Below are 72,089 nucleotides of genomic sequence, written 5' to 3'. Positions count from 1 at the left end.
AAAATGTGGTTTTAGTTATTTGATAGGCATATCCAAATACTGGCTATCTTGACCTCTCTCTTATTTCTTTACTACAATTCTTTACCAAGCATTGGGACCCAGTAGGAACTCAAACAAATGTTTATTGAATGAATAAATCAAGTGCAAAAATCTTGTTGGGACTATTGGATTCCAACTTGTTTTCCACGTTTGTATGAACTTATGTCATTAAAACACAGTTTGGTAAATACATAGCATATTTTTATGGTGTTATCATTTTGATATATTCATTCATTTCAAAATCTATGTTTTTTATTTTTAAAGTTATTGCAGGGGATATAATTTGACCCAGAGGGTTTCTGAATCCAGGAGGCACAGGACTCTTTGTAGTTAATACTTTTCCAGATACCCTAAACCTTGGGAGGGAATAGTAAGCAAGAAAACAGGTTTCAGTAAATGTCTTGATATAAATGTATTTAAATTGATGATGCTGAGGAAATTACGAACAGTGAACCATTTTATTTGGGGGCTATTTTATTTTATTGAAGAGCTTGTTGACTAGTTCACTGGATTTCTTTTCTTTTTTTCATTTATTCATTCTTTTTTTTTTTTTTTTTTTTTTTTAGTGCTATTTCTTCACAATCGAGTTTGGCCTTTGCAAACAAGAAGGACAACTGCGGGCATAAGGAGCAGGGCTCCTCTCCTCCATTGGGGAATTACAGGTGTGAAGCTGTGAATGGCACATCCGTCCCATGCAAACTGGTTCAAGGTCATGGAAAATATTGATTTGTCTGTGCATTGCTACTCACAGACAGATACCCCATAAATATTTAATGCAGAGGACTCGGTACCTTAGATGTGGGTCCTGACCTAACTTTTTGTACTTTATGAAAATGGGTCAGGCCTTTCTGGGTTCGTGGTGTGACTCCTGGGTGAGCAGCTGCGTGCACAGGTCGACAGGAATGGCAAATGTATGCTCAATGCTGGGTGACAATGGTTGGCATGAACTCAGTGCTGAAAGTGGGCAATGGACTGGGCACAGTCTGACTGACTGAAGTTCACTCTTGAGTGCGGTTTGGCTGCTCTGACTCTGTCACCTCCCAGGCTCCCTTTTTCCACCCCAACGTGTACTTCTTCAAGAGGAGTTTGAGGTTACTTCAGTTTCTTCAAAATTAATGCATATTAAAACACTTGTAGGCATATAGTATAAAGAAACAAACAAAATAAATCTATTGTCAGAGAGGAATCTAATGCATGAAATCGTGCCTAGGAAATTCTATTCTTTTTTTTTTTTTTTTTTGCCTTAAAATGCAGTAAAACAATCATTTATTCAGGAGTTTTGAGACCTGGAACATTCTGACACTTTAAGTATTCTGGTTATTTAAGAATTGCTATTTATACCGCCAGGTGAAAGCAAGTTTTGGTGAATTTAGAATGTGATGTGATGTATAATCTGGAAAGGTTACTAAAAGTAATTTAATCTTTCTTTGGTTATTCACACTAAGATCAGGAGTGTAGATTATACCAGAGTTTTTATTTTGAGCATTGATTACCCTTATATGTGCAATAATATAATTGGGAATATATCTCCAATGTGGAGATTTTTGGTTGTTTATTATATTGAAAGATGCAATTTCACTATAGTTTTATTGAGTCTGTTCATTTTATGACTCCATTCATTCATTCATTCCTCAAACATTTGATGGGGCGCCTACAAGGTGTTACAGGCCATGCAAGGCCCTGGGGTTAAAGAGACAAGTGATAATGATAAAGCACAAGAAGAAAATAACATCAGCCACCCAAATTAGGGTGTTTAAATAGACCTCAGTATTTCTGGTGCTCCTGCTTCATCCTCATAACAACTCCATGTGACAAGTGATATTATTGCAAATGAGACACAAAGACAGTAAGGAAATTGTGTAAGATCACGCAGCTGGTAAGTGATGGAGCTGGGGCCAATCCAGGCAGGCCAGGCTCCAGGATCCAAGTGCTTACACACAGGGCTCTGCTGTCTGGGGTCCCTGCTATCAAAGAGTTTGCAGTGCATTCTACAGCAAGAGATGGACAACCATACAGATAGCACGTCGTGTAAGGGGGTGACCAGTATGCCTGGCGCTCCAGAGACATGGTTGGTCCTGGCACGTCGTGTAAAGGGGTGACCAGTATGCCTGCCTGGCGCTCCTGAGACCATGCCCGACAAACCCTCATGACAGGGCCCTATTGCCCAGGCTGACTCTCGGAGGGGAGAGGCCGAGTAGGAAAAGGGCGGGGTGCGCAGGCCAGTCAGTGGCCAGCGGCGTGTGTAGCATGAGGACTCCTATGAAAGTCCAGCCTGTTCAGGGAACTGTCTAAGGCAGTGATTTTCAATCAGTGTGCCATGAGAGGCTCTTAGGTGTTCCATGAAAGTTTTTAAATATCATTAATTAAATTATTTTCAAACTAAGTTCAAAGCACAGTACATATATTCTTTCTTTTACTCTTTTTTTTTTTGATCAACATAATTTAAGTGTGCTACAGAAGTTTACCTACAGGTTCAAGTGTGCCCTGACATAAAAAAGGTTGAAAATCACTGGTCTAAGGCTTAGCATGGCTGGAATAGAGAGTAATGTTCAAAGTAATAAAAACCTGACGTAATGTGGTCATTTTTTTTTTTTTTTGCTAAATTCTCAACAAAAAAACCACTGAGGGGTTATTGTGAGTGCAGTGGGGCTTTGGTCACCACAATAGCTTAATGTCATTTCCTCTAAGACCAGGTCCTCTACAAAATGCTTCTCAATTTCCCTGAAAAGAGAGGCAGAAAACGATGTGGCTCTTGAGCTCCATCTATTTACATTCTCCTCAGACAGTTTATGAATTACATCAGTAACAAAAACAAATCTCTCTCATAGCCCCGACTTTTGATGGGGTCTTCTGGTCTGGTTAATGAGGCGTGTGTAGACAGCACTGGGGTGAATCTGTTGTTTCTGTTCTTATTGGTGTGGACAGAATTGTCTGGGAATGGAAATCAGCCAGAAATCTGTACCCTGAAGGGCAGTGTCCGCCATGCACCTTCCGGTTCTGGCCCATCACCTCTGGTCATTAGCATTCTCTCACTCTCAAATTTCAACACCCCAACATCTCTATGATTGCTATGTTGGACCATTTTTACAATTCAGGAATTCTTCCTATGAGAAATACCTTCTGATTGCTCACAAAGAGGACGTGACATGAGACGCCTTCCTTAGAGCCCCTCCCCCTACCATTTCCCTGCCTGGCTTGTGAAGGTGCCTGGTGCCTTGAGGCCCTGCTGAATTAATGGATGCTGGTCCTAGACCAATATAGGAGTAACTTTACCAAAAGCATTGTCATAATTCCTGTGTAAACATGCTCACAGTTTTGAATGCAGTTACCTTTTGCAGTAAAATATTTTGTGCTATTCCAACTACACCCTAAACATAAGCCCCAGCTGAGTTGCTGGAGGCTTTGGTATAGATTTTTTCCTAAGTATCCACAATTCTCTTCTTCCTCTTCTTCTTCTTCCTCTTCCTCTTCCTCTTCCTCTTCCTCTTCCTCTTCCTCTTCCTCTTCCTCTTCCTCTTCCTCTTCCTCTTCCTCTTCTTCTTCTTCTTCTTCTTCTTCTTCTTCTTCTTCTTCTTCTTCTTCTTCTTCTTCTTCTTCTTCTTTTAGATACAGTCTCATGGTTGCCCAGTCTAGAGTGCCATGGCAGCAGCCCAGCTCACAACAACATCAAACTCTTGGAATCAAGGAATCCTCTTGCCTCAGCCTCCTAAGTAGCTGGGACTACAGGCACCTGCCACAATTCCCAGCTAGTTTTTCTATTTTTAATAGAGACCGGGTCTCACTCTTGCTCAGGCTGGTCTTGAACTCTCGGTGCTGGGAGTGCTGGGATTACAGGGGTTACCTTTTCCTGTTAAGCAGAACATATCCTAAAATTTTTTTTCTTTGAAGACAAAACAAACATGGAAAAGCATGTGAAAGCTAACATAAATTTGAAAACTTTTCTTCACTGGAGTAATGGTGACTCTGTGTCTGAGTGGGGCTTTTCCCCATCTCCCATCACTGTGGGGAGCAATAAATAATGCATTAGGTCATCCGGAACACCGACTTTTAAAAAAGGTTGATAAAAGGATACTTGATGGCCATTTACCCACAGTGCAACTTGCATCTGTCCTGCCACACACTTTCTTTCTATCCTAGCCTTTATCTAACTCTATGCCTATTGTTTTTTCATTTATTATTTGCTACTTATTCATTCATTATATTCAACAAATACAAAATCAATGGTCCAAGATATCAAGGAACTTAGAGTCTAATAAGGAAGTTTTAAGAAAAGGATTGATATAGATCTTTCTTGAACTCTCTTAAAGAAGGGACAGTGAAGTTTGTTCATGTCAGGTGGCAAGGAAATGATTGCTAATTAGTGAATTGGCTGAGTCTTATCTCAAAAAGTTAACCCATCTTTAAAGGGTTCTATTTTTCTATTTTTTTCCCCATGGGCAAAAGTCCTGTCTTCAAGGGCATCCAACCTGCTTATCTATGGTGTTGGATATCACAGAAAGTATCCACAGACCTTTTTATTTGCTAATCAACCTTTCTTAGTGTCTGTGCATTTCCAGTGAGGCTCAAGACAAGTCTTCATTCTTCCAATATGGCAGAAAAGAAAAAAGGTTGGATACCCATGATAGGTCTTTATTACCTTCAGACCAGAGATCAGATTTTTTTGGTAAATAATTTAGCTTTAGCACCTACCTCATGGAGTATTAAATAAATACATGTGTTTTGCTTTTTAAGCTTTGATAAAGCTGATGGTTTAACAAATTACTATGATTATTTTGGCTTTATTTTTAGGGTATCTCTGCATAGTGAATTTATTGTATTGCCTCCATGTAGCTATTAATCAGCATTCCTGAACACAGGTTTATATTTATTACAAGCATTGGTATTTACTACCACTGCAACAACTCTGGGAGGTGCTCAGAATTTCTGCCAGGATGTGAAGAGGCTCGAGGAGCTTGCAGGTTCTCTGAGGTCATCTGGTTGGTCAGTGGTGTGACTAGAGTTAGGACTCAGTGCTGCAAGCTCTCCTACCTTCACCGGTACAGATGGCTCCTGCTGCCCTTCCTCCTCCCCTTTCTTCTCATGAATCTAGTGTGATTAGTAATGACCGAACAAACACTGGACAGTGGGAGCTGGAAACCGTGTCTTTGGCTTTTCACAAAAGGATTTGAAGACAGAGGTCATTCCCTTGCCCCTGTAGTTTATTCAAATCGCTGAAACCTTCAACATCTCTAATTAAAAAAAATGCATAATGCATCATTGCCCAATGTGGCAATAGGAATGTCGATGTCATGTTGTGCTTGGTTGCAGGCTAAGCATTTGAGGGTGGCTCCAGAAACTTTACATACATACCCACGTAATGTGCCTATTCATGTGTAAATGTAAATATTTATTGTTGTTGTGATGTGGGAAAAGTGAAAGTGGTGTGAGTGCAGGAGAGTTTGCAATTTTTTATTCAGACTCTAGGGCCCAAACTACTCATAAACTTGACTTCACACTTGAGTTTTTTCCCAACTTTAACCAGTCCTAATATAGACAGTGAGGATCACAGGGTTTACATTTAGAATAGTTGAGATAATAACTCTGTGTCACTGCAAAAGCAGGTGTCTGGCAGGAAGGAAGAATTTAAACTGATGAACCCTGGGCAGGCACTGTTGGAGTCCAGGACCAGGAAGCCTCATAGCGAGGGCCACGTTTCTTTCTTTGTGGTTCCAGACCCCTGAGAGAGAGGGGTGCCACCAATGGCCAAGGTGTGGCTGAATGGATATGTGCACAAACTGTCCCCTCTGGCCTGAGCTTATTTACAATGGTGACTGATAGACTGAGCACATCCTCTGTCAGGCAATTTGCCTGCAGTGTCTCATTTAATTCTGGCCATGACCCCAGGATATAGATACTATTAATATTCCTGTTTTCCAGATGAATACTGGAATATGCTTCCAGAGGTGAAGTAGCTTGCCCAGGTCATGTAGTTGGATAGAGATAGAGCCAAATTTGAATGTTAATTCTTTATCTTAATGACCTATAGTCTTAATTACTTTATAATATTATATACTAACAATTGGGTTCTGGAAAATTCATGTTTTTAATTAAAAATTAAAAAAAAAAACTTTTCAGAATGTTAGAGGGTATACTTGTTTTGTTTACATACTTTGTTTTTGTACAGATTGAGTCAAAGTTATACATGTAAGTGTGTCCTTCACCCACATAGTGGGCACTGTACCCAAGAGGTGTGAACTTACCCTCCCCGGCTGGATTTTCTTTCTTTTTTTTTTTTATTAAATCATAACTGTATACATTGATATGATCATGGGGCATCATACACTCACTTCATAGACCATTTGACACATTTTTATCACAATGCTTAACATAGCCTTTCTGGCGTTATATCAGTTACTGTGCCAAAACATTTACATTCTACATTTACCAAGTTTCGCAAATACCCCTGTAAGATGCACCACAGTTGTGATCCCACCGATCCCCCTCCCTCTACCCACCCCCCCTCCCTTTCCCACTTCCCCCTATTGTTAGGTTGTAATTGGGTTATAGCTTTCATTTGAGAGCCCTAAATTAGTTTCATAGTAGGGCTGAGTACATTGGGTACTTTTTCTTCCATTCTTGAGATACTTTACTAAGAAGGATATGTTCCAGCTCCATCCATGTAAACATGAAAGAGGTAAAGTCTCCATCTTTCTTTAAGGCTGCATAGTATTCCATGGTGTACATATACCACAATTTATTAATCCATTCGTGGATCGATGGGCACTTGGGCTTTTTCCATGACTTAGCAATTATGAATTGGGCTGCAATAAACATTCTGGTATAAATATCTTTGTTATGTTGTGATTTTTGGTTTACTGGGACTTGATCAAATTAAAAAGCTTCTGCACAGCTAAGAACACTGTAAGTAAAGCAAACAAACAGCCCTCAGAATGGGAGAAGATATTTGCAGGGTATATCTCTGACAAAGGTTAAACCAGAATCCACAGAGAACTCAAACACATCAGCAAGAAAAAAACAAGGGATCCCATCGCAGGCTGGGCAAGGGATTTGAAGAGAAACTTCTCTGAAGAAGACAGGCGCATGGCCTTCAGACATATGAAAAAATGCTCATCATCTTTAATCATCAGAGAAATGCAAATCAAAACTACTTTGAGATATCATCTAACTCCACTGAGACTAGCCTATATCATAAAATCTCAAGATCAGAGATGTTGGCGTGGATGCGGAGAAAAGGGAACACTTCTGCACTGCTTGTGGGAATGCAAATTAATACATTCCCTTTGGAAAGATATATGGAGAACACTCAGAGATCTAAAAATAGATCTGCTATTCAATCCTGTAATCCTGGCTGCATTTTCATTGAGATTTTATGTCCACATGCATACTTAAGTGTTGATCCATTACTTTCAATTTGGTATTTCTTTCTCCATTCTTTTTTTTTTTTAAACTTTTTTTTTTTATTAAATCATAACTGTATACATTGATATGATCATGGGGCATCATACACTCGCTTCATAAACCATTCTTGTGATGTTTAACTTAGAAGAATGGATTCTAATTCCCTCCAGGTTTGTCCAAAAAGATACCAGATCACCATTTTTTCACTTTTTTGTTACGGCTGAGTAGTACCCATAGTATGCATGTACTGTAATTTATTAATCCATTCATATATTGGTGGGCATTTAGGTTGTGATTGTGATTATAAATTATACTGCTGTAAACATTTGTGTGCAGGTGTCCTTTAAATAAAAATGACCTTTTTTCTTTGGATCTATACCTAGCAGTGAGATGCTGGATCCAATGGTAGGTCTACTTTAAGTTATTTGAGGTGTCTGCATACGATTTTCCACAGAGGTCATACTTGGCAGTCCCACCAACAGTATATAAGGGGTCCTGGAAATTCTTGATGTTGAAAAGAGATTTTTATATTCGAAAAGCCATAATGGAGGCTGGTGTGGTGGTTCATTCCTGTAATCCCAGCATTCTGGGATGCAGAAGCAGATGGATCACTTGAGCTCAGGTGTTTGAGACCAGCCTGAGCAAGAGAGATATCCCGTCTCTACTAAAAATAGAAAAACTATCTAGGCCTTGTGGTAGGCGCTTGTAGTCCTGGCTACTTTGGAGGCTGAGTCAAGGGGATTGCATGAGCCCCAGAGATTGAGGTTGCTATGAGCTATGGATGCCACAGCACTCTATCCAGGGTAACCGAGTAAAACTGTGTCAAAAAAAAAAAAAAAGGAAACCAGGAAAGAAAAAAGAAGCTAAAGTGGAAAATAAGTCTAAACTTGTACACTAAAGCCAGTTAATTGATAGTGGGGACCCATGTGGATAAGGCCATCCCCAGGCTTGGGGCAACCTGCTATGGCCGGTTTATAATGGCTGGAGTGTAGAGAGGTGATGTTGGTTTGAGTGCTGTATATTTGCAGACTCTGTTAAAATTATATTGCAAGAAGAGCTTTAGAATTCATGTAGGTCAGCCTTTACAGTCCATCAAAGAGGACACTGCAGCCGCCATGGGCAGCTCCACTCACTTGGTGTCCTGTCCAGACGTAGGCACAGCTGCACTTAGAACTCAGGGCTGCTCGTCTTGGTCCTGTGCTTTGTTGTTAGCGCTGTGGATAAACCCAAAATAGCCCTTTTTGAGAGTGTCCAGATGAGAGAAGGTGGCTCTCATGTGCTCCTGCACTTTTAAAGTGACTGTCAGCCAGACTCTGCCATCCTTATAAAGCTTCTCTCCGCAGGAAGTTGGATTAATTTTTGCAGACTTGAGGATATCCAAGTGTTAACACTTCAGGAAGGAATCACCACAGATTTTCCTGGGGACATCAAAAAGTCTGGCTCAGTGTTTACAGAGAATCCACTCTGGACACAGGGATGGGGCACAATAGCCAGCTGCTCCCAGGAACTGAGGCAGCTTACGGAAGGACAAGGACTGGACTTGAGAAGCCAATGCCGTAGGGCTTTTCCGCTGGGCAGTGGGCTTCAGAGTCGAGGGAGGCATGCTGCTATTTTATGGTCCTTGGGCCACACTATAGCATTCAGGGACAGAAAGCCTCCTGGGATGCATGGAAGCTCTGGGCAGTCATCCGAAAGGCCCTGCCGGGTAAATGAGACTGTTGAGAGGTGTGATCACCACCTCATCTGATGGTCTCCTGTACTGGCTGCTCCTTCAATTCCAGGCTCTGGTCGTTCCACTGCTGATCTGTGAGTATGATTATTACCCCCAGATTCACTGACAGCCAAGGAGAAACACTGGTTCCATATTTCATTGGAGGAGTGGTCCCCAGCAGGTAACCAGCATGTTACATACACCACAGGCTCCTGAGGACAGATGTGGGCTTTGTTTGTTTTTCTGCAAAAAAAAAAAAAAAAAAAACTGCGCAGGTTTTGAACCCACCACCTCTGGTATATGGGGCCAGCACCCTACTCCTTGAGCCATAGGCCCAGCCCAGGACAGTTTGTGTTTTTGAGAGCTTAAGATAATTAACCTCTAGTTTTTCCTTTAAACACTGCTTTGGGCAGCTGTGATCTTCATTGCCTAATGGTCTTTGCCTCAAATTTTGTTCTGTGAATCCACTGATTTTTCCTGAAGCCTGGGGCAGAGCGCCCTGCCCTCTGGCCCTTTCTTGATCTACTTTCATCCCCTCTACCTGTCAAAATGACTGAACGTCTGACTACCAGTGGAATTGGCAGACGATGAGTTTCTCTAACTCACACGGATTTCAGTTTCTGTTGCTGCCTACACACAGCTGGAGGCCTCTTTTCACGTGGTGACTACGGAGGCTCAGGATGTCCCGTAGAAGCACTGAAGCCCCAAGCAGATGAGTTTCACTTCCTTTTAAATTGTGCTTGTCTTAGCTTGACTCAGTGAAAAGTCTGTGTTTTAAGATGTCCCAAGGGAGCCATGGCTTAAGTGTTCTGCTGCCACTGTACCCATGCCTCTGAAAGCGGAGATGAGAGAGAAGAAAGACTGAGCCCCCTAACCAGCCGCTGCGCCTTCCATGTACTGATGGGTGGAAAGACAAGCCACAATGCGGCTGTTCAGCCAAGCAGAGGGCCGGGCTGCAGAGAAGGCAGCTCCTCTCCCAAAACCACACCAGCAATGGCAAGCCAATTCTTTGCAGAAAAGCAACAGCTCTCCTAAAATGACTTTCTGTTTTGTGAATTTGTTTTTAAAATATGGACAGAGTTCTTGGTCATAGGTAACCACAGTCCTGTGATGTTCACTGCACTGCCTTGAATTCAGCATAAATGCCTTTGCAGGCGCAGTAACCTTCTGCTTATAATGGAGTTGCTCTGTGTGCCAAGAGAATGAGTTCGCTCTGAGCAGCCCTCTGCATTCTGTGATTCATGTAGGCATTGATCTGGACAGAGAAACTCTGCAAGAAAGCCAATGGCACTGCCCTTTCTCTGAGGTGTCAGTCTTTTGGTTCACAGTTGTGTTTTCAAACTTAGGGAGCCACAGATGACTTCCTGGAGGGCTGTAAATCATTCCATACATTTTACATTTGTTGGAGGAGTAAACCAAGAGTATTGAACAGGAAAAGGTTTTCAAAATTTCTCCAGGAAACTTTAGCTGTTAGAGATTGAGAGGGCAGAAAAGTGCTAGGAGAGGAATCCATAGGCTGGAATAATGTCTTCTGAATCATCCAACCCAAATCTCTCATTTGCAGTTGAGGAAATGGAGGCAATCAGAAACCAAATGATTTGCCAAGTTACCTAGTTAGACAGCAGCAACGCCCAGACCAGAGGCCCAGCTTTCTAACTCTCAGTTCCAGGTAGTTTCTGCCACCCCTTTCCCCTCTCTCCCAACTTCTTAACTCCTTACATTAAAGATAAGACTGAATCAAGAGGAATAGTTCCAAAATGTAGCCCATGATCACGATCTTCGATGCCTTTAAAAAATAAGAATTTCTTGGTTCCATTAAGACCTACCAAAGGAAATTGAGACCTGATCTGCCTTGTCACAAGCTCCTCAGAGATTTCCATTTACATTACATTTTAGAATCATCAATCTCAGGTCTATAAAAGGGCAGGTGGCATGTCACAAGAAATGACTAGTGACTTTTAACATTACTGAATTTATATGGAGAACAGTCATTCCTCGTTTCCTGCTGTTCTTAGTGCCAGTCATGTAGGGAGCGGAACTGAGCTAATGACGGCTCAGAGAGTAATTACCCCAGCTTGCCTGTTTCTCTAATGGGTATAACTATAACTATTAATATTAGCTCTTTCCCCCCCGACTGGCAATGTTTATCTGCTGTGTACTGCTCTGCTGTACTTAGTGGAGCATAAATGAGTGCTTTGCGAGTACCCTCAAATATCCAGGCCCACTCCAGCCTCTGTTGGTACACAGCATCTGGCCTCCAAACGCCTCGCAATAAGCCTACAAATAGTGTAGTCAGAGCCCCAATCACCTCTCTAAGCAGGTAATTATTACTTCTGCCAGTTACGTGAAATTTTAGCATGTTGCTTATAGCAATAGATTGAGGAGCATATTTATGTGGTTCCTGCTTCTATTCATAGCTCAGAGTTAAAATTCCACTTCTGCTGGAGTACAGCTCTGGGCTGTGTCCTTCAGTATCAATTTGGCTGATAATAAATAAAATATCATATCCTTGGGGGGTGCAAATTAAAATTATATTAAATATCTAGATAAGAAATAATAAAAATAATAAAAATAAAAATAAAATTATATTAAATATCTAGATAAGAAAAAATAAAAATAGGTTATTGATGGACTATAAAAAATATATCATTTCCTCATTTCCCCCCTTAGTACCTAACACAACTAAACAAACAAATAAACAAAATCCTAAGGCCCAGTTTATTCTGAGTACAGGAGAGTTCTGTGGACAAGGAACTGGGCAGCCCTGTAGGATTACTGAGCTATTGAATGTGTAGCAGAAGTGTGATGTCGAGGCACTCTGGGGGTCTCGTGACAGAATTTAATGGGTTTTGTGGTGTGTTTTGCAGCATGCCCTTTCTGACAAGGCATGTGTGAAAGCCTTTGACCCAAAGACAACTTGCTTACAGGAATGCCTGATCACCACCTTCCAGGAGGCCTACTTTGTTTCGGAAAGTTTCGAAGAAGCCAAAGAAAAGATGAGGTAAATTTGCTTTTCTCCTATCTGGAGAAAATAACTGTTAATTTTTCTGGTTCTCTTTCTTCCTGTGACCTATCTCTTGCATCACTGTGGGTTGGTGGTGTATTTTTTGATTCCTGTTTGTTCTGCAGGGACTTTGCAAAGTCCATCACCCACCCCTTCTCAGTGCACTTCAATCCCTACACTCAGAGCATTGAAATTCTGAAAGACACCAGAAGTATTGAAAATGTGGTGCAGGACCTTCACAGTGACTTGAACACCGTGTGTGACGCGTTGGACAAGATGAACCAGTACCTTGGGATCTGACGCCTGGAAGCCGCGTTGTCGGCCGTGCCATCTTCTCGGGGCCTCGCAGCAATTCTGTCATTGAACGCTGGCGTTAACTGTAGCATGGAGTTCCATCTCTCTATACCTGCTTGTAACTTGCTGTGTAGTATATAAACTACCAAAAGAACCCCAATGGCACCTAACTACTGGTATGATAGAGTGTGATATCTTTAAATGTCTTAAGTAGATTTGACATTACCGCTAGTGTCCCTAACCAGACTGCATCTATTTAAGATTTGTTATTTTGCAAATAACCCTCTTCTGATCCTAGCGTATGCCCTTCTCTGTCTCAGATTTGAGCCTTTTCTCTGTGCTCATTAGATAAAATGAAGACAGCAGTGAAGATATTTCTGTTTTCAATAGTATCAGTGTTTTCACAGCATTCTTTGAGACACAACCAGAATTGTAGGAAACTTCCCATCACAGTAGCAAAAGAGTCAATGTTCTGTTTCAAAAATTGTTAACACAGTATTTGAAATGAGATTTAGGTTGAATATTTATATGATGCAAAAATGTACAGGTTTCATTAACCTTGTAGAAACTGAATTGTGAGAAGTTTCCTGGAGAATTTTGGAAGCTAAGACTCCCAGAAAGGACATTAAAAAAGACTAAACCGTGGGCAGTAAATGTTGGGACTGTGAATTTTATGCTGGAATAAAGTGAATTACCACACTCAGATGTTTAACTCATTTCTCTGGTTCACAGGATGATAAAATCGCAGAGCTGTAAAGATCATTTTTTGATTTCCAAGATGTGAAAATTGTGTCACAGAGAGGTTAAGTGATTTGCCTGAAGCAGTGCAGTTAGTTAGCTGTGCACCTACAGTCACTGTCTATTGCATTTTCCTTGGGATTGACGAGGCATTCAACTTGGTGTAGTTATGTGCTGTTAGAGAAGGGATACTAATGCCTCTTAAAGTTAATGCTTATCACGAAGCAGGAATTGGTTTGTGATGAAGGATTCACAGCAGTGTCTATGTTGTTTCCCCTCATGGCCTCCAAACCAGGCCAGATCCAAGGGAGGTTGTACACTTTCTTTAAGTTTGGGCAACTGTGGGCAAACAGTAGTGATATACCACAAATTTCCAGTGCTCCTTGACATAGAAAATAAAATCAGGTGATTAAGTGAACAAATGAAAAACCTGCTGAATGAGTGCGTGAATTTCATCTTCTTCTGCTTCCCTCACCAAACTCAATGGCTGTCCTCTGATTCTGCTTTTGGTAGTGAGAAAACTGCATGTTGGAAAGGGGAGGGAGCAAGAAAAAGGGGAAGATAAGGAAAAGATGACACAATAACACTTAGGAAATTAAAAATGATTACTTGAGCGAATTTTAAAGATTTTTCCTAAAATAAGAAATTACATATAATTTTAAAACAATTCATATTTTCATATGGGGTACATTATAGGTTAGAAATCTTTGGACTAAATATATTCAGGAAGAATATGAGAAAGAGGTAAAACATCAGGTACAGGTCAAATTAAAATGAAAATTCGGGGGTGTAAGTATTGGTTATTCCCACTATTGGGGATCTTTCACTTCTAAAGAATTCTCAGAACAACTAAATTTTGAGAAAAGAGTTTGGTGCATAGAATGTGAGAGTCACAAAATTTAAATACTATTCTCGGTGAAGGGGACAGTGCCTTGAAAAGGGGGCGGCACCTGTGGTTCAGTGAGTAGGGCACTGGCCCCATATACCGAGGGTGGCAGGTTCAAACCCAGCCCCAGCCAAACCGCAACAAAGAAATAGCCGGGCGTTGTGGCAGGCGCCTGTAGTCCGAGCTGCTCTGGAGGCTGAGGCAAGAGAATCGTGTAAGCCCAGGAGTTGGAGGTTGCTGTGAGCCGTGTGACGTCATGGCAGTCTACCTGAGGGTGGTACAGTGAAACTCTGTCTCTACAAAAAAAAAAAAAAAAAAGCCATGAATGGTAGAGAAATAGTGAGCACGCTGAGTGAAATCTAAAAGATCTAGAATGGGCCGTGTGTGGTGGCTCACACCTGGAATCCCAGCACTCTGAGAGGCTGAGGCAGGTGGAGTGCCTGAGCTCAGGAGTTCAAGAATAGCCTGAGTCAGAGTGAGACCCCCGTCTCTAAAAAAAATAGCCTGGGTGTTGTGGTGGGCACCAGTAGTCCTAGCTATGGGGGAGGTTGAAGTAGGAGGATTGCCTGAGCCCAAGAGATTGAGGTGATTGTGAACTATGATGCCACAGCACTTTGCCAAGGGCAACAGCGTGAGACACTGTCTCAAAATCAATCTAGGATGATTAAGCAGCTGTATATTTTAAGTTAAATAGATCCATAAATATATGGTTTGCTAGGTCTAGATGACCCCGAATAACGATGTACTTATAAGTAATAATCCAGAGTAACATTCCAGAACAACAAATGCCTGAATTTTCAGAACTAGTTGCTAAATTTTCTCAGAAAAGAAAATGGGCCAAGGAATTCTTAGTATATGCCTTTCGTGTTGTTTCCATAATTTGGCAGTGTGTAGATTGTTTAGACACAAGTCCTAGAGTTCTGTCATATTTTCTTTTCATTAAAAAAAAAAAGGAAACCATCAAGTTTTTCCCCTTTTGTCCCACGATGAAATGGGAGCTCCTTCGTTAAATGTACTTGAGGGAGAAGTATACTAAATTGTAAACAAATTCCTTCACAAAATAACTCTTGAGGAGTCTTTTAACATGTGCAGAATCTATTTTGTCTCTAAAATAAGAAAAGAGTTGCAAAGCAAATAGCGTTTCCCACAGATCTTATATAGGTATCATACAAGCGGGAGGAATTACCTGATTCTTTTTAGATTTGTTCTCCATTCAGAATAGCAGTAACCATGGTTTTCACCCTGTGAAACGATGAAATCATGGCTTTCATTTGTTGTGAGCATTTAACATGCAAATGCCATTACAGCTAATGGTGGGGAAAATCCTATAAAATTTAATAGGCATCAAAGGAAAAGTGTTGGCAGAAAAATTCCCTGCATAGAAATAGTGCGACAAGATAATCACAGCCGGCTTCTTATCATATCAGACACCCACTCAGCATAACCATTTGTCTCAATTATATCTCATAACTTAAAGCTAAATTAGATAGATCCAAGGGCAATTACAGATTTGAAGACACCTTCTCACTGTCATCTCCACGTGAGTGGTTATTTTATTTTGGCTTTGCTGCTGCCTTCTCTAATCAGTTAATCAGAAATCAACACAAAGTTCCTGGCAAGACCATATTTTTTATGCATCACACTTTGCAAAAGATAGCCAAAATCTGATTAGTCCGGGGTTATTTACTCTTGAAGCATTTTTGCCTGTTATGAGCTAGGACCAGGCATATAGTGTATTCTTAAATGATTAGCTTATTTGGCATAATAAGAATGTAATAGAGTGTTTATACGTTATACCTTTTTTTTTTTATTTTTTGAGACAGAGTTTCACTCAGTCACTCTGGGTAGAGTGCTGTAGTGTTATAGCTGACAGCAACCTCAAACTCTTGAGCTCAAGAGATCCTCTTGCCTCAGCCTCTCGAGTAGCTGGGACTACAGGCACCTGCCACAATGCCCGGCTATTTTTAGAGACTGGGTTCTTGATCTAGCTCTGGCTGGTCTCAAACTGGTGAGCTCAAGTGATCCACCTGCCTCGGCCTCCCAGAGTGCTGGGATTACAGGAGTGAGCCCCTGCGCCTGGCCTAAATTACACCTTTTAAGAGTGGAGAACTTCCACTTATGTTTTTTTGTTTGTTTGTTTTCATGTTTGTGTAAGGGGCATAGACTTGGGCTCCTGGTTTAGTCTCATTTATTTACTGTGTAATTTAGAAATGATGCTTTATGGGGATGATGTATCTGGGTATGTGTGTTGCTTTCTTATGGTAAATGGGCCTGAGCCTAATGATTGCAAAGTGTTGCAACATTTACCAACATGAAAAGTCTAAAATGAAAAACAGTGTGCTCTAAAATGGAATCAAATCGAAATACAAAGTTTCATTTTCAAAAGGAGTCATGGCTCACATCATCTCATTTTCTTAGTTCGAGAAGGAAAACATTAATGTAAGATGTTGTTCTCCAATTCATTTGATCTAATTTCCAACTTGTAAAAAATCAGACCCTGGTGCTTACTCTCATGAACCTTGTCTTACTTATAATGAGTAAGAAAGCAGCCCAGAATTTTCCAGTGTGTCTGAGTTTTTTATTTTCCCTTCTTCTTCTATTTCCAAAGACATTCTCTTATTTCGGGAAATGATTTTTATGCAGATTGCCATCTTCTGGGGAAAGTCCAGGGAATTAACAGTGGGATACTGCTTCCAATATTGGCTTTGTATATGTTTGAAATAAACCAGTTCTGGAACATAAAATGGTAGCTCTTTATGATGTGACATTGGTTTTCAAAACATTTATCAGGCACTGTTTCAGGCAGTATTGCAGACCCTGAGAATATAGTGGTGAATCTGACAGAGGATGTTTAGACCCGCTTCGAACGTATGTTATGGCAGGGACAAATAAAAAAAAAAATAGATAATTTGAAATTGTGGCAAGTTTTATGAAAAAAAAAAAAAACAGGGTGACTTGATAGAGCAGTAGAGAGATGAAATCAGGGGGCCTGGGAAGGCCTTTCTAAGGAGCTGGTATTTAACAAGAAGCATGGGATGAGAAGCAGCCAGGCATGGAGAGGGCTGTGGGCAGAGCGTCCCTGGGAGTGGACCAGCAAGAGCAGGGTGTGAGGGAGGGACAGACCACAGTGGTCAGGAATGGAATGGCATGAGGGCAGCGTGGGAGGCAGCGGTGAGAGGTAACAATGGACTTCATAGGGGTCAGGTGTCCTCCAAGCAGTGGAAAGCTGCTGGAGAGTCCAAGGAAGAAACTGATACCAACTGATTTACATTGTTCAGAGCTCACTCGGTCCACTCTGTGGAAGGTGGGGTGGGGACAGGAGTTAGAAGCTGCAGAGCCATAAATAACTACATGCCAACACAAGAATAAAACACACAGTTAAATTCAAGTAGGGGAGGGGAAGAGAGATAGGGTAGGTGGGAGGGGAAGAGGGGTTGGGGTCCTCTTACCCAGCAGGTGCAATGTGGGGGTGCATGGCACACACTCTGGGTGAAAGGCTCCATTACAGCTTGGACTTTACCTAACAAATGCAAACAATGTAACCTAATTGTGTGAATCCTTATATTAACTGAAGTTTAAAAAACAGCAACAGAGCAAGTTAGGAGGCCATTGCAAAACTGAGGATCTACAAAGTCACTTTCTTGCTGGATCACGGTGGACATTATTTAGAATAGCTGCAATGAAATAAGTTACAGGTAAGTGGGTGAGTGGAACCATCAGATAAAAAACTGGGGCAAACTGGAACAACTGGAACCAGGTTGATTCTCCTTTGAATGAAAAAACAGTCACATGGTGAGCACCTCTGTCCTTCCCGATGCCTGACACTTCCTTTTACAAAAATTTTCTCACATCAGCTGTATGGAAGAAGAGCTAGACTGGAAAGAAAATATATTTTTCTTTCTTGGGAGTCACAGATGTTAATGACAGGAGATATTATGAGAGGAGATAAAGGAAGCGGAAAATGAGGCATCATTGGTGAATGTTGGTGGTGCTGACATGTAGTCTAATTCAGGACAATAAAACCCCTCTCACCTCCAGGCAAACTGTCCACTCTGGCCATTTCTATAGGAATAGGCCATATAAATGTCAGTGAATGAGTCAAGTCTATTTCCACCCTTCTTGTTGCCTCCTATTTCCCCAAATGTGGATTGAAGAAATTTCAGGAAAGGTTCCCTAGCTGTGATTTCATCCTCTCTCTGAGAAGGACGGGTCTGCTGCGGCAGCTGGAAGTATATGTGCTTCTTGGGGAAGATTGCAGTGAGCCTGATGTTCCACCCAAGGGCGTCTGTGGTTATGGTGCCTGTGAACAGCATTCTCATAATCCAGTCTGGGTACAGTTTTTATAATTGAACAACAAAAACATCTGACAGATGTGGGCAGGGTAATTTGAAAGCTAGATGGCACAAAGAAATCAAGTTCATTTTCTGTCAAAATCAAATCTTTAAAAAAAAACATGCAAAGCTGGCCCTCATTTTATAGTCTGGGAAAGATAATATTAATTACAGGAAGGTGGTCAGAAGTTTCTGTTCCCTCTGCCTTTTCTAGGTCCCTTGCAGTCTCCTTGCTTTTCAGCTTGTTCATTTCCATGGAACTTACAGGATGCTGATTCAGTAGGTCTATTATCCCCAAAGGTTTGAAAACCACTGAACACGTCTAATGTACAGCTTGCCCAATTTGAGTGAACTGCTAACTTCACAGACGTTAATTATTGGCAAGTGAATTTGACGTGAAGAACACATTAGGTTTGCTACTATAGCAGTTATTTGTTTATCGGGATTGATTGAGGCAAACTTCCTTTTGATCATTACATCTGATTGATCACTGCACATGGCATTATGAAAAAATGAGGTTTCTAAATCAGATAGCGGCTTGCAAGAAAAATCTCAACCTTGCAAGGGCAGAACATGTTTCCCTATCTATTTCAGCCTGAAAGCCTAGCCATTAAATTGGAATGGATCCTAATTAGTCTCCTCACAAATCTCTAAAACTTTTTGGTCTTTTCTGTTGAGAAGAACTTAAAAGAAGCCTAAATTCCTCCCTTGCCCACATATAGTCAATATCAAAGAAAATACCTTGCACGGTAATACCACTGAAAATGAGTGCAGACATAGCAATCCTGATTTGAAGTGGCATTGGAAAGTATAATTTGATTCACCCAGCCAAATGATTACTGCAAGTGCAGATCATCAGCACAGCCCACTCCAGGACATTTGAATTGGTGATGAGCTGACGGCTAATTGCCAGACTGAGTCTGCCTCTTGAGCTCCTGCCTGAGAACAGAGAGAAACTCCTAGCCTGGATGTAGACTATTTCTCCATGTTGGAGATAGTCTTTCAGGATGGCTGTCACTTTATTCATACCCAGCACCTGCTGTCTGCTTTGTCCAGTAATTGCACTCCCATTTTTCCTTTTGCGAATCCCATCTCTGCTTCTAAGTCAATCCCTGAGGTGGTTGCTGATTCCATCTCTCAGTCATAGGGGCGGGCTTACAACCGAGGTGTTCTTTTCTTGCTAATACATTTGAGTTCTCTGTGGATTCTGGTTATTAGACCTTTATTGGAGGTATAACCTGCAAATATTTTCTCCCATTCTGAGGGCTGTCTGCTTGCTTTACTTACTATGTTCTTGGCTGTGCAGAAGATTTTTAGTTTGATCAGGTCCCAGTAGTGTATTTTTGATGCCGGTTTCAATTGCCCAGGGAGTCCTCCTCATAAAATATTCACCCAGGCTGATTCCTTCAACAGTTTTCCCTGCACTTTCTTCAGGTATTTTTATAGTTTCATGTCTTAGGTTTAAATCTTTTATCCAGTGATAGTCTATCTTAGTTAATGGTGAAAAGTGTGGGTCCAGTTTCAATCTTCTACAGGTTGCCAGCCAGTTCACCGAGCACCATTTGTTAAATAGGGAATCTTTTCCCCATGGAATGTTTTTAATTGGCTTGTCAAAGATCAAATAACAGTAAGTAGCTGGGTTCGTCTCTTGGTGCTCTATTCTTTTCCATACATCTACCTTTCTGTTTTTGTGCCAGTACCATGCTGTTTTGATCACTATCAATTTATAGTATAGTCTGAGGTCTGGTAGCGTGATTCCTTCTGCTTTGTTTTTATTTCTGAGTAATGTCTTGGCTATTCGAGGTTTTTTCTGATTCCATATAAAATGAAGTATTATTTTTTCAAGATCTTTAAAATATGACAACAGAGCTTTAATAGGAATTGCATTAAAATTATATATCGCTTAGGGTAGTATAGACATTTTAACAATATTGATTCTTCCCAGCCATGTGCATGGTATGTTTTTGCATTTGATAACATCTTCAGTTATTTCATTTCTTAAAGTTTCATAGTTCTCTTTGTAGAGATCTTTCACGTCCTTTGTTAGGTATACTCCCAAATATTTCATCTTCTTTGGCACTACTGTGAAAACAATAGAGTCCTTGACTGTTCTTTTTGGCTTAGCTATTGTTGGTATATATAATTTATGTATATATAATTATACATATATAATTATAATACATATACATATATATACATGGTATCTATAATTATAAGTATATAATTTTTAAAGTATATATATATTTATATGTGTCGATTTTGTAGCCTGAGACATTGCTATATTCCTTGGTCACTTCTAAAAGTTTTGTCGTAGAATCCCTAGTGATTTCCAGATATGCAATTATGTCATCTGCGAAGAGTGAAAATTTGATCTCTTCCGACCCCATGTGGATACACTTGATCGCCTTTTCTTCCCTAATTGCAATGGCTAAAACTTCCATTACAATGTTAAAGAACAATGGAAACAATGGTCAACCTTGCCTGGTTCCTGATCTAAGTGTAAATGATTTCAATTTAACTCCATTCAATACCATATTGGCTGTGGGTTTCCTGTAGATGGCCTCTATTAGTTTAAGAAATGTCCCTTCTATACCAATTTTCTTAAGTGTTCTTATCATGAAGGGATGCTGGATATTATCAAAAAGCTTTTTCTACATCAATTGAAAGAATCATATGGTCCTTATTTTTTAGTTTGTTTATGTGCTGAATTACATTTATAGATTTACGTGTATTGAACCAGCCTTGAGACCTTGGGATAAATCCCACTTGGTCGTGGTTTTTTTGATGTGTTATTGGATTCTGTTTGTTAGGATCTTATTGAGTATTTTAGCATCAATATTCATTAGTGATATTGGTCTGTATTTTTCTTCTCTTGTTGGGTCTTTCCCTGGTTAGGGGATTAAGGTGATGTTTGCTTCGTAGAACCTGTTGGGTAGTGTTGTTTCTTTTTCTATATTTTGGAAGTGGTTTAGTAATGTAGGTACTAGTTCTTCTTTAAAGGTTTGGTAGAATTCTGACGTAACGCCATCTGGTCCTGGCCTTTTCTTTTTAGGGAGATTTTGTATAGTTGATGCTATTTCAGAACTTGATATAGGCCTCTTCAACATTTCCACTTAATTCTGGCTTAGTCTTGGTAGGTGGCATACTTCCAGGTATTGGTCACTTTCTTTCAGATTTTCATATTTCTGAGAGTAGAGTTTGTTGTAGTATTTGTGAAGGATTTTTTGAATTTCTGAGGGGTGTGTTGTTATTTCATTGTTACCATTTCTGATTGATGAAATTAGAGATTTTACTCTTTTTTTCCTGGTTAGGTTGGCCAAAGGTTTATCTATTTTATTGATCTTTTAAAAAAACCCAGCTTTTGGATTTATTGATCTGTTGTGTAATTCTTTTGTTTTTGATTTCATTTAATTCTGCTCTTATTTTGGTTATTTCTTTTCTTTTGCTGGGTTTGGGGTTGGAGTGTTCTTCCTTCCCCAGTTGCTTGAGATGTCCCATTAAGTTATTAACTTCCTCTCTTTCCATTTTCTTGAGGAAGGCTTGCAGTGCTATAAATTTCCCTCTTAGGACTGCCTTTGCCGTATCCCAGAGGTTCTGGTAATTCGTGTCTTGATTGTTGTTTTGTTCCAAAAATTTGGTGATGTCCTTCTTTTTTTTTTTTTGAGTGATGTCCTTCTTAATCTCATCTATAACCCATCTATCCTTCAACATAAGGTTGTTTAGCTTCCATGTTTCTGTATGGGTATGCATGTTCCTGTTGTTATTGAGTTCAACTTTTATTCCATGATGGTCTGAGAAGATGCAAGGAATAATTTCTATTTTTTTAAATTTGCTGAGGTTAGATTTGTGGCCTCAGATGTGGTCGATTTTGGAGTATGTTCGTGGGCTGTTGAGAAGAATGTGTATTCAGTTTTGTTGCGATGAAATGTTCTGTAGATGTCTGTTATGTCCAGATGTTGAATGGTGAAGTTTAAATCTAAAATTTCTTTGCTTAGCTTCTTTTTGGAGGATCTATCCAGCACTGCTAAAGGGGTGTTAAAATCTCCAACTACTATGGAACTGGAGGAAATCAAGTTGCTTATGTCTGGTAGTTTCTCTTAAAAATTGAGGTGCTTTCTGTTTGGGTGCATAGATATTAATAATTGAAATCTCATCATATTGAGTATTATCTTTAACAAATATGAAGTGTCTATCCATATCCTTTTTTATTTTGGTTGGTTTAAAGCCTATTGTGTCTATGAATAGGATTGTAATGCCTGTTTTTTTCCTACTTTCCATTTGCCTGGAGTATAGTTGACTCTTATCCCTTCACCTTGAGTCTATATTTGTCTTTTAATGTAAGATGTGATTCTTGTATGGAGCAGATATCTAGCTTGAGTTTTTGTATCCAGTCAGCCAACCTGTGCCTATTTAGAGGACAATTTAAACATTAATTGAGAATATTGATAAGTCTTTCGAGAGTCCGGTGGACATTTTTAATCCTTTTGCAACTGTGGAAGTTGGAATTTAATCAAAATTTCCTAGATGGGTTTACTTTTGTGGTGGAGGATTATGCTGGTCTTCATGGAGGATAGGTCTGAGAATATCCTGGAGAGCTGGTTTAGTTATGGGAAATTTCTTCTACATGTGAATGTCATTGAAGTATTTAATTTCTCCGTCACAAATGAGACTCAGTTTAGCTGGCTACATGATCCTGGGTTGAAAGTTATTTTGTTTTAGGAGATTAAAAGTTGATGACCATCCTCTTTTAGCTTGAAAGGTTTCAGCAGAGAGATCTGCAGTTATTCTAATATTCTTGCCCTTGTAGGTGATGTTTTACTTTTGTCTGGCTGCTTTCAGAATTTTCTCCTTCATATTAACTTTAGTGCAATTGATTATGATGTGTCTGGGGGATGTCTTATTTGGGATGAATCATGCTGGAGTTCTGAAACTGTCTGCTATCTGAATTTCAGAATCTCTTGGCATGTCTGGATATTTCTTCTTCATAATCCCATGGAGAAGAGACTTTGTGCCTTGTGAAGCCACTTTGTCACTTTCGGGGATCCCTATAAGACGAATATTGATTTTCTTTGAATTATCCCAGAGCTCTCTGAGAGAGTGATCTGTTTTTGCCCTCCATTTCTATTCCTCTTTGAGAGTTTGGGAGCGTTGGAAATCTTCAATGTCAGAAATCCTTTCTTCTGCTTGCTCCATCCTGTTACTGAGGGATTCTACTGTGTTTCTCAGATCTTTGAGGGCTGCAACTTCTTGTCTCAATGTGTCAAATTGATCTTTGGTCATTTGGTCTTTGAATTCATTGAATTCTTGAGCTATCTTTTGGGTTACTGCTTGGAATTCTAATTTGATCTTATTTGCTTTCCAGATTCTGAATTCGATTTCTGACATCTCAGCTATTTGTTTGTGCATGAGATCTTGTGCCGTGTCTGCCACATTGATCCTTGAGGGAGTTGATATACTCTGACTATTAATATTTCCAGAGTTTTTCTGTTGATTTTGCCTCATGATTATTTTTCACCGTTGCCTCTGGCTGTCCTCAGAGTTGGGGAGGTTTCGCTCCAAGATTAGATGCCAGCAGAATCACTCTATTGTTGCTGGATCTTTGTAGGGATTGATGCTATGTAGTTCCTCTGGGGCTGCCCCAGCTAGGGAGTTCTGGTTGTGGAAGCAGCTCTGGAGTGTGACACCCCTGGATCCAGCAACAGCACGGGAGGTGGTGTGCACTGTTCTGGGAGTGCCTGTCACCCAGTGACTTTGGCAAAGAGAGCCCAAGGCTCCAGCAGTCTCTGGGTAGGAGAAGGGCTCTGTGCAGAGGCAGGGAGGGCTCTGGAGGGCACGCAGCTACCAGAGTCCCTGGGCAGATGAGTGGTCCAGTGTGGAGGCAGGGAGAGTACAGGAGGGAGGACGCAGGGTTGGGCGGCTTCCACAGTTCCTGGTCCGGGCATGCAGAGGCCCAGTGGGTGCGGGTCATGGGTCGGGGTTTGTGGCACAGCTTTTATGGAGGTCTGGGTGTCACCAAGCCTAGGAGTTTGAGGTTGCTATGAGCTGTGACAACTCAGCATTCTACCCAGGGCAACAGCCCGAGGCTCAAGTGTGCCAAACCAGTCTCACTCTGCCCCTGAGGGTTAAGGCTGTAAGGCAGCTCAGTTTACTAGCTTCTGCCCAATCCTTGCTCTGTGACTCTGAGGGTGGAGCTTGCTGAAGCAGTTCTCTCACAATGGCTCCCTATGGCCCCAGCCTAACACTATTTGTTCCGTCCAGCTCAGCGGCTCAGTCTGGGGCCCTAGACAATGCCCAAAGTTCTCTACACTCCTGCTCAAGCTCTCCCCAATGGCAGTTCAATTGAGTTCCAAGTCCAAAAACACCAAAACAGTTCACAGGTAAGGCCTTTCCAGTTTGCAGTCTCACTGCTGCTTATAATTATGGCTGCTGGCGGGATTAGGTCGCTAGGACACATGGAATTACTTGCCAGTTTTCCACTGTTTTTGTCCTCCTCTTGGGGTCCAGAAGTCCCTTGCTGACTCCTTGTATCCTTAAAGGGATGATTATAGACAGATCCCAACAGCTAGAGATGCCTGGAGTCTTATCTCCCCAGACTCACTGTGCTGTGTTGCAGGGAAGCTGTTACTTGGCTGCCATCTTGGCTTGTTCTCCCCTTGATCACTTCTAAGAGTTTTGTAGTAGAATCCCTGGTGCTTTCCAGATACACAATCATATTATCTGCGAAGAGTGAAAGTTTGATCTCTCTGACCTTATATGGATATCCTTGATCGCCTTTTGTTGCCTAACTGTGATGGCTAAGACTTCCATTACAATGTTACAAAGCAGTGGAGAAAATGGGCAACCTTGCCTGGTTCCTGAAATGAGTGGAAATGATTTCAATTTAACTCTATTCAATACAGTATCAGCTGTGGGTTTGCTGTAGATGGTCTCTATCAGTTTAAGAAATGTCCCTTCTATACCCATTTTCTAAAGGATGCTGGATATTATCAAAAGCTTTTTCTGCATCAATTGAGAGAATCATATGGCCTTTGTTTTTTAATTTTTTTATGTGTTGAATTATATTTATAGATTTACATATATTGAACCAGCCTTTTGACCCTGGGATAAAACCCACTTGGTCATGGTCTATAATTTGTTTGATGTGCTGCTGGATTCTGTTAGGATTTTGTTGAATATTTTCACATCAATAGTCATTAGTGATATTGGTCTATAATTTTCTTTTCTTGGTTTTGGGATCAAGATGATATTTGTTTCATAGTATGTGTTGGGTAGTATTCCTTCTTTTTCTATATTTCGGAAAAGATTAAGTAATATAGGTACTAGTTCCTCTGTAAAGGTTTGGTAGAATTCTGATGTGAACCCATCTGGTCCCAGGCTGGTTTTTTTTTTAGGGATATTTTGTTGATGTTATTTCAGAAATTGATATAGGCCTGTTCAACATTTCCTCTTCATTCTGACTAAGTTTAGGAAGGTGGCGTGCTTCCAAGTATTGGTCAATTTCCTTCAAATTTTCGTATTTCTGAGAATAAAATTTCTTGTAATATTCACTGATGATTTTTTGAATTTTTGAAGAGTCTGTTGTTATTTCGTCTTTGTCATTTTTGATTGATGAAATTAGTGATTTTACTCTTTTTTTTTTCCTGGTTAGGTTAACCAAACCTAACCTTTTATTGACCTTTTCAAAAAACCAACTTTTTGATTTATTGATCTGTTGTATAATTCTTTAGTTTTCAATTTCATTTAATTCTGTTCTAATTTTGGTTATTTCTTTTCTTCTACTCGGTTTGGGGTTGGAATGTTCTTCCTTTTCCAGTTGCTTGAGATGTCCCATTAAGTTGGTAACTTCCTCTCTTTCTGTTCTCTTGAGGAAGGCTTGCAGTGCTATAAATTTCCCTCTTAGGACTGCCTTTGCATTATCCCAGAGGTTCTGATAATTCATGTCTTCATTATCTTTGTTCCAAAAATTTGGCAATTTTCTTCTTAATCTTGTCTATGACCCAGGTATCATTCAGCATAAGGTTATTTAACTTCCATGTTTTTGTATGAGTATGGAGATTCCTGTTGTTACTGAGTTCGACTTTTATTCCATGGTGGTCCGAGAAGATGCAAGGAATAATTTCTATTCCTTTAAATTTACTGAGTTTAGACTTGTGACCTAAGATGTGATCAATTTTGGAGTATGTTCTGTGGGCTGATGAGAAGAATGTGTACTCAGTTATGTTGGAATGGAATGTTCTGTAGATGTCTGTTAAATCCAAATGTTGAATGGTTAAGTTTAAATCTAAAATTTCTTTGCTTAGCTTCTTTTTGGAGGATCTATTCAACACTGACAAAGGAGTGTTGAAATTTCCGACTATTAGGGAGATGGAGGAAATCAAGTTGCTCATGTCTGTTAGAGTCTCTCTTATAAATTGAGGCACAGTCTAGTTGGGTGCATAAATATTAATAATTGAAATCTCTTCATGTTGAGTGTTACTGTTAACAAATATGAAGTGTCCATTCTTATCTTTCCTTACTTTTGTTGGTTTAAAGCCTATTGTATCTGCGAATAAAATTGCAACACCTGCTTTTTTCTGATTTCCATTTGCCTGAAATATAGATAACCATTCCTTTGCCCTGAGTCTATATTTATCTTTTAAGGCAAGATGACATTCTTCTATGCAGCAGATATATGGTTGAGTTTTTGTATTCAGTCAGCCAAACTGTGCCTCTTTAGATGACAATTTAAGCCATTCACATTAATGGAGAATATGGATGAACCTGGTAGAATTTTGGATATCGAGTTTTTTAAAAGTCTAGTGGACATTTTTAATTCTTTCACCACTGTGGAAGTTGCAGTTTGATCAAAAGTTTCTGAGTGAGTTTACACTTGTGGTGGAGGATTGCCCTGGCTATTGTGGAGGATTATTCTGAGAATATCCTGGAGAACTGGATTAGTGATGGCAAATTTCTTCAACATGTGTATGTCATTAAAGTATTTAAGTTCTCCATCATAAATGAAACTCAGTTTAACTGGATACAGGATCCTGGGTTGAAAGTTATTTTGTTCTAGGAGATTAAAATTTTATGACCACCTTCTTCTAGCTTAAACAGTTTCAGCAGAGAGATCTGCAGTCATTCTAATATTCTTCTCTTTGTATGTTATGGTTTTCTTATGTCTGGCTGCTTTCAGAATTTTCTCCTTCATATTAACTTTAGTGAAGTTAATTATTTTGTGTCTGGGAGTTGTCTTATTCAGGTTGAGTCATGCTGGGATTCTGAAGCTGTCTGCTATCTGAATTTCTAAATTTCTTGTCATGTCTCGAAAGATCCCCTTCATAATCTCTGGAAGAAGGGCCTCTGTGCTTTGCGAAGCAACTTTGTCACCTTCAGGAATTCTTATAAGGTGAATATTAGTTTTCTTCGAATTATCCCACAGCTCCTGAGAGAATGATCCATTTTTGCTCTCCATTTCTCTTCCTCTTTGATGCTTGGGAGCATTTCAAAGTTTTATCTTCAATGTCAGAAATCCTTTCTTCTGCTTGCTTCATTTTGTTACTGAGGGATTCTACTGTATTTTTCAGATCTTTGAGGGCTGCAAATTTTTGTCTCAATGTGTCAAAGTCTTTGGTGATTTTGTCTTTGAATTTATTGAATTCTTGAGACAACTTTTGAAATGCTCCTTGAATTTCTAATTCCAACTTTACCTCCATTCTATTAATCTTATTTGGAATCCAAACTCTGCATTCAATTTCTGACATCTCAGGCATTTGTCTCTGAATGGGATCTTTAGTTGCATCTGTCGTATCATTCCTTGGGGGGAATTGATCTACTCTGGTTATTTATGTTACCAGAGTTTTTCTGCTGATTCTGCCCCATGATGATTTTACACCATTTGGCTAGATAAGCAGATAAGGTGAAGTTGGATTGGGGGCCTCCAGGAGTAGTGATTAACGAGCCATTTGCCCAAGAGCTGTGACTGGTGTCTGTACCTTTTCTCCTAGAGCTTCGCAAAGGACCCGTACAGTGCTACAGTCTGAGACACTGGGGGCTTACTTGGTGTGGTGGGGCTAATTGGCTCTGTCTTGTTTTTAGCATGTCTATGTCCTACTCTATTGAATTAGTTACTCTGGGTTGAAGTCTCAGCTGTTGAGATATACCAGCAATTAAGTCACCCTACCCCCCATGGGCAACAATTGGAAAAGGAAAATCAAATTTTCCCACAACCACACACCCAGGGTACCACTTTGGATATTCTTCGGGTGATTGGTCCAGTCCAAGAGATCCAAATCAATTGTCGTAGTCAGCACCCAGTCTCAAGTGAGGGAGTTCAAATGGTCTCCGGTAACTAGATAGCAGGGGACTGCTGGCAGCTCGAGTATGACTCATTCTGGTGCTCTGTGGAGTCAGAAGGACCCCCCCCACACACACACACACACACACACATACACAGCAAATAAATTAGTCTGAGGAGGTTGATTCCTCCTTCCCCACCTTGCACCTCTGTCATACTCAGTCACTGGTAACTCCGCAGGGCTATGACCCAGTTCCCTCCAGTGAGCAGATGCTCCAGGGGTTTGAGCCTGCCTGAGTCACAGAGAGATCTTATATCTCCTCGGCCAGGCCTCTGCATTCTGCCACCATCTGGCAGGGGAAGCTGAGGCTTGACAACCTTGGGTGGTTAATAGAAGCTGGGGTGGTACACTCAGTTACAGCCCTGCCCCTGATTGATGTTGCTGACACTTATATTTGTGCAGAATTTGTGATTCTGTCCTGGCTATATTCCCCTGTGGATCAGGCTCTGTTTGAGTTCACAGAAAGTGCGACTCAGACGCGGTCTGTGCCGCTGCCCAGAGCTAGAGTGTCTGTCTCTGTTGCAGATTGTGTTGGGGTGGGTGCAATTAGAGCTCACGCTGAGCTCTCAGTTCCAACCTATCCCCAACTGCCTTTGTTTCAGCTATGATCCTCTGAGGGCCAGGTGTTTCTTAGCCTCACTAAAGCCTTCCTGGCTTAGCCTTGCCCTGGGAGAATGCTGTCTCTGTGCGTGCTCACTAAAGCAGTCCTCTGGCTCAGCCTCACCCTAGGAGTATGTGGTCTCTGAGCATGTGTCTTCAATTCTCTATCCTGCTGCACTCTTTTCAGGCCCATACTGCCTCAGGCATACCCTTTGCTCATGGAGCCTGTGTTACCATCCCAGATTCATCTGCCAGTATCTGCCACCGGAAAAAGATGCCCAGCTTTCTCTGGTTTCCCAGAGAGACAGGGAGTGTCCTTCCAAAATATCCCCAGGTGTGTGAGTCCTATTGTTCCTGCTGCTGCAGTTGCTTCTCTGTGCTGGGGGCGCCACCTCTCCCTTTTCCATACAGTTCCTTCAGTCCACTGTTTTCTCCTTACTCCCATGCTGCAGAATCATCACAGACCTGCCACAGCTCATGCCTAGTCCACAACTCTCGAGAAAATGCTCAAGAATCTGGACTCTATGGAGGACAGGCTTCCAGACCTTGGGGTGAGAGTGGAGGGGAGTACTGGGAGTTCAGGATTGCAGGTAGAGAATATATACAGCTTTATACAGTTTTATGCCTGGCAGGAGAGTGCCATGGCACCCTAGTAGGGGAAGGAAGTCCAGTATTTAGAGGGTCTCTCCTGTGGGATAAAATGGGAGGATGTTTGAACTCTGCTTGCTTGTTTGTAGCAAGTATACTGTGAGCCATTCTCATGGGGGAGTGGACTCCCATCTGCTTGGTGATGGATTTTGTACCTATTGTTTGTATCCTTGGGGTTGCAGCTTGCCTCAGCAGAGTTGATGTGCATTCTTCAACTTTCTCTCTTGGCTCAGCTCCAAATCATCAGCTTACTTACAAAACTTCTATCCTTTAACTCTCCTTCTCGATGGGTGCCTCTGTGGAAAGCTGGCTCCAATCAGCCATCTTGCCTCTGCCTCCCTCATTCTATTCTTCATGACTCACTTTTCTTCTTTTTTCTTTACAGATGGGAATTTTCTGCTTACCCATCTGCATGGTGGAGTATGGTGACTTTACAACTTCTGAGTTTACATGTTACAGTTTTAGACAAAGACATTACTTTTGACATCAATTTCCAAATTTTGGAGAATGAGAATTTGATCCATCCATGATGGGTGAGCCATCTATTCCTGGTCTAATTGACTGTGGTCCATGTGGAACTGTGGTTTAAATATGGCTACAGAGACCTGACAGGGTGGGGAGGCTGTTCAGGATAAGATGGGCTAGGAAGAAGCCCAAATAAGTTTTCATACTCCAAAAATACAACTATTGTCCCATTCTGAAAATCACCATGCCCAGTGGAGCTTGTCCTGGGATCTTAAAGGGGTGGCCTTAACCCCATGTTTCATTTTTATGACCTCCCTTTGGATTTGCTAGCTTTTCATCCAAATGGTCCAGTTTTTGCAGTGGGTGAAGTGAACTCATACTAGATGTAAATCACCTTTTGCTCACCTATTCTTCTCTCTCTGCCCCTTAACCACTCTGTACCAGACATCATTTCAGATGTAGGCTAGATGGCTCCTGGGGAAGTGGTGGCCAGAGAGGAGAGGCAGCAAGCTGAGAAAGAGCCCTGGGGTGGGGGTGGGGTAGGCTCAGCACAGTGTGTCCCAGAAACCTCGGGAGAAGCCTTATGGTTATGGCGAAGGAGCTACAGGCCCTGCACAGCTGAGCCCAAAGCCCCTCTGGAGGTGCTGATGGAGCTTTGAGCCCTGGGTGCCATGATGCTCAGGCCAGGCGAGTTTCATATGGGGAATTCCTGCCTTATCTGGAAGTGGTATTTTTCTTGCTTTTAAGAGTTTAGTAATTTTTTTTGTGGTCTGTATTCTATTAAGATATTATCCAATAGATGCCATAGTTCTAATCCCATTCTATAATAGGCGTCACATATTCAAGAGGTTTGTGGTACCTACTATGGGAAAATTTGGTCCTGCTTCTTTTATCTTCTCTCTCTCTCTCTCTCTCTCTCTCTATATATATATATATATATATATATATATATATATTTCAACTACTGTACTTCCAAAGGATCTGCATATTTTTTCTGTCTTAAACTTTTCCAAAGCTTTTTTTCTTGGTATACTATGACCTTTTAGCTATCATGCTTTGGGCTGGACAACCTAGAAAAATAAAGGCAGAGTCTGAAGCTTGAGAGGCCCATGCAGTGTCAACTGCCTTCTTTAATCTTAGAAGGAAGTTGACTCATTAACTTCACTATTGCTTCAGAGCAGAAACCTCCTAGACTAAAAAAACTAGCTGTCTTTGAGTGATCACACTTAATATTGGAAGGTATTTATAGTTTCCTCCTTTCTCTTTGAGATGCGTAGTATTTTTTCAATGAATTGAAGTTTCACTAGCTAATCATAGCCTGTCATTTAGAATTACTTGTCTCAGTCTAGGGGAAATTAGGTACCTGCACACAAGTATTAGTTAGCTTGTTCTCTCATGATTAGTTTAATATCTATTATTTTTAGTGTAATTTCTACATATAAAATGAAATCAAAGAGAATATAATGGTGGATTTATCCAAAATGACATACATTATCCTATATTTTAGAGGTGCTCACAAAATTTAAAAAATCTCTTTTATTTTATAAAATAATTTTCTTTTTCTTCTACCTGATTCATTTTTTTTTTTTAAATTTCAGATTAATGTGAGGGTACAATTAAGTTACAATGTTTATATTCATTAGGTAGAGTCCCTGTTATAGTTGTATTCCACACCCAGGAGCTGTGCTGTGTAGCCTTACATTGTGCCCATTAAGTGGGAGCATACCTGTCCCCCTCCATACTTCTTCCCCCTCCCCCATATTGAATTGAATTGAATTTTTTTCTTATGAGGACATGTATTAAATTATCTACTGGCTTCATATTAGTATCTAGTGCATTGGATACTTGCTTCTCCATTCTTGTGATACTTTATTAAGAGGAGTGTTTTTTTTTTTTTATTGTTGGGGATTCATTGAGGGTACAATAAGCCAGGTTACACTGAAGAGGAGTGTTTTAACTCCATCCAGGTTAATACAAAAGATGTAAAGTCTCTATCTTTTTTTATGAATAGTATTCCATGATGTACATATATCACAGTTCATTAATCCATTCCTGGGTTGATGGGCATTTAGGTTGTTTCCACATCTTATCAATTGTAAATTGAGCTGCAATAAACAATCTAGTGCAAAGATCTTTATGATAAAAGGATTTTTTTCCTAGTAGTGGGATTGCAAGGTGAAATGGGAGGTCTAATTTGGGTTATTTGAGGATTCTCCATCTTCTTTCCAGAGAGGTTGTATTAGTTTGTAGTCCTACCAAGAGTATAAAAGTGTTCCCTTCTCTCCACATCCACACCAGCATCTGCAGCTTTGAGACTTTGTGATGTGGGCAAAAATATGGAATGCTTCATGAATTTGTGTGTCATTCCTGTGCAGGGGCCATACTAATCTTCTCTGTATCATTCCAATTTTAGCGTATGCACTGCCAACGTGAACACATTCCTAAACCAGTTTTCAAGCTTGTGAAAGCTCGTCTGATGTAGATGAAGAAACAGTTTCCAAGCTTAGCAGGTGTGTGAATTTTCCTCTCTCTGTGATGTAAGTGCAGCAAGGGTAGACAGATAGTGGAGTTGACATAACACAATTGAGTACCCAGCTCTGCTATGAACTTGAGTAATTGGTTTAAGCATTCTAGTTTGTTTGTGAAATGGCAGTTAATAATAGTACTGATCTCACAGAGTGGCTGTGAATGTTACATGAAATGATGTATTTAAGGCACTTAGAATGGCTCCTATTGCCCATCTCACAGAGTTCCTGTGAATAAAAAATACATGCACAGCACTTAGGCCCAATGGCTGACACATGATTTTTGTAGACAGCCACATAGTATAAACTATTATTATTCTATCCATTTTTTTTTTATAAACCATATGGTTAAATCTCCATAACTTTATTTACCATACAATGAATACATCAATACATTTTTTTTCACTGGGCAGGAGCCAAAGATAAAAAAGTGTGGAGAACAAAGTATGAACATTTCCCTTTGTCCTGTACCCCCATCAAACTCAACAAATTGTCAACCTTTGGTTTATGGAGATTTTGTCCCCCCATAATCACCATCAGTCCCTCCATACTATTCTTTGATAGTGACATTTTCTGTTTTTTAATTTATGCAAAGTTCCAAGCAAACACAGCTTAGTGCTGGGTCTATCACTTACGATCTCTGAGCTCTGTATCCACTTCCTATGGTTGTATTTACAGCAAATATACACCTCTCTCTGTGTGGGAGTTTCAGGGTCATAGTATATGCATTGTTTCTTTACTAGTACTTTTCGTCTTGAAGTTATTTCCAGGTCAAAATGTGTAAGTCTGCCTTAAACATTTCTTCAACAACAACTATATCACATCTATGGTACAAATAGGACATGATTCATTAATTATTATTATTATTTTTGTGACAGAGTCTCACTTTGCCACCCTGAATAGAGTGCCATGGTGTCATAGCTCACAGCAACCTCCAACTCTTGGGCCCAAGCGATTTTCTTACCTCAGCCTCCTGAGTAACTGGGATTATAGGCACCCACCACGATGTCCAATTAGTTTTTAGAGACGGGGTCTCACTCTTGCTCAGGCTGGTCTCGAACCTGTGAGCTCAGGCAATCCCCCCACCTCGGCCTCCCAGTGTGCTGGGATTACAGGCATGAACCACCGCTAATGGACATTTTTATTTGCAATTTTTCATTCTTATACATATTTCAAAAAACCATTCTTCATTCTTGGTATCGTTTCTGAACTCATGGAGCTATTTTATGAAATAAATTTATATCTGAAAGTGGAGTCTCAGTGTCAGGGCACATGCACATCCACTGTTTTGAAGCAACAGCTAAAATTCCATTTATGAAAAGTTTCATGAAATGTGTCTCACCAACTTAAGCTACCACTAAGTGTAAGAATCCCATTTATTAGATTCACACCAATACTTGAAATATTATCAATCATAAATATTTTTTGCCAATTGGAGAAGCAAAGAATAAAAATATCATTTTATTGTTCAATTTGCATTCTTAATTACCAGTGAGGTTCATTCAGTTTTGTCACATTTTAGAAGTTTTCAGCCATGACCTCTTTGAGTACCTCTTTAGTCCTTCCTTCTTTTTCCTTCCATTGAAGGTTCCAATAACAGGGACATTTGATATTTTATCCTAGTTTCATAAGTCCTTGAGGTTCTTTTCATTTTTTTAAATCTATTTTCTCTGTTCCTGGTGTTTGGTTTTTGCTGTTCACTGTTCAAGCTAATTGATTCTTTCCCTGTCCCATCTATTCTCCTGTGGAGCCGACCATTGTCTATTTTGGCTTTTGTATTTTTTGGTTCTAAAAGTTTCATCTGATTCTTCTTCATCTCTTCTGTACTTCTGCTGCATCTGCTTCTTCTTCATCTCTTCTGTACTTCTGCTGAGACTTTCTAAGTCATTGCTGACAGAAACTTGGAGGATTTTGACCTTGTGTTATGGACTCCTGGTCTTATCCATGTCTGCTGTTTTCCTTGGCTTCCTCTGACACCGCCCTGTGACTGCCAGGTGTGGGGAGAAGTCCAGGTTCCTGATGGGACCACTGTTGACACTGGAGGTGGGGGGGGGCCCTGAGAGAGGGTGGTGGTGTCTTCCAGTCCCCTTGTGGTCCCCACTAATGGCCCCAGGTACCTCCTGGCTCCCTACTCATTCTCCTCTGATATCACCACGGTGAGAGGGGGAGGGTGAGCTGCTTCATCACAGCCTGGAAAGGACAGTAGTCTGGGTTCCCCTTGGGGTTTGCTGGTGGGGCGACAGCCTTTTTTGCCATTTCGGCTGCAATAGAGCGGTGGTGTCTTGGCAGGCTGCACCTTTCCTGGTCCTTTGGTTAGAGACGATGGCTTCTTCTTCTCCTTCTTTTTCCTCTTCCTCTTCCTTCCTTCTTTCCTTTTCTCCTCTTCTTCTTCTTCACAAAGTCTCACTATGTCACCCTCTGTAGAGTGCTGTAGTGTCATAGCTCACAGCAACCTCAAACTCGAACTGAAGCAATTCTCTTGCCTCAGCCTCCCAAGTAGCTGGGACTACAGGTGCCTGCCACAAGGCCTGGCTACTTTTTGTTGTTGTTGTTGCAGGTGTCATTGTTGTTTTTAGCTGCCCAGGCCGGGTTCGGGCCTGCCAGCCTCGGTGCATGTGGCTGATGCTGTAACCACTGTGCTAAGGGGGCTGAGCATTCTTATTTTTTTCTTCTGCACCTGTTATTGTGTGTATGTTTCTGGCCTCTTCACCACCCAGTTTATAATGTAGAAGACAAAGAAGAACCCCCATGGGATTTGTGGCTGTGCTGTTCCTCAGGTCCTGGGGTCTCTAGCTGGTCCGTCCTTTTCTCTCCACTTTTCAAAGTCTTATGTTTGCTTCACATGTAATTTCCAGGAAAGAAAGAAAAAGTAACACAGAGACATAGAGGCAGAGATAGGGAGGGGTTACGGGGTCTGCTAATGAGGAAGAGATGGTGAGGGCACTGTGTTTTCAGGCGAGTTAATATCCTGACCAGAAAAGGGGCAGAGCCACAGGGATGTGGGCAGAGTCTTACCGCTCCCCTCTGCATTTCATTCTCTGTGAGCCACAGAGTATCACACTGCGTGCTTCTTACACGGGGGTGTGGGGGCGGGGCGGGTGCTGGCAGCATGGCCCTTACAAGCACTGCTAGAGCGCTTCTCCTGGGGGAGGTACGACAACAGAATGAGTGGTTATTTGAAAATGTCTCTGCCTATGCGTCCCAGCCATGCTCTTGTATCTTCCTTTAAAATTCATGGGAGAAGTTTGTGGAATTCATACATTCACAGTATTTGTTGCTCACCAACTGTACATTCATATGTGTAGATTACCGAGAAAGGTGCGCTGTGTGTGTGCAGTTGTGTTTGTGCCACGGTGTGTTGTGTGTGCGCAGTTGTGTTTGTGCCACATGTGCGTGCACATGTGTATGGATGTAACACACACACAGGCCTCACTGCGCTGTGATGAGGACAGAAAGGTTCACAAAGTGCACATGTGATGCTCATCTGTGGACCTGACAATCTGAAACAGGGACGGACATTAATGAAATGGCCATATTGATGAAAATGTTAGTTCATCAGGTATTAATGATCGCTGTTAAGAAGAAGTATTGGTGCTGGCAGCATCACAGGCTGTCTGGGAAATCTTTCCTGAGGCAGCAAAGTATGAAATCCAAGGATGATGATGTGGTGGCCCGGTGAAGAAACAGATGGGCATGATGGGGGTGGAGACAGCTTTCCACCAAGAGGCAGCTAATGGCACCTGCCACTGTAAAGGACTGACAGGCCAGTGCCAGAGTGGCCATGGATAGCTTTGTTTCTTTCTCCGTGTGTGCTTGGAGCTTACCCAGGCCTTTTGCAAATGTTAGGCCTGTACGGCCAGCTTCTCGATGACAGAGAGTTACAGTTAAGCCACATAATTATGGTACTGGGTTTATCAGACTAAAGGGGAAAAATTATGGGATGTCAAATATGATAAAATATCCAACTTTAGACAATTATGTCAGCCATGTCTGATAAACCATAGATGTCCATTCATTCGACCACTACTAACTGAGCCCCTCATCTGATAATGGAAATACACCCAAATGCGGGCATTTCTCTTAACTAATGCTCAGGTAGCTGGGAGAGAGATCTGCAGATAAACACGTCATCTGTCAGAATGAGATCTTAGCCAAACTGAGAAGATGGTAGGATGAATTTGTGTATTTTTCTGGGCTCTGATCTCTCTTGTTGTAAAAGAGTAATTACCAAACTGATCAACTCCTGAGAGATGTTTGTTAGTTCATACAAAAAAGTGACAGATGTCAATGACTAGCAGGAGAGATGAAGAGGAAGGCGTTTGGATGCTCTGCTTGGTGGTTAGTCTGTGGTTCTTATTATTTTAATTATTTTGCGTGGATGTATTCTGTCTCTCTGAGTAGACTCTAAATTCCTTGAGGATAAGGGCTGTGTCTTATGTGTTTTTGTGTCACAAGAGCTAGAATTATGCTTTGCAGAACGTAAATGCTCTGATATATTTTTTTGACAGGCAAGATAAAGCAGGTTCGGGAAACTTGTCGTGTGAATAGTTCTTGAACGAACAGAAAGATTTATGCAAAAGAATATCTACTGGTAGATAGGAGAATGGGACTGCATATCTTAATACTCCTATAAACGTTCACAGAAATTCTGTATTTTGTTAGTTCTTTTCCATTGCTGCTGGCCAGGCTCACTAAATTATAGCCTGGCTTTCTTTTTAAAGTTCAAGGGAGTGGGTGGTGCCTGTGGCTCAAAGGAGTAGGGCGCCGCCCCCAAACGCCGGAGGTGGCCAGTTCAAACCCAGCCCCAGCCAAAAACTGCAAAAAAAAAAAAAAAAAAAAAAAAGTTCAAGGGAGTGAAACTTCTTTTGAATGGCCTTTTCTTTAATCTGTTTTCTTTTCTTTAACCTTTTTTAAAAATTATTCTTCTTTAGGTGGACTTTTCACAATACATGGGAAGAGATTTGGGAGCCATTCAGACTTTAGGAACATTTGAAAAATAAATTTGAAAGGGAAACAAACAATAAATGTAACCCCAGTTGTTAAGAATCTTGTTTATTATTTATCAAATTACATGTGGTTGGGCTACCTCTTCTAAATGTATGATATCATTAATCTTCACAACAACCTTATGAGGTAGCTTTCTTTATTATGCTACTTTCTTTCTTTTTTTTTTTTTTTTTTAGGTAAATAATCAGAAATCCAGAGAAGGTAAATAACTTACCCACAGGGTGCTGGTGGCATTTTTTTTTTTTTTTTTTTTTTGAGACAGAGTCTCACTATGTTGCCCTCGATAGAGTGTCCTTGCATCACAACTCACAGCAACCTCAAACTCTTGGGCTTAAGCGATGCTCTTGCCTCAGTGTCCCCAGTAGCTGGGACTACAGGTGCCCGCCACAATGTCTGGCTATTTTTTGTTGCCATTGCCACTGTTGTTTAGCTGGCCTGGGCCAGGTTTGAACCCACCACCCTTGGTGTATGTGGCTGGTGCCGTAACCACTGTGCTATGGGCGCTGAGCCAAGGGGGCATTTTTTAAAAACCTATAATGACTGACCCCATGGCCCTGCCTCTGACCTCTGTTGTGTTTTATCTACTGTATTTGTCCTGAAATGACACCAGGCACAGGGACTGCACTCGAGAGTGCGATGTGATTCTCGCCCTGTGGAGGCCGTTGTTGACCACAGAGCTAAGTCACAGCCTGTCCATGGCTCAGCTGCGGAGTCGCATTTTCTGGCCTCAGCTTCTAGCTCGACCATGTAGTGGCTGAATGATTTTTGACAAATTTCTCAGTCTTTCTTACATGTGCAACAAGGATAATGATATTTCCTACCTGAGGAGAAGGAAACGCGAGAATACACGTGAAGCATCTGGAGTGGCAGGTGATGTGTTCAGTAATGTTAGGGCTGCTCCTACTATCCTTATCTTTGCTACTGCGGTTGGCTGAGACTGCCCACTGTCATAACCGCTGTAGGGACAAGACTAGATCCAGGGTCTCAGTGGGGCTCTTTACCATTCCCAAACCGTGGGAGGCTGAAGGAGACTGATTTGGGAGTTTTTGTGGTGCTTCACTGCCAACACTCCAAAAAAGTAGCTTTTCTTCCAAGATATAGTGCCTCATAAGCTTAGAGTATCTCCTTCTTCCTGGACAACAATTAATATCCCATTGTGGCTGGGGTTTAGAGTAATTCACATGTTCTCATTAGGCAGAGACAACTATTTTGTTCCTACAGTTTACTTTTAAAGTTTAGTAGGAAGTAAAATAACGTTGAAGTTGTAGCCAGATCTTCCCATTTTGAGGCAAATCTACTACTTTGAAGAATGATATTCTTGCATTGGTCCTGACATCAACTAATTTGGGCAAGCCTTTTCATTTCCCTGAGCTTCAGTTTCTTTCTGTGCATAAAAAGAGAATTGGGTCATATAATTTCCAATACTACTTTTATTTCTGAAATTCATTCAGCATATAATTCTGTGATTTTGTTGCTGTGTCAATTTATACAGGCCAGATTTTCCTGAGACTACACAAAACCTGTATTCTCCTCTGCCATATACACATGTGTTTATTAAAGGTTTTTAGGGGTTTTCAGAGCAGATTGGCCTGCCAGGAAGTGTATTAGCATGGTTGTACTTTTCTTGGGGTCCTCCTGCCATGCCTCCTCAGCCCCTCCCTCTAGTCCCTGGAGTGATTAGATTCCAATCACTAATTACAACTACTTCTAACCACTTGTAGGAGCCCTCCCCAGCGGCCCATTTGAAACTTACAGGCAGACAGATTTTCTTTCACCTCTCCCCTTAAGTTTTTGCTTTCTCATTTACCCATGTTTATATGTAGATATCTCATATTTCACGCGGTAATGATTCTTTTTTTTTTTTTTTTTTAATGGGACAGGCTTCTACTCTCTCACCCAGTGCAGTGGTGCAATCACAGCTCAATGTAACCTTGAATTCTTGGGCTTAGGTGATCCTCTTACCTCAACCTCCCGAGTAGCTGAGAGAACAGGTGCATGCCACCATGCTTGGCAATTTTTTCTTATTTTTGGCAGAGACTAGGTCTTACTATGTTGCCCAGGCTGGTCTCAAATTCCTGGCCTTAAGTGACCCTTCTACCTTGGCCTCCCAAAGGGCTGGGATTCCAGGCCCAAGCCACTGTGTCTGGCATTTAGCAGTATTGTGGTTTTCTAAAGCTGCCAAAACCAATTACCACAAGTTTCGTGGCTAAAATAACACAAACTTTCTACCTTAAATTCTCTAAGTTTGAAGTCTATAACCTGATTATGGAGCTAAAATTAAGCTGCCTTTTCCAGCTACCAGAGACTGTGGCCTTTCTTCACCCATGGCTCCCTTCATCCATCCTCAAAGACTGAAATGGTGGGTGAGGCTTTATATTGCATCAGTCTGACCATGCCTCCATCATCACACCTCCTCTGGCTCTTTCACACCCCTTTTCTACTTATAAGAACTCTTGTGATTCCATGGGGTCCACCTGGATAATCCATAACTTGCTTATTTCAAGGTCATCTGGTTAACAATCCTAATGCCATCCACAACTTTAATTCTATCAGCAATCCTGGTTCTCTTTCACCATGAAACACAAAATATTCACAGGTTCTGGGGATCAGGAGATGAACATACGTGGGGAGTATTACTTTGCCTATCACAGAAAGGTAGAGACATCATCTCACACGGAGGCTGTCATGTCTGGACTTCAGACACAGCATCATTGACACCTTATGCTTCCTCACAGGACAAAATAGTGAGGAGTTCTGAAGGGACCACCAGCGGCATGGGCAGAGAGTTGCTGAATATTCTAGGTTGATGATGTCAGGTTTGAAGGCCTTATTCATACACCCTATTGTTCACACAAGTTGAACAGATTTTCAAGAAGAAGGAAATTCCTGGGGTGGACAATCCAAGATGGTGGCCAAGTAACAGCTTCCCTGCAACAGGGCACAGTGCGTCGGGGGAGATAAGACTCCAGGCATCTCTGGCTGGTGGGATCTGCCTATAATCATCCCTTTGAGGATAGAGGGAGTCAGCAAGGGATTTATGGACCCCAAGAGGAGGACAAAAACAGTGGAAAACTGGCAAGTGGTTGCGTGTGTTGGATCAACCTAATCCCGCCAGCAGTGGGATGCAGAAAAAACCTTGAATAGCCAAAACATTACTCAGAAATAAAAACACAGCAGGAGGAATCACACTACCAGACCTGAGACTGTACTATAAATCAATAGTGATCAAAACAGCATGGTATTGGCACAAAAAACAGAGAGGTAGATGTCTGAAACAGAATAGAGAACCAAGAGATGAATCCAGCTACTTACCGTTATTTGATCTTTGACAAGCCAATTAAAAACATTCAGTGGGGGAAAAGATTCCCTATTTAACAAAGGGTGCTGTGTAAACTGGCTGGCCACCTGTAGAAGATTGAAACTGAACCCACACCTTTCACCATTAACTAAGATAGACTCTCACTGGATAAAAGATTTAAACTTAAGACATGAAACTATAAAAATACTTGAAGAAAGTTCAGGGAAAACTCTTGAAGGAATCAGCCTGGGTGAATATTTTATGAGGAGGACTCCCCAGGCAATTGAAGCAGTATCAAAAATACACTACTGGGACCTGATCAAACTAAAAAGCTTCTGCACAGCCAAGAACATAGTACGTAAAGCAAGCAGACAGCTCTCAGAATGGGAGAAAATATTTGCAGGTTAAACCTCCAATAAAGTTCTAATAACCAGAATCCACAGAGAACTCAAATGTATTAGCAAGAAAAGAACACGTGATCCCATCTCAGGGTGGGCAAGAGACTTGAAGAGAAACTTTTCTAAAGAAGACAGATGCACGATCTACAAACACATGAAAAAAAGCTCATCATCCTTAATCATCAGAGAAATGCAAATCAAAACTACTTTGAGATATCACCTAATCACAGTAAGAGTAGCTCACATAACAAAATCCCCAGAGATGTTGGCGTGGATGTGGAGAAAAGGGCACATTTGTACACTGCTGGTGGGAATGCACACTAATACGTTCCTTCTGGAAGGATCTTTGGAGAATACTTAGAGACCTAAAAATAGACTTGCCATTCCATCCTATAATACCTTTACTAGGTTTGTACCCAGAAGACCAAAAATCACAATATAACAAAGACATCTGTACCAGAATGTTTATTGCAGCCCAATTCATAATCGCTATGTCATGGAAGAAGCCCAAGTGCCCATCGACCCATGAATGGACTAGCAAATTGTGGTACATGTATACCATGGAATACTATGCAGCCTTAAAGAAAGATGGAGACTTTACCTCTTTCATGTTTACATGGATGGAGCTGGAACATATTCTTCTTAGCAAACTATCTCAGGAATGGAAGAAAAAGTATCCAATGTACTCAGCCCTACTATGAAGCTAAATTATAGCTTTCACATGAAAGCTATAACCCAACTATAGCACAAGACTATGAGGAAAGGGCCAAGGAAGGGGAAAGGAGGGTGGAGGTTAGGGTGGAGGGAGGATAATGGGTGCGGCCATACCTATGGTGCATCTTAGAATGGTACAGGCAAAACTTACTAAAGGCAGAATACAAATGTCTACATACAATAACTAAGAAAATGGCATGAAGGCTACCTTGAATAGTTTGATGAGAATATTTCAGATTGTATATGAAACCAGCACATTGTACCCCTGGATTGCACTAATGTACACAGCTATGATTTAACAATTAAAAAATCACAACATAACAAAGATATTTGTACCAGAATGTTTATTGCAGCCCAATTCATAATAGCTAAATCATGGAAAAAGACCAAGTGCCCATTGATCCACGAATGGATTAATAAATTGTGGTATATGTATACCATGGAATACTATGCAGCCTTAAAGAAAGATGGAGACTTTACCTCTTTCATGTTTACATGGATGGAGCTGGAACATATTCTTCTTAGTAAAGTATCTCAAGAATGGAAGAAAAAGTACCCAATGTACTCAGCCCTACTATGAAACGAATTTGGGGCTCTCACATGAAAGCTATAACCCAGTTACAACTTAACAATAGGGGGAAGTGGGAAAGGGGGGGTGGGTAGAGGGAGGGGGATCGGTGGGATCACACCTGTGGTGCATCTTACAGGGGTATTTGCGAAACTTGGTAAATGTAGAATGTAAAGGTTTTGGCACAGTAACTGAGATAACGCCAGAAAGGCTATGTTAACCACTGTGATAAAAATGTGTCAAATGGTCTATGAAGCGAGCGTATGATGCCCCATGATCATATCAATGTATACAGTTATGATTTAATAAAAAAAAAAAAACAAACAGGGGAAAAAAAAAAAGAAGGAAATTCCTTGCTTTCTGCTCATGCATTCCCTCCTAGAATACAAAGCTTATTTCGGCAGTTTCTCTTTTTCATGGATGTGTAGATCGCAGATTTCTTGTTAAGGAGTTCAGAACACATTTATTTTCGTGTCTTTGGACTGATTCAGGTTGTCATTCAGTTTCCTCCTCGCTGCTGCTGAGTACAGAGCACGAAATCTGAAGGCCCAAATTATTAACTACGGAACTAAACTTTGGTGCTGGGAAAATGTCATAGCACAAATTCTTGGAGCCATTCATTGTTCCTGACTAGGCCTGAGCTTACAGAAATAGCCAGACCCTGATTTCCAGGCACTCCCCTCTGAAGGGCCACCACATAGGAGCCAACGTCTTTGGTCCACTTGTCAATGACAAGTCTTCCAGAAAGAGTAAGTCCTTACTTGCTGAGAAACAGCTGGCCGAGCCCCTTGCATGTCATTTTCTTTTCTTCTTTAAGACGTTAAACTATTTGTTGACTAATGACAAGAGATGGGCTGAATTCTAACTCTGAATCCAAATTCTCCCAAATCTGAATTCTGATTGTACCAATCATTTACTAAGCTCCGTGACGCTGGGAAAATTACTTAATGGAGTCAGAGGCTCCATTCCCTTTTCCTTAAAATAGAGATAATATTATTTTCCTCATATGTTTGGCATCAGGATTAAATGAAATAACATATTAAAAATTCCTAGTCTGGGGCGGCGCCTGTGGTTCAGTGAGTAGGGCGCCGGCCCCATATGCCGAGGGTGGCGGGTTCAAACCCGGCCCCGGCCAAACTGCAACGGAAAAATAGCCGGGCGTTGTGGCGGGCGCCTGTGGTCCCAGCTACTCCGGAGGCTGAGGCAAGAGAATCGCGTAAGCCAAAGAGTTGGAGGTTGCTGTGAGCCGTGTGACGCCACGGCACTCTACCGGAGGGCGGTACAGTGAGACTCTGTCTCTACAAAAAAAAAAAAAAAAAAAAAAAATTCCTAGTCTGGTGCCTCACACATGCCAGTTGTTTGGTAAAGAATATCCTTGTTGTGCGTGTAATATCTGGCCCACCCAGACAGGGAGTGTGGCTAAGAGAGAATTGTTATGAGGATTATTTTTCTGATCGGCTCTATCTTGTATGAGAAACTTTTTCAAGGTGATCTTTTCCTATTGGAAAGATAATGTCTTTTCATTATAGAGTGTTCGAAAAATTACAAAAAAATTAGCAGGTCAATAAAGTGGCATGTGTTCCCCCTGCCCCCCAGACATGGGCACGGTGACATCTCTGCTGTATTTCCAGCTCTCACTGTTATGCTCCCACAGTCTTAGCTAGAGATTTTCACAGCTGTAAGCAACATAAACCCCAGCGAGCTTAATCAAAATGGACAACATTTTTTTTAAAGGGTATTAATGAAATTCAAGAACATCAAGAAAGGGGCGGCGCCTGTGGCTCAGTGAGTAGGGCGCCAGCCCCATATGCCGAGGGTGGTGGGTTCGGACCCAGCCCCGGCCAAACTGCAACCAAAAAATAGCCGGGCGTTGTGGCGGGCGCCTGTAGTCCCAGCTGCTCGGGAGGCTGAGGCAAGAGAATCGCGTAAGCCCAAGAGTTAAGAGGTTGCTGTGAGCCGTGTGACCCCACGGCACTCTACCCGAGGGCGGTACAGTGAGACTCTATCTCTACAAAAAAAAAAAAAAAAAAAAAAAAAAAACATCAAGAAAGAATGGAACTAGTAACTGAAAAGATGTCAATAACTTATTCTCTTCATTTCTCCAAAGTAGAATGTTTTCTTGCCTTTGCTCCCTTTTGGTGTTTTCTGCTCTTTTTATTTATTTTTTTTAAATATGCGACGTCTGTCCTAGGACATGTTCCTCCTCTTGAGGACCGGCTTCCTCAGCTTTGGATGCACGTGTGGCGACTCCAGTTCGGGCTTTCAGTCATCTTTGATAAGTTTCAGAAAAGGCTGAGCCACCGCATCAAAGAACCTGCAAAAAATAGTGAGTTCAGGGCGGCACCTGTGGCTCAGTGAGTAGGGCGCCAGTCCCATATGCCGAGGGTGGCGGGTTCAAACCCAGCCCCGGCCAAACTGCAACCAAAAAATAGCCGGGCTTTGTGGCGGGCGCCTGTAGTCCCAGTGCTCGGGAGGCTGAGGCAAGAGAATCGCATAAGCCCAAGAGTTAGAGGTTGCTGTGAGCCGTGTGACGCCACGGCACTCTACCCGAGGGTGGTACAGTGAGACTCTGTCTCTACAAAAAAAAAAAAATATATATTGATTTCAAGAGAAGTTTATTTTTGTCTCACTTCAGGTTGATGAGACAGGTCTGTGCCACGCGGTTATTCTGGGATCTAGGTTTCCTTCATGAATTTATTTTTATTTTTTTGAAAAAGTCTCACTCCATGCCCTGGGTAGACTGCTGTGGTATCACAGCTTGCAGCAACCTCAAACTCTTGGGTTCAGGTGATCCTCTTGTTTCAGCCTCCCAGTAGCTGGGACTGCAGGTGCCCCCCACAACGCCTGGCTAGTTTTCCTATTTTTATTAGAGACAGGGTCTCCCTCTTGCTCAGGCTGGTCTTGGAACTCCTGAGCTCAAGCAACTCCTGCCTAAGCCTCCTGGAGTACTAGGATTACAGGTGTGAGCCACCATACCCTGCCAATTTTTTTTGTTTAGCTCTGCATTTTTATCCTGTTTTCCTGGTTGAAGCTGGTTCATAGGCATGTCCAAATTATTAATACAACTGATGGGAGGAGGTGGAGAAAGCTAATTCAGGAGAAAGGGCTTATCTTTAGCAGATAATCCAGAAGTTGGGTGCCTTACGTCATCCTTAGTCCTTTGACTGAAAGTAAACTATATAACCACTGACACCTGCAACAGGCTGGGAAATGTTCAACCCAGCTGTCCTTCTGTGTCTAGCGGCTGCCCTTTCATTACAGACAAAGGGAACTGGTGATAACTAGCAGCCTTTGGTATGATGTCCTATCCCTCCTAAGAGAGAATTCTACAGAAGGATTATTTTTCTGATGTGCCCTCTCTTATACGAGAAACTTTTTCAATATCATCTTTTTCTTATTAGAAACATAATGTCATTTCATTACAGGATGCTTGAGAAATTAAAAAAATTAAAAGGTAAGTAAAATGGCGCGTGGCCCTCCGAGTGGAGACACAGGCACTTTTGGCATTTTGGCATATTTCTTGCTCTCATTCTTGGCGTCTCTCTCTCTCAGTTTTCATAGCTATAAACACCATAAACTCAAACTAGCTTAATCAAAAATGGATATTTATTTTAGTTGAAGAACCTACTACAGCCAATTCCAGACTCTCCTGATGGGGCTCATAGTCGGGTCTGGGGAAGGTGTCTACAGCGGTGTAGTCAGTTCTTGCCTTGGGAGGCAGGATCCTGGGGACGGTAGCAATGTCACAGGATCACGGGGATGATAGCAGTGTCACAGGATCCTGGGGACGATAGCAACATAACAGGATCCTTGGAGAAGACCAAGGAGGGGCAGAGTGTACAAAAGCACCCATCCATGTATGAACCTATCATACTGTTCTCAAGATCTGGACATAAAAATGCACACACAAATATCTATTTTGGGATTCTTCTCTTTTCTCTGTCTCTCTCTGTCTCTCTGTCCCTCTCACCACAGTCTATGTATTCTTATCTTTATTCCATCCACTCACCCACCCAGCCAACCATCCATCCATCTACCATGTGTTACATAATTCTTCAGAGAACATGGTTCTCCTTTCCCCCTGGGAACTAGATGTGTATCTAGTTCACATTTCTCAGCCTTTCGTACAGCTAGGAGTGGACACATGATTGTGTAATGGCTAAGAGAACATGAACCATAATTCTTGCACAATTCTCTATGTGTTTGCTCTCCTACCACCAACTAGCTGACTCCTCAAGGTGACATTGGCATCCGTGTGCTGCATTAACCTGGGAACTTGAATAGTGTGGAGCAGAGCTCCTACCCTGCCGCTTGACACCAATTGAATTATAATATAAATTAGAAACAAATTTCCAATGTAGCAGGTAGGGTTACCTTAATATAGTCACTATTTTCTGTCTTATGAGGTGCCCAATATCTTAGTTATGATTTCTGTCATTTAGAAGCTGGTATCTTTTGATAGTACCTCTCTTTCTGATTTCTCATTTCATTAAACCTTTGAAAATCATGCATCTCTCGACTCCTAGAGTGGCGCTCTCCTTCTTCGTTCACATCAAATCAGGTGGAAGAGCGAATAGCCCTGTCCTTCATCCCAGTCATCTACATGGGCGTGGCCTATGCTGCTGAAGGTTCATACCTGGGTCACCAGGAAAGTTTTGAGACAGACCGTGTTATGGTCCGTCATTTCCCCTTCAACTTGCTCAGCTTGTCAGTGTTGTTGGGAGGGATCCATTTATTTTCCTCTGTGCAGATTCTATGTTTCTTGATTTCTGTGTATCTCAAAACTTTCATAATGACCCACACGGCAATCTCAATGAATTAGATATTTACGAGTCCATGTTCTTAGAAGTCTCCGCTCCAGTCAGCACTGTGACTTGGCTTCCTGCCCCTTTGACTCCCTTTGCCTATTTTTCTCCCACCCCAAACTCAGCCTTCTTTGTAGAGCAGTTTAGCCAGTGACTCTTTAGACTGACTCCTGCCTGTCTAGGTTATCCCTAGAGAGCCTGTTTGTCACAAAAAAATCAGTTACGTAGGCATCTCAATTTATTTTAACCTCTAATCTAGATGAAAAAAAAAAAAAAAACCTTGGCACCCTTAGTTAGTAAAAAGTGACCTTTTACAGCATCAATTTCTACATATAAAGCACAGCAAATTCCAGGTGGTAATCTCCCTTAGGGGAAAAAAATCAGAAGATATGGCAATAATGGTTGCACATTTTCAGGTGCAGCTGGCGTGGGTCTGGGCATTGGTTTTGTCCTGCAGATGGGCAGTGCTGCTCAGAGCGTCCTGGACATCCCGCCACCAATTACCCTGTGTTGTCTCTTACCAGACCGTGTTGCCCATTTATATCACTTGCTGGACTCCTGTAAGCCCATGAGCCTGCTACCTCTCTTTCATCATGAAACAGTTTCCATCATGATAAAATCAAAGTGCTCAACTCTTAACATAACAAATACGCTGCTCCCCTAAATGATGCTACATAGGAATATCACTCATTTTGCCATTTATCTGGTGCGTAGATAAAATAGTAAGATATTAATGTAATTGTATCATAATTTAACTATTTCTCTAAAATTGTTAATTTGAGTTGTTTTCAAATCTTTGTGTATAGAAGTTTGTTTACTGTCCACTTCCACAGACTAAATTTCTAGATGTAATATTACCCGGTAAATAGGTATGAAGAATTCATAAGACCTCATACATTTCACTAAGTTGTTCCAAGAAAGGTATTATCAGTGGGGATTAGACTTTTGCCTCTAGTAGTTAGTAGGGTTACAACTCAGTCTGGAATCAGAGCTCCTAGAATACCTGGGAAGGGTTCTTTAACTTTGAACTTTAATGTTGACTGAATTCATGGTATGAAATGAAAACTACATACAGTTTAGTATCTGGTTAACCTAAGGATAAACTATTATAATTTTGATTACATTATAGTTTATGATTCATCCTTGCTAAAAAATAAGTACAAACCTTAGTCAAATGTGGCTGACAGAACAGTTTTGGTTCCAGTTTTTCCTCCTGGGCTGTCCGAGTTCTGCTGGTCATTTTCTGTGTATTTCATAGTGTTCTTGTTCTGTATTAGAAGGTTACTTTCTCTGAACAGGACATTTCTTACGCTTTGCAGCAAATTTTTAGTTTCCTTCTGCTTTTTAATCTATAAAGTCTACCCTAGTGTTGAAAAGAGACTGCTTTTCTCTTCTACCATGCTGAATATTTCTGCTCTGTTCTTCACTCCCTGAGCTATGTTCCCCTGTTTTTGAGGTCATCTTTAGAGTTTCCATGTTCTGTAGCTTACCTGGTTATGGCAGTTTCATCTAGAGCTCTGGATATGGGCAGAAATACCAGATCAAATTGTGCGTGTAATGGCATAGTCACCATGATGGTTTCTGTGTCACACTGTTAAGTGCCCTTCTGGGCTGGAGCAGGTCATTTTAAATATTTAACTACTTCTTAAACATATTCATGCAGCCTACACTTGTGAATGATGACTATAAAGTTATGACATAATTTATTATAGCAAAACTCTTGTTCAGATGCAAAAAGAATCAAAGGAAAACTTCAATGCAGAGATTCTCATCTCTTGAGGATTTCAGGAGTCTGCCTTAAAGGCAAGTGTGGGGTCCATGCTCTTGTAACATTGTTTTCCTTTCAATAATTATAAGATAAGACTTTACAGGAGTAATAACAAAATCAAAGTCACTGTTGAGTGCGACCAAGTGTGTTTTCTCCATGTTTCTAAAGGATTTACCTTAAGATGCATCATCTGAGCTCCATGTTTTGCTCGTCTAAATTCTGGTCTAGTTTAATGTAACCTCAGAGGCCCTTGAATCCAATTTAATTAGAACAGTAGTTGGTTAGCTAAAGTGGTTAAGTGAAGAAGGTGGTTATAACAGGAAATTGCTTTAAAAAGACATCTTTAAGATTTTACTTACCTCAAAAATATATAAATCTGTGTTCATTCACCAGTGTTTTCATTTCTCATGTGTGTCCCCCCTGAGTGGAGCCCTGCTTCATCTTTCTTGCATCAACCAGGCCAATAATTCATTGTCTGTGAGTTCTGGTTTTGCTTCTGTAAGTGGAGCAATAACTGAGAGACATGGGTGAAGCAATCCCAGTGCCGACGCCGTCTACATTTTTACGATTCCTTAAAAATATTTTACGGCTGTCTCTCTCACACCTAATCTGACAGTGTATTTCTTAGTGACTCAACTTTACAAACTCTTTCTGGCATTCAATATACTTTTCAAAGAAGCCACTTTTTTCTTTTTTTTTGCATTTAAAGATCATTGATTTACATAACAGTTTGTGAAATTATGTAATTACATAATTACAAAAACAGGTTTAAGAGGCACAAACAGTGTTGGAAACAAACATAACTGACTCTTGTTAAGTACCCAGCTCACCTGGTGTGAAGAGGACTGAGGGGGACAGAGAGCAGTGTCCCTGCACCCAGCTCACCTGGTGTGAAGAGGACTGAGGGGGACAGAGAGCAGTGTCCCTGCACCCAGCTCACCTGGTGTGAAGAGGACTGAGGGGGACAGAGAGCAGTGTCCCTGCACCCAGCTCACCTGGCAGGAACAGGACTGAGGGGGACAGAGAGCAGTGTCCCCGCACCCAGCTCACCTGGCAGGAACAGGACTGAGGGGAACAGAGAGCAGTGTCCCTGCACCCAGCTCACCTGGCAGGAACAGGACTGAGGGGGATAGAGAGCAGTGTCCCTGCACCCAGCTCACCTGGCAGGAACAGGACTGAGGGGGACAGAAAGCAGTGTCCCCGCACCCAGCTCACTGGGCGGGAGCAGGACTGATGGGGACAGAGAGCAGTGTCCCTGCACCCAGCTCACCTGGCAGGAACAGGACTGAGGGGGACAGAGAGCAGTGTCCCCGCACCCAGCTCACTGGGCGGGAGCAGGAATGATGGGGACAGAGAGCAGTGTCCCTGCACCCAGCTCACCTGGCAGGAACAGGACTGAGGGGGACAGAGAGCAGTGTCCCCACACCCAGCTCACTGGGCGGGAGCAGGACTGATGGGGACAGAGAGCTGTCTCCCCTGTAGGCTTGTTCTGGGCTCAGGGGACTCTCGGCTTGACAGAAATGCTTTGCACAAAGTGGGAGGCATTGGGTCATCTGGCAAGTTGGCCAAATGGGAGATGGATTAAGAAAGTTCTTCTTTACTTTGTAAGACCTTTATTAAATGTTTTATGGAGAAATTTAAATAGTACTTACTATGATGTCAGTTAAGGTGTGAATATTTTGCACAAACTCAAAACTTTTTCACTTGAGTTATTAGGAATGTTAACTTTTACTTTTTGGCACTCTCTAACACTTCTTTGGACCTAATTCTGGGCAATTTCAGTATCTGAGACTATTGGATATTTGAAGATGAGTCTTCCCATATGTTGATTTCTCACTTTGTCACCTCCTCTCTCCCCTTCCATCTTATCCTCCACCCTTCAGACAATTCTCTGTTCTCAAACACAAACCCTGGCTTCGCTGGTGTCAGTAACTGAAATCCCTTCATAAGCTTCATTTCAAACAACTGCTTCTTGCCATCACCACCCCGACTGTGAGGCTCCCTTCAGTGACCATGACTCTGGCAGTCCTTTCCCGGGACCCTCCACTTTCCCTCACTCCGCTCTAGTACACATTCCTCTTCTTCTCCGGCTTGTATTCCACGGTCAATCATTTTCCCTCCCTTGCTTACATTCTCAACCCCCTGATGGCCTCCTTGCTTTGTAAGTTTTTGTATGGGAAAATTCTAACCTTTTATCAATCTAATTATCTTTCTTTGACTGTACCCATGTGGTCCTAGACAAATGCAGAAGCGTGTGGTCAGTCTTACTTTAACAAATCTCTGATAGCTGACCTCAGGTGGGGTTAAAGCAGCCTGACTTTCCGGACTCCCTCACTTTCCCTCTCTCCTGCCTCTTGCACTCTTCCTGCCTGTGCTCTGAATGCTCATCCCTTCTCCCATCCGCTCTTAGCTGACCTTGCTCCTGCTCCTCTCAGAAGCAGCTCAAAGGCCCTTTCCTCAGTTCCCAGGCAACACTGCTCACCCTCCAGCTTCAGTTCCAGGACACTTTGCCTTCTTTTCTCTTCCTTTTGGCCACTTTCTTCCCCATCAAGTTTTCCCTGCTGCTGGATCATTCTCTTCAGTAGATTTTTAAACACCATTTTTTGCTGCCATTAAATAAACCCCAACCCCCTTTGTCTTGGCCCCTGCTCCTTCCCTAGCTTTTGCCCCACTTCTCTGCTCCTCTGCACATTGAGGGCTGTCACAGAGTGAGCCCGGCACACTGCCCTTCTGTCTCCCCCACTCTTGAACTCATTCCAATCGAGCTTTTACCCTGTCACCAACCAAAATGTAGTGATATCACCAGATCTGCACACTGAGGGACCTGATACTGATGTTTCAGTCTTTGCCTTCCTGCACCTGTCGCAACCCAGTTGGGTCCAGTGGACCACTTCCCTGTACTCCATTCCCTGAACTTCTAGGGACTGGCCCTGTGGAACCTTCTCTGATACCTTTGTCAGCTCCTATGAGATTTCCTCTGCTGGTTCATCCTTATTTCTCCAACCAACATCTTCACACTGAAGTATCTCAGGACTTGAATTTCATCTATTCTTTATCGACATTCACTTCCTTGGAGAACTTAACTAATCTTAAGGCTTTAAATACCATCTAAACCTTTACATTTGTGTTTTAACCTAGATCTCCTTCTGGTACATGCAATTCCTATTCAATCTCCACTTTTAAGTCTAATGGGAAGTTCAAATTTAATATATCCAAGACTAATATCTTGATCTTCTCACCTAAAACTTGACTCTCCTGTACGATTCTCTATTTTAGTAAACATAATTTTATTTTTTAAGGTGCTCAGTATATCAGTTAGCTATTGCATTATAACAAATCACAGCAAGAATTAAAAGCTCAAAAGCTTAAAACAACAATGATTAATTATTAATTCACATGTCAAGATTGATTTGGATTTGGCTGGTCTGGCTTGGCCTGGTATGTTGTTATCTCTACTTTAGGCTTTGGAAGCAAGGCAGCCCTACTTCCTGCTGTAGGTCTGCTGGTCACCTGAGCAACTCTATACAGATGTGTTTTTTATTTCCCTAGAACAAGCATATTGCTTGGTCAGGGCATATTGCTTTCATGCTGATGGAACAAGTGTAAAAGGGCAAGAAATAATATGCCAGGGCTCTTAAGTCTTAGGTTCATAAACGGCAGGCAGTCACCTCCATACTCATGTCATCGGCCAAAGTTAAGTGCATGGTTGAGCCCATAGTCAAGGAGTGGGAAAAGGGGTGCTGCCCACAGTGGGGCCATGGGTGGGGCAGGATGCTGGGTGACATGGAGAATTAAGGCCAGTCATTTGGCTGATCACACTTGGTCAAAATTCTTGCTGTTGTTGTTGATTCCTCTTTCTCACCCCTCCTTCCCCCCAAAATTCAGTCAATAAATTCTGTTGACTTTATCTTCAAAAATACATCCCAAATCTAGTCACTTCTCACCATATTCACTGCTACCACTCTGGGCCCAGTCATCATTATGTCTTATTTGGGTAACCATAATAGTCTTCTGTCCAGTCTCCTTGCTGTCAACTTTTTCTCTTCTCTTCTCTTCTCTTCTCTTCTCTTCTCTTCTCTTCTCTTCTCTTCTCTTCTCTTCTCTTCTCTTCTCTTCTCTTCTCTTCTCTTCTCTCTCTTTCTTTCTTTTAAATCACAGCTGTGTACATTAATGCAATCATGGAGCACAATGTGCTGGTTTTATATATAATTTGAAATATTTTCATCAAACTGGTTAAGATAGCCTTCATGGCATTTTCTTAGTTATTGTGTTAAGACATTTATATTCTACACTTAGTAAATTTAACATGTACCCTTGTAAAATAAACTGTAGGTGTGGTTCCACCAAGTACCCTTCTCCTCCCATCCTCCACCATTCCCTCCTCTCCCTCTCCTCTTTCCCCTTCTTTTTGGGCTATAATTGGGTTATAGCTTTCATACGAAAGCTATACATTAATTTCATAGTACGGCTGACTACATTGGATACTTTTTCTTCCATTCTTGAGATACTTTGCTAAGAAGAATATGTTCCAGGGTGGCGCCTGTGGCTCAAGGAGTAGGGTGCCAGTCCCACATGCCGGACGTGGTGGGTTCAAACCCAGCCCTGGCCGAAAAGCCACAAAAAAAGAAAAAAAAAAAAAAAGAATATGTTCCAGCTCCATCTATGTAAACATCAAAGAGGTAAAGTCTCCATCTTTTTTTTTTTTTTTTTTTTTGGCTTCTCAACAGCATATTTTAATTATAACCATTGCCTGGCACAGGGAAAACTAACAAATGTTTTTTAAGCATCATTGCAACATTGTATTCCTGATAATTTGAGTAAACCAAACTATGAGTAAATGAATGATACATGCCCAAAAATTATCATGGTTTGAATTATCAGTGGCCACTGGACTTAAACTTTTAGTCCAAGACCTTGATCTAGATTTTGACCTAGACCTAGACTGTGATCTTGACTGAGATTTGGATCTAGGTGGTTCTTTTTTCCTGGATTCCTTTTCATATCTTGAGCCTGACTTACAATGTGTTTTAGAATCTGTTTTAGAGGTGCCTCTAGTTTTGGTGTGAGATGCAGACCTAGAGCATGATTTAGCCTTCATTTCTTTCTTGGGCTGGGACTTGGACCGTGATCTCGAATTGGATTTAGACCTTGCTACGCTGTGGTCTTCCAGATGGTCTACTGTTTCTAGGACTACAGGATTTTCTATAGTTGTAATCAAAAGACTGAATTGTTGATCTGCTTCTTTCATAACTTCAGCTTTTAGAACGTCTATGTCTGTCATAATCATCATAGCATGAAGAACTGTGCACATTTCTTCCTTCCTTGGCTTTCATCTGATTTGGCGTATTCCCACTTCCCTGTGTATTTCAATCTGACATCCACAAATCCATGTTCTGTCCAAATTATGCAAAGCATCTTCAGCACCACGAACATCCTCAAATTGAACATAAGCAAATCCTCTTGGATGGCATGCGTAGAAATCAAGTGGAACATACACATCAACTATAGGACCATAACCACCAAATTCATGTCCTAAATCTTCAGACCTTTTCCTAAACGTCTCCAAGAGATTTAAAACTACTCACGTTAGCAACGACCAAAAATTAAGAAAAAGAAAAAAGGTAGCAAATACTTCACCATATTCCTCCTCGATCCCGTTATTTCACCACAATTCTTTTTTTCAAACTGAAAAATATCTCTCTGAGCCAGGGGGCGCACACTCTAAAGGTGAATTTCAAATAAATGGAGAGCCGGATGTTAGGTCACCGGAAATACAGTAGCCAGGGCTGGCTGCATGCACAGGAAGCTAGAAGGAAGTTCCTCCCCATCAAGTGCAGAGTGGGGAGGGCAACAAAACCCCTCCATGCACTTGCACTTCCAGGGGCCGCCCAGCTAGGGCAGGGGCTCCACCCTTACTCCCACTCTGCGGCTAAAGCCAGTGGCCAGGCCTAGTCTTGCACTGAACCCGCCATCTTCACCGTCTCCATCTTTTTTTAAGGCTGCATAATATCGTGTACATATACCACAATTTATTAATCCATTCATGGGTCGATGGGCACTTGGGCTTCTTCCATGCCTTAGAAATTATGAATTGGTCTGCAATAAACATTCTGGTACAAATGTCTTTGTTATAGTGTGATTTTGGGTCTTCTGGATATATATCTAGTAGAAGAATTATAGGATCAAATGGCAGGTCTATTTTTAAATTCCTAAAAGATCTCCAAACGTCTTTCCAAAAGGAACGTATTAGTTTGCACTTCTAGCAGTGCAGAAGTATTCCCTTTTCTCCATATCCATGCCACCATCTCTGGTTTTGGGATTTTGTGATGTGGGCTAATCTTACTGGAGTTAGATGATATCTTCAAGTAGTTTTGATTTGCATTTCTCTGATGATTAAGGATGATGAGCATTTTTTCACATGTCTGTAGGCCATGCGCCCGTCTTCTTCAGAGAAGTTTCTCTTCAAGTCCCTTTGCCCATCCTGAGATGGAATCACTTGTTCTTTTCTTGCTAATATGTTTGAGTTCTCTGTGGATTCTGGTTATTAAACCTTTGTCAGAGACATAACCTGCAAATATCTTCCCCATTCTGAGGGCTGTCTGCTTGCTTTACTTATTGTGTTCTTGGCTGTGCAGAAGCTTTTTAGTTTGATCAGGTCCCAGTAATGTATTTTTGGTGTTGCTTCAATTGCCTGGGGGGTCCTCCTCCTAAAACACTCGCCTAGCCCAATTTCTTCAAGTGTTTTCCCTGCACTTTCTTCAAGTATTTTTATACTTTCATGTCTTAAGTTTAAATCTTTAATCCAGTGAGAGTCTATCTTAGTTAATGGTGAAAGCTGTGGATCCAGTTTCAGTGTTCTACAGGTTGCCAGCCAGTTCACCCAGCACCATTTGTTAAATAGGGAATCTTTTCCCCACGGAATGTTTTTAATTGGCTTGTCAAAGATTAAATAATGGTAAGTAGCTGGATTCATCTCTTTGTTCTCTATTCTGTTCCAGACATCTACTTCTCTGTTTTTGTGCCAGTACCATGCTGTTTTGATCACTATTGATTTATAGTATAGTCTGAGGTCTTCCTGATTTGTTTTTATTTCTGAGTAATGTCTTGGGTATTTGAGATTTTTTCTGATTCTACATAAAATGAAGTATTTTTTTATATCTTTAAAGTATGACAGTGGAGCTTTAATAGGGATTGCATTAAAATTATATATTGCTTTGGGTAGAATGGACATTTTAACAATGTTGATTCTTCCCAGCCATGAGCATGGTATGTTTTTCCATTTGTTAATATTTTCAGCTATTTCTTTTCTTAGCATTTCATAGTTCTCTTTATAGAGACTTTTCACATTCTTTGTTAGGTAAACTCCCAAATATTTCATCTTCTTTGGCACTACTGTAAAAGGAATAGAGTCCTTGACTGTCTTTTCAGCTTGACAATTGTTGGTATATTATAAAGGCTACCGATTTATGAGTGTTGATTTTGTAACCTGAGATGCTACTGTATTCCTTGATCACTTCTTAGAGTTTTGTAGTAGAATCCCTGGTGTTTTCCAGATATATGATCATATCATCTGTGAAGAGTGAAAGTTTGATTTCCTCTGACCCTATATGAATATCCTTGATCGCCTTTTCTTCCCTAATTGCGATGGTTAAGACTTCCATTACAATGTTAAAAAGCAGTGGAGACAATGGGAAACCTTGTCTGGTTCCTGATCTGAGTGGAAATGGTTTCAATTTAACTCCATCCAATACAATATTGGATGTGGGTTTGCTGTAGATGGCCTCTATCAGTTTAAGAAATGTCCCTTCTATCCCCATTTTCTAAAGGATGCTGGTTATTATTAAAAGCTTTTTCTGCATCAATTGAGAGAATCATATGGTCTTTGTTTTTTTATTTTGTTTATGTGCTGAAGTATATTTATAGATTTATGTATATAGAACCAGCCTTGAGACCCTGGAATAGAACCCACTTGTTCATGGATTATAATTTGTTTGATGTGTTGCTGGATTCTTTTTGGTAGGATCTTGTTGAATATTTTTGCATTCATATTCATTAGTGATATTGGTCTATAATTTTCTTTTCTTGTTTAGTCTTTTCCTGGTTTGGGGCTAAAGGTGATGTTTGTGTCATAGAATGTGTTGGGTGGTATTCCTTCTTTTTCTATATTTTGGAAAAGGTTAAGTAATATAGGTACTAGTTCCTCTGTAAAGGTTTGATAGAATTCTGATGTGATCCCATCTGGCCCCGGGTTTTTCTTTTTAGGGAGATTTTTGTATAGTTGATGCTATTTCAGAAATTGATATAGGCTTGTTCAACATTTTCTCTTCATTCTGGCTAAGTCTAGGAAGGTGGTGTGCTTCCAAGTATTAGTCAATTTCCTTCAAATTTTCATATTTCTGAGAATAAAGTTTCTTGTAATATTAATTGAGGATTTTTTTTTTTAATTTCTAAGGAGTCTGTTGTTATTTTGTCTTTACCATTTCTGATTCCTGGTTAGGTTAACCAAAGTTTTATCTATTTTATTGACCTTTTAAAAAAACCAACTTTTTGATTTATTGATCTGTTGTATAATCCATTTGTTTTCAATTTCATTTAATTCTGCTCTAATTTTGGTTATTTCTTTTCTTCTGCTCGATTTGGGATTGGAATGTTCTTCCTTTTTCAGTTGCTTGAGATGTCCCATTAAGTTGTTAACTTCCTCCCTTTCTGTTCTCTTGAGGAAGGCTTGCACTACTGTAAATTTCCTTCTTAGGACTGCCTTTGTGGTATCCAGAGGTTCCGATAATTTGTGTCTTCATATAGTTTTATTCCAAAAATTTGGTAATTTCCTTCTTAATCTTGTCTATGACCCAGCTATTATTCAGCATAAGGTTATTTAGTTTCCATCTTTTTGTATGAGTATGCAGATTCCTGTTGTTACTGAATTCAACCCTTATTTCAAGATGGTCCAAGAAGATGCAAGGAATAATTTCTGTTCTTTTAAATTTGTGGAGGTTAGACTTGTGACCCAAGATGTGATCAATTTTGGAGGACAGTCTATGGGCTGATAACTTTTTCTTTTCTTGATGGCATTTATTGATAAGATAACCAGAGTGAGTACATAGGATTCATGCTTCTCCATGGGCCTTAGTGTGTGTCACACTTTATGGGGGCAAGACATGATTGCAAGAGGGACTATACCTAACAATTGCAATCAGTGTAACTGGCTTATTGTACCCTCAATGAATCCCCAACAATAAAAAAAAAAAAAGAAAATGTTAAAAAAAAAAGATAACCAGAGTGGTCCTATCAAGATATGCCATTATTTTTGAATCCTTCTAAAAGATTTTGATGATAGATTAAACCCCCCAAATTCTCCCTCCTTTCCTCCTCCCTCCCTTAGAAGAGTCAGAGTCTTGCTATGTTGCCCAGGCCAACTCCTGGACTCAAGTGTGATCCTTCAGCCTCCCATAGTGCCAGGATTCTAAGTGTGAGCTACCACACCCAGAAAAGGTCAAGATTCTTACAATGGCCTAAAAGAATGTATCAGCTTTTGATCCCACCCCCTTACTTCTATGATTTCATCTTCATTTTCTTCTGTCTGGTTTTGCTCCAGGCATACTGCACTTCTTGATATTTTTTAAGACGTCAATCACACCCTTGCCTCAGGATCTTTGTACTTGCTATCCCTTCCACCTGAGATGCTTGTGCTCCAGACACCTTGTCTTGTTCTCTTACTTCCTCAAGTCTCTGTAAAAAACACTACTTTCTCAGTGTGGCCTGAACTATTCAGTTTGCTCCTTTTCACTCAGCCTCAAAACTTGCTACCCTCGCACTCCCCATTCTCCTTTCTTGCCTTGTTTTTTCATAATACTTGTCACCATGTAACTCATGCTTTATATGTTTGTTTGCTTATCTATTTATTTATTGGGTTTATTTACTAGAATATAAACTCGATTTTTATAACTTCTAGCAGAGCTTTTGTTCCTGTTCAGCTGTCTGAAATAATGTTTGGCATATAGTAGATCCTTAGTAGATCCATCTTTGATAAATGAATGAATGAATTTTCCTGTTTCATAAGTATTTAGTTTATAATGAGCAGAAATATTATTTCTTTGCTTATTTGTGAAACATTACCAGTACACATCTAATGATGTTTAACTTTTGAATTACTGTTTGTTATTTATAGTTTCCTATAGTCAGCTATGGGTTTATAAATTATTTTGCCAATTTTTTTATAATTTGGATGTTGGTAAATTATTCTTAAAATAATAGAGATGTATGCATTTAAATTACTTCTTTTCAAATGAGCTTTAATTTTTTTTCTAGTTTTTGTTTAATCTATAATCTTTACTCTGGGTAGCATGACATCTTTATGATTTCTGTCTTTTCTTTTATAAAATGACTGGTTTTGCAAATTTCAGCAAAAATTGCCTCAGTAGTGGAAATAAATAAGTTTAATTCTCCTTTAGGTTTCAAGATGATTAAAATTGAGAGTAGGTGAGTTGTTTTTTTCATGTTATTTCTTCAGATTGATAATTTTATTTTCAAGCTATTTTATTTTTCTAAGCCCTCCTTTTCCCTCCTCCACCCAGGGCAAGATAAATCGCTTTACCTTGCAGAAATGTGCTGGCAGCATCCTGTAAAATCTTTGAGGAAGCTTATCCATTGTCATTAACTTTGGAAGATTCATGGAGCTCTATAAAAGACATAAAAAGTCAGTGCTTTGAAGCTGGTGATTATTATTATTTTTTTTTAACTTTTCTTTCCTTTCCTATATGCAAGGGGTGGGTGGGCATATTGCCTTAGTTTTAATGATAGTGTTTGTTACATAATCAGAGATAGTCATTCTTCCCCAGCTCTAACAGGGGTAGTAACTGCTCACCCCCTGAAATGGAGGCTGGTCTGCAGTAAGAATTATGTGTCTGGATTATAGGAATTCCTTTGCTTGTCCTAGCTTCTATCCATAAGTTTAGTTTCCTTTGTATATTTTATAAAGTTACTTTCATTTCTTTTACTTTATGAAAGGCTATTGAAGTAGAGGTTTAAAGGAAATAAATACATTGCTGCAATTCTCTGCAACCATTATGTCCCTTTCTATAAGTCAGGCTGAAGACAATTATCAACAAAATGTGTGGAATTATTATTTGCCACTGACACACCACTTATCACACACGTTTGTAAAGGCACAGGGGATATGTTGGATTAGGTTTTCCAGGTCTTTATAAACAGCTCTGCTGGTCTTTGTTTTCATTCAAATTTAAATGTTTCTAAATTCATATTTAAACTGTAATTTGAACAGGAAACAATTCCTCCTTATCCTGCTTCATGCTCTACATCCCAAAGGAAGATTTCTTTTTCTTTTTTTTCTAGCAATGCATCATTTTGGTTTTCCCTGCTGAAATGATCAAAATAGTTCTCTTTACATAAAAAAAAAAAAATGGCACTTAAATGGTGTCATTTTTAATGGCTGGCACATGTTAAGAAAAACATATTCTGGCTCAGGGCCTGTATTTCAGTGGCTGGGGTGCCAGTCACATACACTAGAACTGGTGGGGTTGAATTCAGCCTGGACCTGCCAAACAACAATAACAACAACAACAACAACAGCAACAACAGCTGGGCATTGTGGCAGGTGCCTGTAGTCCCAGCTACTTGGGAGGCTGAGGCAAGAGAATCACTTAAGCCCAAGAGTTTGAGGTTGTTGTGAGCTGTGACACCACAGCTGGCACTCTACTGAGGGCAACAAAGTGAGACTCTGTCTCCCCCCCCCCAAAAAAAAAAAGAAAAGAAAAACATATTCAGTATTTGATCTCTCTCCTAAAATAAAAGCAATAGATTGGTGACTCTGAGGAAAAAAAGAAAGAAACAGCCACCCCAGCATTCTCCTACAGAAGCCTTTCCTTTTGTCTCTGTGATCTCCTGATATTTTCTTTGGGATCCAGCGATCCTTTGTCTTTACCTCTTGCAGAAAAGAAATAGGAAGCTCTGCCTTAAAGAAACAAGCAGGAAGAAAAACGAAGGGACACACCATCATGGACGGCTTTGCAGAAATTTCCAAAGTTAATATCTCCCTAAGGAAGGGTGGTGAGCAGTTATTCGCTTTGGAATGTCAAAGTCTTATTTTTAGTCATTTAAATGTGAATGTTAATAAGAACACAATTAAACAGTCTACAGCCCATGTGAGAATCATCAACGTTATGAACAAGAGAAGGCATCTAAATGATAAACGTAATTGCTGAAATCGGGTTGTAGGGAAAAAAGGCGATTAGACCTAGCATATGCAGTGGGGTTTTAATCAGGTCTTTCCTTATTTTTTTATAATACTCCTCTCCCACCCATCCACCCCCACCTAAGTATCAAGTACAATATGGTTTTCCTCTTGGGTCTAGAGGGAAGGAGATATATATGGTGCTTCACAGACAAAGGAGTGAATGTCCTCTTTCCCTCTCCACTTGCTGCCTTTGACAGTCTCTTGGCTCGGCCACTCCTGTTGGTTTCGCTCCTGGCTGGAGCCACATCCACATGCCAGGAGGTCTGGGGCATTTTCTCTGTGTGAGGGCACACTGGGATTTAAACAGAGGGGTGTGATGAGGATTTCTCTGTCTCAGTGGAATGCTAAAACAAAGGACTGCTTGGACCTCAGCACACCTTCTTTTTTTAAATTTTAAAGCACTGGAATAATGCTACATCATGAAAGAGGTTTTTAATTTTCTGCTTTTGAAGCTTGTCAAGGAAAACATTCAGTTAATCAACAGCTATTCATTGGTGCTGATTTTGTTCTCATGTTCAGAGTCTTCACATCTGCTGTCGTATGGCTACACCAGGATTTTAAGGGCCCAAGGAACTTCTCACCCGGCAGCATTTAGACTTTGCTTGTCTGGAGGCAAGAGGCCCCACTAGGCCTGGAGAGCCAGAAGAGCAACCGGCTGTAATCTTCTGTGTGCAGAGTGGCCTCTGGAGTCCCTTCACCTGGCTGTGAGTCCTAGTTTTCTCGCTTTCAAGCAGAGACCTTAGTGAGTTGCCTAACCTCCCCAAGCCTCAGTTTCCTCCTCTGTGATACCGGGGCAGCCACCATATCTCCCTTACAAGGTTGAGGCAAACTGTTTAGAGCAGTGTCTGACACATTGTAGCTCATGAGTTGGGAGTGGAGGAGGCTGAGAATCAGAATGATTATACTTTGTATTTAATGTGAGATGTGACTGAACTGTACAAAATTAAAGTGACTCATTAAAAAGTGCGACAGCAGCACTGAGTTTTCTTCCACCCCAACACTTAGGTGTAAGAGATTTCTTTTATAGGCACACCTCATTTCATGGCACTTCACTTTATTACATTTCCCAGATACTGCATTTTGTACGATTCGAAACTTTGTAGCAATCCAGCATGCACATTTTGGTAATTTGTGCAGTATCTCAAACTTTTTCATTATTATTATGTCTGTTATGATGGCTGGAAATATCTTTGATGTTACTTTTATAATCTTTTGTGGGCACCACAAATCAAATCTATATAAGACAATGTTAATCAATGTTGTGTGTTCTGGTGGCTCCACTGACTGACGATTACCCCATCTCTGTCCCTGTTGTTGGACCTCCCCATTCCCCGAGACTTAACAATGTTGAAAGGAGGCCAGTTAATAACCCTACCATGGCTTCTAAGGGTTTAAATCCCTCACCTTAAATAAAAAACTGGAAACTTTGATTCAACTGTATAAAAGCAATTCATGGAACCAAAACATTTGTAACCTGTAATGTTCTGAAATTTAAAAATATCTGGAAATGATTAAGCTTAGAGAGGAAGAAACGTCAAAAGCCAGAATGGGGTGAAAGCTTCCTGCACCCAACAGCCAAGTGTCCCTCCAGTGACCACACAAGTGATATGAACATGAACCTGCCTTGCTGATATGGAAAAAGTTTGAGTGGTCTGGACAGAAAATCAAACAAGCTGCAACATTCCCTTAAAACCAGACCTAATCCAGAGAAAGACCCTAAGGATGCCCTTCAATTCCATGAAGGCTGAAAGAGGTGAGGAAGCTGGAGAATAAAAATCGGAAGCTCGCAGATGTTCATGAGGTTGAAGGAAAGAAGCCATCTTCACGCGTGAGGTGCGGGGGGCAGCAGGTGCTGACGCAGAAGCTGGGTGAGTTATCTGGAAGGTCTGGCTGAGGTCACAGATGGAGGTGTAGACAGAATAGTTTCCTACTGGAAGAAGACACATATTTTTATCTCACCATCTTGATTCAACGACAGTTTCAGAATCTAGACCATGGGAATTAATTTTCTCTGGAGTTCCTATGACACCTCTTTCACACTTCTAAGAGTCATCTTCTCAGTCACTCACTGAAATCAGCGAGTCACATTAAATGGCAGCTGCTACAGTTCTAGTGGGATCTGGACTGTCTTACTGACCAGGTATGTTTCTTCATTGGCAAAGGTACCACAGCTCCTCCCACAACAAAGATCTGAAATGACGGAGATGCCACGCAGGACGCAGACGCACGAGGTCACACTGACGGAGATGCCACGCTGGGCGCACAGCGCGGGCCCTGGGGGCGCAGATGCAGGTTGTCAAATCGAGTCAGTTATGTTGGTCTCAGTTTTAAAAGATGGTTTTGGTTTCATGGACTTGAAATAAGCCAGTAACATTTAATTCTGTAAAAATACCTTGGAACAGATTTAGAAAAGTGCTTTGAACCAGGATTTAGTCATTCATGGCCCTGGAATCTTTGCCTGACATTTAAGAAATTACAGATAGACTGTCACTCTCTGCTGTAGGCCCATTAATCTCTTCTTTTTCTCTTTTCGTCTGTTTCTTATAATTTCTGTTCCTTTTATTCTCATTACTTGATCTCTTATTTTCTTTGTCTTATTTCCCTGTAATTTCCCTAACTTTCTATCACAGAATAGTTATTTTCCAGCCCTATCAGGGAGAGTCAGGAACAGACAGTTAATTTCTACTCGAATGTATTTTCCTTCCTTTAATCTGAGGAGATGCTTTATTTTCTCATTAAGAGAGTATTACATATGTATAATATAATATACTGTCTGTTACCCTTTTATTTTTTATCTCCGAGTATGCAAACGATAATATAGGGAAGCAACATAATCTCAGTAAATATCACTCCTAGAGTTCTCATCAGAGAAAATAGGTCAATTTTCTCTATGCCAGTACTTATGTTTCTAAACTGATAGTTCCTTGGATCTTTTTACGTCCAAGTAGTAGTATTGAGGTCAGGACTTTATGAAAGTCCAGAGATTTTGTTTCCATTGATAAACTGTATAAAAAAGATGTCCCATTCCCTTTCCATTTCTGTAGCGGAATTTTTTGGAAGTGGTTAGTGTTAGTTACCATTTTCCCCCTGCTGCCCCCCGCTCCCCACCTCTCCAATGCATACACACACAGACACACATACATACATATGTGTGTGAGTGTATCAGCTAAGATCAGAGCCCCAAATCAAAATAATGTTCTCCAATTCAATTCAACAAACTACAAAGATGACAAATACAGTTACTTTCCTCTTGAACAATGTTCAGCAAACTACAGCATGCCAGATACGGCTCACTACCTATAAATAAAGTTTTATTGGAACACTGTCATGTTCATGTGTTTCCATATTGTCTGTGGCTGCTTTTGAGCTACAATGACAGGGTTGTAAAGTTTTGGCAAGTCTAAAAACCTAAAATATTTACTACATGGTCCTTTATAGAAAATGTTTACTGACTCCAGCTATAGAAACTTCCACTTAGTGTGGAGAGTGGAGTGGAGAGTAATGGGCAAGGCAGCATAGGTGGCATTTGCTCACCTTTATTATATGTTACAATGGACGAGGAGGCAGGATGTTTTGTGTTTCCATTGTAAGTATATCCTGCTTACACTTCTTTTATAGAACTTGAAAGTAGGCAATTGCAGTTATTATTTTTGAAAAGCTGTCTCCCTTACCATTCAACTATGTTTATTCAGCAAACACTTACTGAGGACCCACTTTGTTCCGGGCATTGCTCTAGGCCGGGAAGACTCAGTAATAACAGTGACACAATATGGTTTCACTCTCTCCACAGGTTCTGAAGTCTAGATTAGGTGTTGCAAATTCTAATATTTTACAGGGACCAGGCTGCTTGAGTGAAGCAGCTTGGTTGTGAGACGCAGATTCACTTTCTTTGACTATTAAAGAAAATATTTTTCTTTTCTTTTTTTATTTTGCTTTCAATCTTCTTACTTTGAAGTTTTTCTTCATTTTCTTTCTTTCTTTCTTTATTTTTTATTGAGACAGAGTCTCACTTTGTGGCTTTTAGTAGAGTACTGTGGCGTCATAGCTCACAGCAACTTCCACCTCCTAGGCTTAAGCGATTCTCTTGCCTCAGCCTCCCAAGTAGCTGAGAATACAGGTGCCTGCCAGAAGGCCTGGCTTTTTTTTTTTTTTTTTTTTGTTAGAGACGGGGTCTCAACTCTGGCTCATGCTAGTCTTGAAGCTCTGAGTTTAGGACAATCCTAGGGTGCTAGGATTACAGGTGTGAGCCACCACGCCCGGCTGTAGAAATAATTTTCACTTCTGCAGTTCATGTGCTTTCTTCTTTTCTTGAAGCATGAGCTACTTTTAGATTATTATTCACCCTTCCGTTTCTGATAAAGACATCTTACATGAGGAAAACATCAATGTATGATAATGAAGGAGGGCTGACATTTGGCTTCAGCATCAGGGAGGTAATAAGGAATGGTGGGGACTGTGACATACTAGAAACTAGTAAATTCTCCAAAGGGAACACCAGCTACTCAACTCCAGGGTCTTATCAGCTACAGAAATGTCATATCCTCCTCCTTTCCCCTCCTCCCCCTTCATCATCTTCACCTCCTTCTCCTTTTTTCATCTTCTTCTTTTGAGGGGAGAGAGAGAAGCTGGGCAGCTGATTTGGATTTTATGTGAACTTTTAATTTTTAAATATTGGATCAATTGAAAAAATACTGTGCAGACAGAACTCTATTTATGTGTCTGTCAAATTTTATTTATAGTCTATGAGTATTTTTACTTTATGTATGAGAACTATTTAAGATATAACTACCTTGGTTTAAAAATACCAAAATTCTCAAAGATTCCTTTGTTGTGTGTTATTATTATTACTATTTTCCAAACAAAAATAATGTTCATATAAAAGTAACATATCTGAGGTCCTGAAAAATCTCTTCCTATTTCCCCAAGAAAATACTACTGAAAATGTAAGACTTTTGTGAGCATTTAAAGAGGCAATACATTTGAACATTTTACATATATATGTGTGCATATATATATATGTTTTTTTTTTAGAGATAGAGTCTCACTTTGTTACTCTAGGTTGAGTGATATGGTGACAAAGCTCACAGCAACTTCAAACTCCTGGACTCAAATGATTCTCTCCTCTCAGTCTCCTGAGTAGCTGGGACTACAGATGCCTGCTATAGCACCTGGCTAGTTTTTCTAGTTTTAGTAGAGATGGGGAGGAAGGGTCTCACTCTTGTTCAGGTTGGTCTCAAACTCCTGAGCTGAAGGGATCCACCTGCCTGGCGTTACAGGTGTGAACCACCATACCCAGCCTGTGTAAAAACTTTTTTGTAAGTGATAAAGCATTGTATAGATATTAGTTTATAAACTGATAAAAGAGATTCCACATTATCTGCAAGAGCTTGGGAAAGATAGGTTTATTTGTTTTCTTGCCAGATACAGACTTTGATGTGGGTCTCTGAAGAAGACTGGGGCTGTCTGAGCAAAGACCAGAACATTATTTTCTAAATTATTTCTGAGAAATGCATGTAAGTAGTGGTGTTTGGGAAATGCTGCCATAGAGAAGTAACTCTAGAGTTCATTTAGGGAACTGTGTCTAACTGTGTAATTAAAATACAGTTGAGTCTACTGAACACTTGTTTGAAGAATTAGGAAACTGAAAAATTTCCTGGGCCTGCCGGGTAAGGCTGGAGAATTTGGACTTTATTTTGTAGGAAATAGGCATTATTAGAGGTTTTGAGCTGCCAAAAGATGTATTTATCTTTGAATTTAAGTAAACTCCTTTAACAGTGGTAGGTATGATGAATAACTTTAGGTAAGTGACCAGATGCTGGGAAGCAAGTTCGTCCAACTGAGAAAACACCCGAGGAGCACCAATGAAGGGTCAGGTTAGAAGAAGTTTTCCATACTCTTTCTCCTGTCTTTGATAAAGTTGGATTTTAATAAGGAGGTATTTGGTTATGGGTTCTTCACTCCAGAGAATCCAGAGAACTTTTCCACCATGGAATTTGATCCTTCTGCCGCCCATAGTAGTTTAGAGAGAGAAATGGAAGCACTGGACAGAATGATACATGTTAGTTTTTTATTTAGAAAAACTTAACTAGGTGAAGATAAACCCATTTTGACAATAGCATCTGATGTTTCATTGTTCATAAAATTGGAGGCATTGGATTTATGTACTGGCTCTGTGAGCTGGGAAGTTCTTAACCTCCCTTCTGTTCTTTTTTTTAAGTGGCAGGAATTAGTCTTCACTTCACTTGCCTGCTCTAGAATATTACCCACGTTAGCGACTCATACGACTTTCTATCTGATCATCATTTCTGGGTTGCTTAGGGGGATTGTTTTAGTTGTATATGTTTTTAGTTTTTCTTTACCTGGAGAATCGTATATCTAACATACAGTAATTTGCCTGCTTGGAAAGCTATTTTTTAAGGCCTGCTAGGTACAGACTACTTGGATAAGGAACAGTCTAGAGACTTTCTCTATCACCTGGGTCAATAGGACTCTCTATCACCTGAGTGGGTCAGTGTGACTTTGTCTTGTAAGTAGACATCTCAGGAGACCTCTAGAACAAAAAAATCCTAAGCAGATGGAGAGAAAGAGTTAATGCAGATGGGTTCGGATTAGTGTCATTCATGATCTCTAGTAATTTGTGCTGGTCAGCTAACTACTAGCTAATCACCAACACACCACACTTTAGACAATTACTTATTAGGTGGCATAAATGTCCCTTCAAAAACATTATTGCTATTTCATATAAAAGGAAATGAATTAGCTCTGGACATCTGCCATTTATCATTACTTTTCTTTTTTTTTTATTGTTGGGGATTCATTGAGGGTACAATAAGCCAGGTTACACTGATTGCAATTGTTAGGTAAAGTCCCTTTTGCAATCATGTCTTGCCCCCATAAAGTGTGACACACACGAAGGCCCCACCCCCCTCCCTCCTTCCCTCTTTGTTTCCCCCCCATAACCATAATGGTCATTAATTGTCCTCATATCAAAATTGAGTACATAGGATTCATGCTTCTCCATTCTTGTGATGCTTTACTAAGAATAATGTCTTCCACGTCCATCCAGGTTAATACGAAGGATGTAAAGTCTCCATTTCTTTTTAATGGCTGAATAGTATTCCATGGTATACATATACCACAGCTTGTTAATCCATTCCTGGGTTGGTGGGCATTTAGGCTGTTTCCACATTTTGGCGATTGTAAATTGAGCTGCAATAAACAGTCTAGTACAAGTATCCTTATGATAAAAGGATTTTTTTCCTTCTGGGTAGATGCCCAGTAATGGGATTGCAGGATCGAATGGGAGGTCTAGGTTGAGTGCTTTGAGGTTTCTCCATACTTCCTTCCAGAAAGGTTGTACTAGTTTGCAGTCCCACCAGCAGTGTAAAAGTGTCCCCTTCTCTCCACATCCACGCCAGCATCTGCAGTTTTGAGATTTTGTGATGTGGGCCATTCTCACTGGGGTTAGATGATATCTCAGGGTTGTTTTGATTTGCATTTCTCTAATATATAGAGATGATGAACATTTTTTCATGTGTTTGTTAGCCATTCGTCTGTCGTCTTTAGAGAAAGTTCTATTCATGTCTCTTGCCCATTGATATAAGGGATTGTTGGCTTTTTTCATGTGGATTAATTTGAGTTCTCTATAGATCCTGGTTATCAAGCTTTTGTCTGATTGAAAATATGCAAATATCCTTTCCCATTGTGTAGGTTGTCTCTTTGCTTTGGTTATTGTCTCCTTAGCTATACAGAAGCTTTTCAGTTTAGTGAAGTCCCATTTGTTTATTTTTGCTGTTGTTGCAATTGCCATGGCAGTCTTCTTCATGAAGTCTTCCCCCAGGCCAATATCTTCCACTGTTTTCCTATGCTTTCTTGGAGGATTTTTATTGTTTCATGCCTTAAATTTAAGTCCTTTATCCATTTTGAATCAATTTTTGTGAGTGGGGAAAGGTGTGGGTCCAGTTTCAGTCTTTTACATGTGGACATCCAGTTCTCCCACCACCATTTATTGAATAGGGAGTCTTTCCCCCAAGGTATGTTCTTGTTTGGTTTATCAAAGATTAGGTGGTTGTAAAATGTTAGTTTCATTTCTTGGTGTTCAATTCGATTCCAAGTGTCTATGTCTCTGTTTTTGTGCCAGTACCATGCTGTCTTGAGCACTATGGCTTTGTAGTACAGACTAAAATCTGGTATGCTGATGCCCCCAGCTTTATTTTTGTTACAGAGAACTGCCTTAGCTATATGGGTTTTTTTCCAGTTCCATACAAAATGCAGAATCATTTTTTACAAATCTTGAAAGTTCGATGTTTGTATTTTGATAGGAATGGCATTGAATAGGTAGATTGCTTTGGGAAGTGTAGACATGTTAACAATGTTGATTCTTCCCATCCATGAGCATGGTATGTTCTTCCATTTGTTCATATCCTCTGCTATTTCCTTTCTGAGGAGTTCATAGTTTTCTTTATAGAGGTCCTTCTCCTCCTTTTTTAGGTATATTCCTAGGTATTTCATTTGCTTTGAAACTATGGTGAAGGGAGTTGTGTCCTTAATTAGCTTCTCATCTTGACTGTTATTGGTGTACACAAAGGCTACTGACTTGTGGACATTGATTTTATATCCTGAAATATGACTGTATTTTTTGATGACTTCTAGGAGTCTTGTGCTTGAGTCTTTGGGGTTCTCTAAGTATAAGATCATGTCATCAGCAAAGAGGGAGAGTTTGACCTCCTCTGCTCCCATTTGGATTCCCTTTATTTCCTTGTCTTGCCTAATTGTATTGGCTAGAACTTCCAGCACTACGTTGAATAGTAAAGGTGACAGAGGACAACCTTGTCTGGTTCCAGTTCTAAGAGGAAAAGCTTTCAGTTTTACTCCATTCAGTAAAATATTGGCTGTGGGTTTGTCATAGATAGCTTCAATCAGTTTTAGAAATGTGCCACCTATGCCTATACTCTTCAGTGTTCTAATTAGAAAAGGATGCTGGATTTTATCAAATGCTTTTTCTGCATCTATTGAGAGGATCATGTGATCTTTATTTTTGCCTCTGTTAATATGGTGGATAATGTTTATGGACTTGCGTATGTTAAACCAGCTTTGCATCCCTGGGATGAAGCCTACTTGATCATGATGAATGACTTTTTTGATGATAAGTTTTAATCTATTGGCTAGGATTTTGTTGAGAATTTTTGCATCTATATTCATGAGTGAGATCGGTCTGAAATTCTCCTTTTTGTTTGGGTCTTTTCCTGGTTTTGGTATCAGGGTGATGTTTGCTTCATAGAATGTGTTGGGGAAGATTCCTTCTTCCTCAATTTTTTGGAATATTTTCTGCAGTACAGGGATAAGCTCTTCCTTGAAGGTCTGATAGAATTCTGGTGTGAAGCCATCTGGACCAGGGCATTTTTTGGTTGGAAGATTTTTTATTGTTTCTTTGATCCCGGTGTTTGAAATTGGTCTGTTCAGGAGCTCTATTTCTTCCTGGCTAAGTCTAGGGAGAGGATGTGATTCCAAATATTTATCCATTTCCTTCACATTGTCAAATTTCTGGGCATAGAGTTTCTGGGTAGTATTCAGAGATGATCTCTTGTATCTCTGTGGGATCAGTTGTTATTTCCCCTTTATCATTTCTGTTTGAGGTTACTAGAGATTTTACTTTTCTATTCCTCGTTAGTGTGGCCAATGGTTTATCTATTTTATTTATTTTTTCAAAAAACCAACTCCTTGGTTCATTAATTTTCTGAATGATTCTTTTGTTTTCAATTTCATTGATCTCTGATTTGATTTTGGATATTTCTTTTCTTCTACTGATTTAGGCTTAGATTGTTCTTCTTTTTCCAATTCCATAAGATCTGTTGTGAGATTGTTGATGTGCTCTCTTTCTGTTTTTCGAATGTAGGCATCTAAAGCGATGAATTTTCCTCTCAAAACTGCTTTTGCAGTATCCCACAGGTTTTGGTAGCTTGTGTCTTCATTGTTGTTATGTTCAAGGAAGTTAATGATTTCCTGTTTTATTACTTCCTTCACTCGTCTGTTATTCAACAGAAGATTGTTTAATTTCCATGCCTTTGGGTGGGATCGGGCTTTTTTGTTAGAGTTGAGTTCCACTTTTAGTGCCTTATGGCCTGAGAAGATACCAGGTAAAATTTCAATTCTTTTGATTCAGTTGATATTTGTTTCATGTCCCAGGATATGATCAATTTTGGAGAATGTTCCATGGGGTGATGAGAAGAATGTATATTCTTTATCTTTGGGATGGAGTGTTCTATATGTGTCTATCAAGCACAGTTGTTCTAGGGTCTCATTTAA

General features: G+C 40.6%; 1 non-coding gene and 2 pseudogenes across 1 annotated transcript; 1 reads left to right on the top strand and 2 right to left on the bottom strand.

Annotated features, from left to right (window-relative positions):
• Positions 1–12,452, top strand: part of LOC128573441 (tryptophan 5-hydroxylase 2-like) — a 12,939-nt pseudogene extending 487 nt beyond the window's left edge.
• A 20,326-nt stretch (positions 12,453–32,778) lies between these two features.
• Positions 32,779–32,885, bottom strand: LOC128574302 (U6 spliceosomal RNA). The gene has a single exon (XR_008376679.1). It is a non-coding gene; the product is annotated as a U6 spliceosomal RNA (small nuclear RNA).
• A 3,143-nt stretch (positions 32,886–36,028) lies between these two features.
• LOC128573440 (serine/arginine-rich splicing factor 10-like) lies at positions 36,029–55,503 on the bottom strand (annotated as a pseudogene).
• Between the last annotated feature and the right edge of the window lie 16,586 nt (positions 55,504–72,089).

Source organism: Nycticebus coucang, chromosome 21, assembly GCF_027406575.1.
Source record: "Nycticebus coucang isolate mNycCou1 chromosome 21, mNycCou1.pri, whole genome shotgun sequence".
NCBI classification, from domain to species: Eukaryota; Metazoa; Chordata; class Mammalia; order Primates; family Lorisidae; genus Nycticebus; species Nycticebus coucang.
This window is presented reverse-complemented; position numbering and strand designations above follow the sequence as displayed.